Consider the following 72,089-nt stretch of genomic DNA (forward strand, 5'->3'; position numbering starts at 1 on the left):
CACGAAACAGGCAAACATATCAAAAAATGGGCAGAAGATATAAACAGACACTTCTCCAATCAAGACAGACAAATGGCTATCAGACACATGAAAAAATGTTCATCATCACTAGCCTTCAGGGAGATTCAAATTAAAACCACATTGAGATATCACCTTACACCAGTTAGAATGGCCAAAATGAGCAAGACAGGAAACAACATGTGTTGGAGAGGATGTGGAGAAAGGGGAACCCTCTTCCACTGTTGGTGGGAATGCAAGTTGGTGCAGCCTCTTTGGAGAACCCTGTGGAGATTCCTCAAGGAATTAAAAATAGAACTCCCCTATGACCCTGCAATTGCACTCCTGGGTATTTACCCAAAAATAAAAATTCTCATCTTTATAGGCTTATTCCATTCTTTGATTGTGTCTACCCTATATATGTTTTTCATCCTTTAAAATTTTGGGAGGTAGTTTCTTCTAAGATACCAAAATACTACCAAAATTAAGTGAGTGATCCCAGTCTAGTCACGTCTAATACATACATACATATATATATATATATATATATATATATATATATATATATATGTTCATTACTTGTTTTCTTTTTTAAAACTTTTTTTTCTGAGCTTCTTTTTTATCCCCTTTCTCCCTCCCAGAATTTGGGGTCTCTTCTGATTTGTTTTTTGTTTTGTTTTGTTTTTTAAAATTTTTTATTTTTTATAAACATATATTTTTATCCCCAGGGGTACAGGTCTGTGAATCACCAGGTTTACACACTTCGCAGCACTCACCAAAGCATATACTCTCCCCAATGTCCATAATCCCACCCCCTTCTCCCAAACCCCCTCCCCCCAGCAACCCTCAGTTTGTTTTGTGAGATTAAGAGTCACTTATGGTTTGTCTCCCTCCCAATCCCATCTTGTTCCATTGATTCTTCCCCTACCCACTTAAGCCCCCATGTTGCATCACCACTTCCTCATATCAGGGATATCATATGATAGTTGTCTTTCTCCGCTTGACTTATTTCGCTAAGCATGATACACTCTAGTTCCATCCATGTTGTCGCAAATAGCAAGATTTCATTTCTTTTGATGGCTGCATAGTATTCCATTGTGTATATATACCACATCTTCTTGATCCATTCATCTGTTGATGGACATCTAGGTTCTTTCCATAGTTTGGCTATTGTGGACATTGCTGCTATAAACATTCGGGTGCACATGCCCCTTTGGATCACTATGTTTGTATCTTTAGGGTAAATACCCAATAGTGCAATTGCTGGGTCATAGGGCAGCTCTATTTTCAACATTTTGAGGAACCTCCATGCTGTTTTCCAGAGTGGCTGCACCAGCTTGCATTCCCACCAACAGTGTAGGAGGGTTCCCCTTTCTCTGCATTCTCACCAGCATCTGTCATTTCCTGACTTGTTGATTTTAGCCATTCTGACTGGTGTGAGGTGATATTTCATTGTGGTTTTTATTTGTATTTCCCTGATGCCGAGTGATATGGAGCACTTTTTCATGTGTCTGTTGGCCATCTGGATGTCTTCTTTGCAGAAATGTTCTCTTCTGATTTGTTAAAGCACATTTTCCTGGGGCCTTTGACACCCTTTTATTATTTTATTTATTCCTTCATATATTCTTATCTGGACAAAATGACAAGGTGGAAAAACTCATCATGAAGAAAAGAAGAGGCAGTACCAAAGGCTAGGGACCTAATCAATATGGATATTGGTAATATGACAGATCTAGAGTTCAGAATGACAATTCTCAAGTTTCAAGCCAGGCTCAAAAAAGGCATGGAAGATATTAGAGAAACCCTCTCCAGAGAAATAAAAGCCCTTTCTGGAGAAATAAAAGAACTAAAATCTAACCAAGTTGAAATTTTAAAAAGCCATTAATGAGGTGCAATAAAAAATGGAGTCTCTTACTGCTAGAATAAATGAGGCAGAAGAAAGAATTAGTGATATAGAAGACCAAATGACAGAGAATAAAGAAGCTGAGCAAAAGAGAGAAAAACAACTACTGGACCACGGAGAGAATTCGAGAGATAAGCGATACCATAAGATGACACAACATTAGAATAATTGGGATTCCAGAAGAAGAAGAAAGAGAGAGGGGAGGAGAAAGTATATTGGAGAGAATTATTGTAGAGAATTTCCCTAATATGGCAAAGGGAACAAGCATCACAATCCAGGAGATGCAAAGATCCCCACTCAAAATCAATAAAAATAAGTCCACACCCTTTCACCTGATAGTAAAATTTACAAGTCTTAGTGACAAAGAGAAAATCCTAAAAGCAGCCTGGGAAAAGAGTCTGTAACATATAAGGGTAAAAACATTAGATTGGCAGCAGATTTATCCACACAGACCTGACAGGCCAGAAAGAATTGGTATGATATATTCAGACACTAAACAATAAAAACATGCTGCCAAGAATACTATATCCAGCTAGGTTATCACTGAAAATAGAAGGAGACTTATTTCATTCAGCATAATCTCTTCCAGTCCCATCCATGTTGCTACAAAAGTTGGGTATTCATCCTTCCTGATGGAAGCATAATACTCAGAGTGTATATGGAGTACATCTTCCTGATCCATTCGTCTGTCAAAGGGCATCTTGGTTTTTTCCATAGTTTGGCGACCGTGGCCATTGCTGCTATGAATATTGGGGTACAGATGGCCCTTCTTTTCACTGCATCAGATCTTTGGGGTAAATACACAGTAGTGAAATGGCAGGGTCATAGGGAAGCTCTCTTTTTAATATCTTGAGGAATCTCCACACTGTTCTCCAAAGAGGCTGCACCAACTTGCATTCGCACCAACAGTGGAAGAGGGTTCCCCTTTCTCCACATCCCATCCAACACACATTGTTTCCTTTCTTGCTAATTTTGGCCATTCTAACTGGTGTAAGGTGGTATCTCAATGTGGTTTTAATTTGAATCTCCCTGAGGGCTAGTGATGATGAACATTTTTTCATGTGTCTGATAGCCATTTGTATGTCTTCATTAGAGAAGTGTCTGTTCATATCTTCTGCCCATTTTTGATAGGATTGTCTGTTTTGTGTATGTTGAGTTTGAGGAGTTCATTATAGATCCTGGATATCAACCTTTTGTCTGTACTGTCATTTGCAAGTATCTTCTCCCATTTCGTGGGTTGCCTCTTTGTTTTGTTGACTGTTTCCTTTGCTGTGCAGAAGCTATTTGTCTTGATGAAGTCCCAAAAGTTCATCTTCGCTTTTGTTTCCTTTTCCTTTGGAGACATATCTTGAAAGAAGTTGCTGTGGCTGATATCGAAGAGGTTACTGCCTATGTTCCCCTCTAGGATTCTGATGGATTCCTGTCTCACGCTGAGGTCTTTTAACCATTTTGAGTTTATCTTTGTGTACAGCATAAGAGAATGGTCAAGATTCATTGTTCTACATATAGCTGTCCAATTTTCCCAGCATCATTTATTGAAGAGACTGTATTTTTTTCCACTGTATATTTTTTCCTGCTTTGTTGAAGATTATTTGACCATAGAGTTAAGGGTCCATATCTGGGCTCTCTACTCAAACTCAACACACACAAAACAGATAATCATATCTAAAAATTGGCAGAAGGTTGATATCCAGGATCTATAATGAACTCCTCAAACTCAACACACACAAAAGAGACAATCATATTAAAAATGGGCAGAAGATATGGACAGACACTTCTCCAATAAAGACATACAAATGGCTATTAGACACATGAAAAAGTGTTCATCATCACTAGCCATCAGGGAGATTCAAATTAAAACTACATTGAGATATCACCTTACACCAGTTAGAATGGCCAAAATGAGCAAGACAGAAAACAACATGTGTTGGAGAGGATGTGGAGAAAGGGGAACCCTCTTCCACTGTTGGTGGGAATGCAAGTTGGTGCAGCCTCTTTGGAGAACAGTGTGGAGATTCCTCAAGATATTAAGAATAGAACTTCCCTATGACCCTGCCATTGCACTTTTGGGTATTTACCCCAAAGATACAGATGTGGTGAAAAGAAGGGCCACCTGTACCCCAATGTTTATAGCAGCAATGGCCACGGTTGCCAAACTGTGGAAAGAACCAAGATGCCCTTCAATGGATGAATGGATAAGGAAGATGTGGTCCATATACACTATGGAGTATTATGCCTCCATCAGAAAGGACGAATACCTAACTTTTGTAGCAACATGGATGGGACTCGAAGAGATTATGCTGAGTGAAATAAGTCAAGCAGAGAGAGCCAAGTATCATATGGTTTCACTTATTTGTGGAGCATAACAAAAAGCATGGAGGACATGGGGAGTTAGAGAGAAGGGGGTTGGGGGAAATTGGAAGGGGAGGTGAACCATGAGAGACTATGGACTCTGAAAAACAATCTAAGGGGTTTGAAGTGGCGGGGGGGTGGGAGGTCTGGGTACCAGGTGGTGGGTATTATAGAGGGCACGGATTGCATGGAGCACTGGATGTGGTGAAAAAATAATGATACTGTTATCCTGAAAACAAATAAATGAAAAAAATAATGAATACGGTTATGCTGAGTATAAATAAAAAATAAATTAAAACAAGAAAAAAATGGGCAGAAGATATGAACAGACACTTCTTCAATGAAGACATATAAATGGCTATCAGACACATAAAAAAATGTTCATATCACTAGCCCTCAGGGAGATGCAAATTAAAACCACTTTGAGATACCACCTTACATCAGTTAGAATGGCCAAAATTAGAAAGACAGGAAACAGCGTGTGTTGGAGAGGATGTGGAGAAAGGGAGCCCTCTTCCACTGTTGGTGGGAATGCAAGTTGGTGCAGTCTCTTTGGAGAACAGTGTGGAGATTCCTCAAGATATTAAAAAGAGAGCTTCCCTATGACCCTGCCATTGCACTAGTGGGTATTTACCCCAAAGATACAGACGGAGTGAAAATAAGGGCCATTTGTACCCCAATGTTTATAGCAGCAATGGCCACGGTCGCCAAACTGTGGAAAGAACCAAGATGCCCTTCAACGGACGAGTGGATCAGGAAGATGTGGTCCATATACACTATGGGGTATTGTGACTCCATCAGAAAAGATGAATACCCAAATTTTGTAACAACATGGACAGAACTGGAAGAGATTATGCTGAGTGAAATAAGTCAAGCAGAGAGAGTCAATTATCCTATGGTTTCACTTATTTGTGGAGCATAACAAATAACATGCAGGGCAAGGGGAGATTGAGAGGTAAAGGGAGTTGAGGGAAATTGGAAGGGGAGATGAACCATGAGAGACTATGGACTCTGAAAATCAATCTGAGGGTTTTGAAGGAGTGTGGGGGGGGTGGGAGGTTGGGGGAACCAGTTGGTGGGTAGTAGGGAGGGCACATATTGCATTGAGCACTGGGTGTGGTGCAAGAACAATGAATACTGTTACGCTGAAAAGAAATAAAAGTTTAAAAAAATCATGAATGAAAAGGGAGGGATCACAAGTAACACCAAGGAAATAGAAACAATTAGTAATTATTACCAGCAACTATATGCCAACAAATTAAGGCACCTAGAAGAAATGGATGCCTTCCTGGAAACTTATAAACTACCAAGATGGAAACAGGAAAAAATTTATCATATGAATAGACTATTAACCAGTACCATAATTGCAAAGACCCTACCAAAAAGGAAAATTTTAGACCAATATCCCTGATGAATATGGATGCTAAGATTCTCAACAAGATCCTAGCAAACAGGATCCAACAGCACATTAAAAAGATTATCCACTATGATCAGGTGGGATTCATCCCTGGGCTACAAGGATGGTTCAACATTCACAAATCAATCAATGTGATACAACAAATTAATATGAGAAGAGAGAAGAACCACCTCTCAATCGATGCAGAAAAAGTATTTGACAAAATCCAACATCCGTTCCTGATTAAAACACTTTAAAGTTTAGGGATAGAGGGAACATTCCTGAACTTCATCAAATCTATCTATGAAAGACACACAGCAAATATTATCCTCAATGGGAAAAAGCTTGCAGCCTTCCCGTTGAGATCAGGAACAAGACAAGGATGCCCACTTTCACCACTCTTGTTCAACATAGTATTAGAAGTCCTAGCAACAGCAATCAGACAACAAAGAAAAATAAAAGGTATCCAAATTGGCAATGAAGAAGTCAAACTCTCTCTCTTCGCAGATGACATGATTCTTTATATGGAAAACCAAAAAGACTCCACCCCCAAACTACTAGAACTCATACAGCAATTCAGCAACATGGCAGGATACAAAGTCAATGTGCAGAAATCAGTGGCTTTCTTATACACGAACAATGAAAATATAGAAATGGAAATTAGAGAATCGATTCCATTTACTATAGCACCAAGAACCATAAGATACCTGGGAATAAACCTAACCAAAGAGGTAAAGGAACCAGTAATCAAAACCTACCAAAAAATGAAATTCCAAGGCCAGATGGTTTCTACAAAATATTTAAAGAAGAAATAAGACCTATTCTACTGAAGCTGCTTAAAAAAATAGAAACAGAAGGAAAACTAAACTATGAAGCCAAAATTACCTTGATCCCCAAACCAGGCAAGGACCCCATCAAAAAAGAGAATTACTTTTGTAGCAACATGGACAGGACTGGAAGAGATTATGCTGAGTGAAATAAGTCAAGCAGAGAGAGTCTATTATCATATGGTTTCACTTATTTGTGGAGCATAACAAATAGCATGGAGGACATGGGGAGATAGAGAGGAGAAGGGAGTTGGGGTAAATTGGAAGGGGAGGTGAATCATGAGAGACTATGGACTCTGAAAAACAATCTGAGGGTTTTGAAGGGCCCGGGGGTGGGAGGTCGGGGTACCAGTTGGTGGGTATTATAGAGGGCACGGATTGCATGGAGCACTGGGTGTGGCGCAAAAATAATGAATGCTGTTATGCTGAAAATAAAAAATAAATTAAAAAAAGAGAATTACAGACCAATATCTCTGATGGATATGGATGTCAAAATTCTCAACAATTTTCTATCCAGTAGGGTCCAACAATACATCAAAAGGATTATTCATTTGTATGTCTTTATTGGAGAGGTGTCTGTTCATTTCCTGTGCCCATTTTTTGACTTATTTGTTTTGTGGGTATTGAGTTTTAGTAGTTCTTTACAGTTCTTGGAGATCAGTCCTTCATCTTAGTGTCACTTGCAAATATTTTCTTCCATTCTGCGGGTTGCCTTCTTGTTTTGTTGATTGTTTCCTTTGCTGTGCAGAAGGTTTTTTATCTTGATTAAATCCCAAAAGTTCATTTTTGTTTTCGTTTCCTTTGCCTTTGGAGATGTGTCTTGAAAGAAGTTGCTGTGGTCAATTTTAAAAAGGTTAATTCCTATGTTCTCCTCTAGGACTTTGATGGATTCCTGTATCACATTGAGATCTTTCATCCATTTTGACTTTATCTTTTTGTATGGTGTAATATAATGGTCGAATTCTGTATAGAGCTGTCCAATTTTCCCAGCACCATTCATTGAAGAGACTCTCTTCTTTCCATTGAATGCTTTTTCCTGCTTTTTTGAAGATTATTTGACCATAGATTTTAGGGTCCAAATCTCGGCTCTCTACAAGCATTGGTTTGTTGCTTGTTTTTGTGCCAGTACCATTCTGTCTTGGTGATCACAGCTTTGCAATAAAGCTTGAAATCAGGCAGCGTGATGTCCAGGGTTGGCTGGCTGATGGGTATTAAGGAAGGCACATACTGCATGGAGCATTGGGTGTTACATGTAAACAACACATCTTGGAACACCACATCAAAAACTAATGATATACTGAATGGCGACTAACATAACGTAATAAAAAATAATAATTTAAAAAAGGATTATCCACCACAACTGATGGGATTTATTCCTCGGACACAAGCGTGGTTCAACATCCACAAATCAATCTTTAATAAAAGAAAAGACAAAAACTATGTGATCCTCTCAATTGATGCAGAAAAAGCATTTGACAAAATACATCATCCATTCCTGATTAAAGCTCTTCAGATTATAGGAATAGAGGAACAGTCTTCCATGTTGTAAATACCATCTATGAAAATCCCACAGCTAATAGCATTCTCAATGGGGAAAAGTTGATAGCTAGTCCCTTAAGGTCAGGAACACAACAGGAATTCCCACTCTCACCACTATATTCAATTTTTAAAAAAATTTTATTTTATTCACTCAGTGTTCCATGATTCATTGTTTATTCTCCACACCCAGGGATCCATGCAATACATGCCCTTTTTAATACCTACCACCATGCTCACCCATCCCCTCCCTCCCCTTCAAAACAAAGATAAACTCAAACAGGATAAAAGACCTCCATGTGAGGCAGGGATCTATCAAAATCCTAGAGGAGAAAACTCTTTGATATCAGTCAGGCAAATTCTTTCAAGACATGTCTCCAAAAGCAAAGGAAACCAAAGTGAAAATGAACTTTTGGGACTCCATCAAGATCAAAACCTTCGGGCGCCTGGGTGGCTCAGTGGGTTAAGCCTCTGCCTTCGACTCAGGTCATGATCTCAGGGTCCTGGGATCCAGCCCAACATCGGTCTCTCTGCTCAGCAGGGGGCGTGCTTCCCCCTCTCTCTCTGCCTGCCTCTCTGCCTACTTGTGATCTCTCTCTGTTAAATACATATAAAAAAAAAATCAAAACCTTCTGCACAACAAAGGAAACAGTCAACAAAACAAGGAGCAATTGCACTACTGGGTATTTACCCCAAAGATACAGATGTAGTGAAAAGAAGGGCCATATGTATCCCAATGTTGATAGCAGCAATGGCCACAATTGCCTAACTGCAGAAAGAGCCACAATACCCTTCAACAGGCAAATGGATAAAAAAGATATGGTTCATTTATACAATGGAATATTATGTAGCCCTCAGAAAAGATGAATACTCAACTTTTGTATCAACATAGATGGGACTGGAGGAGATTATGCTGAGTGAATTAAGTAAAGCAGAGAAAGTCAATTATCATATGGTTTCACTATGTACAAACTTTGAATCATTATATTGTATACCTGAAACTAACAATGTTATATGGCAACGATGTTTCAATTTAAAAAGAAATTTAAAGATTAAATTGTTTATTTTTAAAATATATTATTTATTTACTTGACAGATCACAAGTAGGCAGAGAGTCAGGCAGAGAGAGAGAGAGAGAGAGAGAGAGGAGGAAGCAGGCTCCCTGCTGAGCAGAGAGTCCGATGCTGGACTTGATTCCAGGACCCTGAGATCATGACCTGAGCTTAAGGCAGAGGCTTTAAACCACTGAGCCACCCAGGTGTCCCAACTGATTAAATTTTTAATTAAAAAAAGTAAAAGAATGTTTCCTTAAAATATGAAGAGAGGGTGAAGCTCTTACCTTACCCCAGGTGGAAAGCATGAGAGAAATGAGAGTTGGGGAAGTAGGAGGTGAAGAGAGGACAGAGCAGAGGCAGGGAGTCTGGAGACATTAAAGTGTTTGGAGGTTGAGGTTTTGTGTGTTGGAGGACCACTGATACATCCGTGTTTAGATTGGGTGTTCCAGTAAGAAAACCAAGACAGGAGCAGACATGCAGTCCATGAATTGGAGGGAAGACCAGGAAGGATAAAGTAGAGGTTTCCAGGAAAGGTGGGGAGAGCCTGCAGACTACTCCACTGGTGGGATACACAGAAAGAGAGGTAGAAGGAAGAACTGGGTAGAAAAGTCTCAAAATTCAAAACAGTTCTGGGAAAGCTTTACAAGGCCAATGGGGAATCCTTGAGCCAAGAGAGCCTGACACAAACTGAGTGTGTCTCCTCTAAAATTCGTATGTTGAAACCTAATCCCAATGTGATAAGTTTTGATCCTTTGGGAGGTACACAGGTCATGAGAGAGAGAGAGAGAGAGAGAGAGAGAGAGAGAGCACAAGTAGGCAGAGCAACAGGCAGAGGGAGAGGAATTAATAAGATCAATAAACCTCTGGCTAGATTTATCCAAAAGAAAAGAGAAACGACCCAAATTAATAAAATTGTGAATTAGAAGGGAGAGATCATGACAACACCAAGAAAATACCACTATTTTAAAAACACATTATGAGCAGCTATATGCCAACAAATGAGGCAATCGGGAAGAAATGGATGCATTCTTGTAAATTTAGAACTACCAAACTGAAACAGGATGAAAAAATAATGAAACTGGTTCATTCTCTTGCACAATTCACAAGGATAAAATCAAAATGGATGAAAGACCTAAATGAGAGACTGGAATCCATCAAAATCCTAGAGAACACAGGTAAAAATGTCGTTGACCTACTCATTACCAATTTGGATACCTTTTATTTCTATTTGTTGTCTGATTGCTGTTGCTAGGACTTCTAATACTATGTTGAACAAGAGTGGTGAGAGTGGGCATCCTGGTGTTCCTGATCGCAATGGGAAGACTGCAAGCTTTTTCCCATTGAGGATGATATTTGCTGTGGGTCTTTCATAGATAGATTTTATGAATTTCAGGAATGTTCCCTCTATCCCTATACTTTGAAGCGTTTTAATCAGGAACGGATGCTGGATTTTGTTAAATGCTTTTTCTGCATCGATTGAGAGGACCAAGTGGTTCTTCAATATCAGCCACAGCAACTTCTTTCAAGATATGTCTCCAAAGGCAAAGGAAACAAAAGCGAAAATAAACTTTTGGGACTTCATCAAAATCAAAAGCTTCTGCACAGCAAACAGTCAACAAAACAAAGAGGCAACCCACGGAATGGGAGAAGATATTTTCAAATGACAGTATAGACAAAAGGTTGATATCCAGAATCTATAATGAACTCCTCAAACTCAACACACACAAAACAGACAATCATATCAAAAAAATGGGTGTGGTGAAAAAATAATGAATACTGTTTTTCTGAAAATAAATAAATTAATTTAATTTAAAAAATTAAAATTAAGAAAACTTTAAAACAGTTATTTAAAGTAACAATAATAAACCTTTACATGTTAGCACAAATAACATAATTTCAAAGGAAACAACTATATTTTCCAAAATAAAAATTTCATAAAAAAGAGAGCATTGTTTTACATTTTTGCAGATATCTTTAATGTCTAGTTTAATAAAATAGAAGACAATAAAAAAATGGGCAGAAGATATGGACAGACACTTCACCAATAAAGACATACAAATGGCTATCAGACACATGAAAAAATGTTCCTCATCACTAGCCCTCAGGGAGATTCAAATCAAACTATGGAAAGAACCAAGACGCCCTTCAATGGACGAATGGATAAGGAAGATGTGGTCCATATACACTATGAGGTATTATGCCTCCATCAGAAAGGATGAATACCCAACTTTTGTAGCAACATGGACGGGACTGGAAGAGATTATGCTGAGTGAAATAAGTCAAGCAGAGAGAGTCTATTATCATATGGTTTCACTTATTTGTGGAGCATAACAAAAAGCATGGAGGACATGGGGAGATAGAGAGGAGAAGGGAGTTGGGGAAAATTGGAAGGGGAGGTGAACCATGAGAGACTATGGACTCTGAAAAACAATCTGAGGGTTTTGAAGGGGCGGGGGTTGGGAGGTCGGGGTACCAGGTGGTGGTATTATAGAGGGCAGGGATTACATGGAGCTCTGGGTGTGGTGCAAAAATAATGAATACTGTTATGCTCAAAATAAAAAATAAATTAAAAAAAATAATGAATACTGTTATGCTGAAAATAAATAAAAAATAAATTAAAAAAAATTTTATTATCCATTTTGAGTTTATGTGTACGGTTAAGAGAATGGTCGAGTTTCATTCTTCTACTTATAGCTGTCCAGTTTTCCCAGCACCATTTATTGAAGAGACTGTCTTTTTTCCAGTGTATATTTTTTCCTGTTTTGTCGAAGATTATTTGACCAGAGTTGAGCGTCCATATCTGGGCTCTCTACTCTCTTCCACTGGTCTATGTATCTGTTTTTATGCCAGTACCATGCTGTCTTGGTGATCACAGCTTTGTAGTAAAGCTTGAAATCAGGTAACGTGATGCCCCCAGTTTTATTTTTGTTTTTCAACATTGCCTTAGCGATTCGGGGTCTCTTCTGATTCCATACAAATTTTTGGATTATTTGCTCCAGCTCTTTGAAGAATACCGGTGGAATTTTGATCGGATAGCACTGGAAGTATAGATTGCTCTAGGCAGTATAGACATTTTAACAATGTTTATTCTTCCGATCCAAGAGCATGAAATGGTCTTCCATCTTTTTGTGTCTTCTTCAGTTTCTTTCATGAGTGTTCTGTAGTTCCTCGAGTACAGATCCTTTACCTCTTTGTTTAGGTTTATTCCCAGGTATCTTATAGTTCTTGGTGCTATAGTAAATGGAATCGATTCTCTAATTTCCCTTTCTGTATTTTCATTGTTAGTGTATAAGAAAGCCACTGATTTCTGTACATTGACTTTGTATCCTGCCACGTTGCTGAATTGCTGTATGAGTTCTAGTAGTTTGGGGGTGGGGTCTTTTGGGTTTTCCATATAAAGAATCATGTCATCTGCGAAGAGAGAGAGTTTGAGTTCTTCATTACCAATTTGGATGCCTTTTATTTCTCCTTGTTGTCTGATTGCTGTTGCTAGGACTCCTAATACTATGTTGAACAAGAGTGGTGAGAGTGGGCATCCTTGTCTTGTTCCTGATCTCAACGGAAAGGCTGCAAGCTTTTTCCCATTGAGGATGATATTTGCTGTGGGTCTTTCATAGATAGATTTTATGAATTTCAGGAATGTTCCCTCTATCCCTATACTTTGAAGCGTTTTAATCAGGAACGGATGCTGGATTTTGTAAAATGCTTTTTCTGCATCGATTGAGAGGACCATGTGGTTCTTCTCTCTTCTTTTATTAATTTGTTCTATCACATTGATTTGCGAATGTTGAACCATCCTTGTAGCCCAGGGATGAATCCCACCTGGTCATGGTGGATAATCTTTTTAATGTGCTGTTAGATCCTGTTGGCTAGGATCTTGTTGAGAATCTTAGCATCCATATTCATCAGGGATATTGGTGAAATTCTCCTTTTTGGTAGGGTCTTTGCCTGGTTTGGGGATCAGGGTAATGCTGGCTTCATAGAAAGAGTCAGGAAGTTTTCCTTCTGCTTCAATTTTTTGAAACAGCTTCAGGAGAATAGGTGTTATTTCTGCTTTGAAAGTTTGGTAGAATTCCCCAGGGAATCCATCAGGTCCTGGGCTCTTGTTTTTTGGGAGGTTTTTGATCACCGCTTCAGTCTCGTTACTTGATATCGGTCTATTCAGGTTGTCCATTTCTTCCTGGTTCAATTTTGGGACTTTATAGTTTTCCAGGAATGCATCCATTTCATCTAGGTTACTTAGCTTATTGGCATATAACTGTTGATAATAACTTCTGATGATTGTTTCTACTTCCTTGGTGTTCGTTGTGATCTCTCCCTTTTCATTCATAATTTTATGAATTTGAGCTTTCTCTCTTTTCTTTTGGATTAGTGTCGCCAATGGTTTCTCAATCTTATTGATTCTTTCAAAAAACTAGCTTCTAGTTTCATTGATACGTTCTTCTGTATCTCTGGTTTCTACATCATCGATCTGAGCTTTAATCTTGATGATTTCCCTACTTATGTGTGGAGTTGATTTTATTTGTTGTTGATTCTCCAGTTCTTTAAGGTGTAGAGACAGCTAGTGTACTCTGGCTTTTTCAATTTTTTTGAGAAAGGCTTGGATGGCTATGTACTTCCCCCTTAGGACCGCCTTTGCTGTATCCCATAGGTTTTGTACCGAAGTGTCTTCATTGTCATTGGTTTCCATGAATTGTTTCAGTTCTTCTTTGATATCCTGGTTGATCCAAGCATTCTTAAGCAAGGTGGTCTTTAGCTTCCAGGTGTTTGAGTTCCTTCGGAACTCTTCCTTGTGATTGAGCTCCAGTTTCAAAGCATTGTGATCTGAGAATGTGCAGGGAATAATCTCAGTCTTTTGGTATCAGTTGAGTACTGATTTGTGACCCAGTATGTGGTCTATTCTGGAGAAGGTTCCATGTGCACTAGAGAAGAATGAATATTCTGCTGTTTTAGGGTGGAATGTTCTGTATATATCTATGAGGTCCATCTGATTCAAAGTGTCATTCAGTGCTCTTGTTTATTTATTTTTCTGCTTCGATGATCTGTCTATTTCTGAGAGAGGCGTGTTAAGATCTCCTAGGATTCCTGTATTCATATCAATATGACTCTTTATCTTGATTAACAGTTTTCTTATGTAATTGGCTGTTTCCATATTGGGGGCGTAGATGTTTACAATTGTTAGATCATCTTGGTGGGTATTCCCTTTAAGAATTATGTAGTGTCCTTATGTATCTCTGACTATAGTCTTTAGTTTAAAATCTAATTTATCTGATATGAGAATCGCTACCCCGGCCTTCTCTTGAGGCCCATTGGCATGAAAGATGCTTCTCCATCCCTTCACTTTCAGTCTGGGTGTATCTTTAAGTTCAAAATGGGTCTCTTGTAGACAACATATGGATGGGTACTGGCGTTTTATCGAATCTGCAACCCTGTGCCATTTTATGGGTGCATTTAGGCCATTCACATTGAGAGTGATTAGTGATAGAAACGTTTTTATTGACATCGTGTTACCTTTGAAGTCTTTCCTTCTGTGGATTGTCTCTATATTTCTGTTTAATGCTATTCTTAAGATTTTTCCTCTTTTATAGTACCCCCCTTAATATTTCCTGCGGTGTTGGCTTGGTGGTTACATAGTCTTTTAAGCCTTGCCGGTCTTGGAAACTCTTTATCTCTCCATCCATTTTGAATGTCAGTCTTGCTGGATAAAGTATTCTTGGCTGCATGTTCTTCTCATTTAGTGCCATGAATATATCTTGCCAGCCCTTTCTGGCTTGCCAGGTCTCTGTGGACAGGTCTGACTTTATTCTGATGGGCTTTCCTCTGTAAGTAAGGAGCCTCTTTGTCCTACCGGCTTTCAAGAGGTTATATCTACAATTATGATTCCTCAATTTGGCTATCAGGTGCCTTGATGTTTTTCTGGAATCTATAATCTTGTGCAGAGACCATTCGGCCTCTAGTACATGAACGCTGGTTCCATTCATGGTATTGGGAAAATTTTCATGAAGAATTTGTTCCACCATGTCTTCTAGACTTCTTTCTTTCTCCTCCCCTTCAGGGATTCCAATAATTCTGACATTGGAACGTTTCATGGCATCATTTATTTCCCTGATTCTGTTTTCGTGGCTTCTAAGCTGTTTCTTCCAGGCTTCCTCGTGATCCTTTATATCTATTTGTTTGTCCTCCAGATCACTGATTCTATCTTCTGTCTCAGTTACCCTAGCTTTGAGAGAACTTAGATTAGATTGGAACTCATTGAGAGCATTGTGAACCTCAGCCCTGGTTGCTTTTAGCTCTGTCCTAACATTGTGAACATCATCTCTTGTCGCTTTCAGCTCAGCATGGCTTTTTCCAACCTAGCTATTGCCTGGATAATTGTTAGCCTGAATTCTCTTTCTGACATATTGTCTATGTTGATACCCATTAACTCTGTTGCAGAATGCCCATCCTCTGTATTTTTCTTCTGTTGGGCATTCCTCTTCCTAGTCATTTTGGTGAGAGATGACTGAACGGATGTAGTTGGATGTATTGACCATGTTGCATTCAAGGTGCACCCTGGAACACTTCTGAGCAATCAGGATTCCCCACCCAAAGGAGAGACAAAAGAAAAGAAAAAGAAAAAGTGAGACAGAGAGAGAGAGAGAGAGAGAGAGAGAGAGAGAAAAGGGAAGATAAAAGAGAAGGTTCAGCCCAAAATGGGCCCTAAGGTAAGATTTAGGAAGTATACAAACAAAAATACAAACAAAAAGACTGATAAAAGTATATGACAGAAACTTTTAATTTTGATGAAGTCTCAAAAGTTTTTTTCAGGTTGGGGGCAAGGTGGCAGGGAAGTAGGAGGAGGCACCTTTCCAACCTGTACCCTAAAGTGAGCTGATTACCTACCAAAGAACTCTGATCATCCAAGAAATCTGCCTGTGATCAGAATTATACACGTCTGGGTCTCTACAGGGGTAGAAGACACCAGTGGGCAGGTAAAGCGGAGTGGGAAAGGCGGACTGATATCTGAAGATAAAATAAAGAGGGAGGGAGCCACCAGAGGCGACCAGTTGGAAAGTAATACCCCAATCCGAGAGTGCCCTGCGTCTGGGGACCAGCATTAACTTGGAGACTGGTTGAAAGCACTCAAAAAGAGCAAAGGGTCACAGGGGGGAAATTGTGGGAATCAGGGCGGCTAGGGACAGGGGCTTAAGTTCCCGGTCCCAGGACAGTCTCCCCTGGCGCTGAGCCAGAGAGAGTGTGGCAGAGAAACCAGGTCTTGGTCCCTAAGCCGCCAGCGCGCCTGAGAATGCGTGGGTTCTGGCTCCTGTGAGGGGATGGGAGCCATGCCAGATGGCAGAACGCGCGAGCCCTGCTACAGAGCCTGAGATAAGCGCGCCCCTCATCCTCCCCTGAGAGAGGTACAAAGGCCCAGCCGGCGCTCTTTGACCCGCGCCATTGTTTCAGAGCCTAAGACGTGCACCCCAAGCTCCCCTGAGAGAGGTGCACAAAGGCCCAGCCTGGTGCTTTCGGACCTGCGCCCCGTTCTCAGAGCCTGAAATGCATGCACGACCCACAGCCTCCCCTGAAAGAGGTGCATGCAAGCCTGGCACTCTTAGACCCAGAAAGACCAGGCATCCCAGCCCGGGCCAGTGGGAAAATCTCAGAGTGCGATCGCTGCTTGGAACCTCTCTGGTGGTCTGGAGCTCCGAGCCACTGCTGCCATGGTTTTGGGTACAAGCAAAAAGATCCTGTGTCTCCAGGGATCGCGACTCAGAACCTGCTCTGCCAGCAGCCAAGGGGGAACTTATTTGGATTCTGCAGCCAGACTGAGGCTTCTCTCTGAGAGGGAGGTTAGGGTGCAGTTTGTTTTCCTCTAAAACTACAAAAACCATTAAAAGCAGTCAAGGTGAGAGGGGAAAAAAAAGTGAACAAACATAAAACAGCCAGAGAACAAAAGCCTGAAAAAAAAAAAAAAACCAGTTTCCTCAGAGCCTTCCCCCTTGAGGGGGGCGGGAGGACTTAACTCAGGGAACATCATTGACTGAAACCCACGTGGCAGGCCCCTCCCCCAGAAAACAAACCAAGAAAGAAAAAAAAAAAAGGACAAGAGAACAACCACCACTACTTCATAGGAAAGCTTTTATTTTTTACTCATTCCCACTACTCTGCTTCATAATTTTTATAGATAATTTTTTAACCTATTTACCATCACAGTGAGCTGTCAGTACATCAAATTCCATAATAACCTTCTAACCTGAACTTTTTGATACATATACCTATGTTTTTCTTTTGCATTTCTATTTTTTGAATTTCTTTTTATTTATTTATTTATTTTTTAATTTTTTATTTTTTATAAACATATATTTTTATCCCCAGGGGTACAGGTCTGTGAATCACCAGGTTTACACACTTCACAGCACCTAGATGTCCATCAACAGATGAATGGATCAAGAAGATGTGGTATATATACACAATGGAATACTATGCAGCCATCAAAAGAAATGAAATCTTGCCATTTGCGACAACATGGATGGAACTAGAGCGTATCATGCTTAGCGAAATAAGTCAAGCAGAGAAAGACAACTATCATATGATCTCCCTGATATGAGGAAGTGGTGATGCAACATGGGGGCTTAAGTGGGTAGGAGAAGAATAAATGAAACAAGATGGGATTGGGAGGGAGACAAACCATAAGTGACTTTTAATCTCACAAAACAAACTGAGGGTTGCTGGGGGGAGGGGGTTTGGGAGAAGGGGGTGGGTATGTGCTTTGGTGAATTTCTTTTTTTTTAAATTTTGTTTAGTTTATTCCCTTTTTTAAATTTATTTTTTATTTATTTTCAGCATAACACTATTCATTATTTTTGCACCACACCCAGTGCTCCATGCAATCCGTGCCCTCTATAATACCCACTACCTGGTACCCTACCTCCCACCACCCCCCCCACTTCAAACCCCTCAGATTGTTTTTCAGAGTCCATAGTCTCTCATGGTTCACCTCCCCTTCCAATTTCCCCCAACTCCCTTCTCCTCTCTAACTCCCCATGTCCTCCATGTTATTTGTTATGCTCCACAAATAAGTGAAACCATATGATAATGGACTCTCTCTGCTTGACTTATTTCACTCAGCATAATCTCTTCCAGTCCCGTCCATGTTGCTACAAAAGTTGGGTATTCATCCTTTCTGATGGAGGCATAATACTCCATAGTGTATATGGACCACATCTTCCTTATCCATTCATCCATTGAAGGGCATCTTGGTTCTTTCCACAGTTTGGCGACTGTGGCCATTGCTGCTATAAACATTGGGGTACAGATGGCCCTTCTTTTCATGACATCTTTATCTTTGGGGTAAATACCCAGGAGTGCAATGGCAGGGTCATAGGGACGTTCTATTTTTAATTTCTTGAGGAATCTCCACACTGTTCTCCAAAGAGGTTGCACCATACAAATAGCTATCAGACACATGAAAAAATGTTCATCATCACTAGCTATCAGGGAGATTCAAATTAAAAGCACATTGAGATACCACATTACATGTTAGAATGGCCAAAATTAACAAGGCAGGAAACAACATGTGTTGGAGGGGATGTGGAGAAAGGGGAAACCTCTTATACTACATCATTCTTTAAGGGACTATCCACCAAGATGATCTAACAATTGTAAATATCTATGCCCCCAATATGGGAGCAGCCAATTACATAAGAAAAAAAGGCCTGATGTCATCTTATTTCCTGGCCAATATGTGATTTTCATATGCTTTGGGACAGCCTAATGCTGTTCCTTTTCTTCTTCACCCGTCCTTCCATTCAAGGGTGAGGGACAACAGCTGCCATTGTTCCTTTCCCCTCTCTCCAGGTGGCCAGTGTGACTATGGATGAGACACACATGTGCAAATGTGTATGTGCATATATGCACATGGATGTGAAATCCTGGGGTGGGGACCTTATCTATTTTGTTCTCTGTTGCAGCCCAGAACCTAGAGTGGGTGCTCAGTAAATACTTGTTGGGATGAATAAATGACAGGAAAATGGTACATATTGAATGCATGCATGAATGAATGAATGAATGAATGGTATAGATATAAAGAACTTCAAAATGGTTTGGGTTAGGTGGACTGTCCCACCTTGGACTATGATCAGGAATGTGATGGCAGAGACCAGTTTAGTTTGTATTTCATTCCTTTTATACTGATTAATAATTTTATAGAAGCATGGATGAGTAAATCTCATCATGATAAGAGTAATGCAAACATTACAGATAAGGCTAACACACCCATTTTTCACTAGCTCCTCTTCTCACCCCAGAGGTGGACATCGTTGGTGCTGTGAGATGTTCCCTTCCACAGGTTTCTCTGTGCATTTCACATATATGTGTGTGTGCATATGTGTGGATGCACCCAATCACAGTATACAGCAACCTCTTGTAAGATTCAAAAAGAAGTTGAGGCATCTTGGTGGCTCAGTTGGTTAAGCATCCATCTCCTGATTTCAGCTCAGGTCATGATCTCAGGTTTGTGAAATTCAGCCCTGCGTTTGGCTCTGTGCTCAGAGGGGAGTCTGTTTCTCTCCCTTTGCCCCTTCCCTCAGAATCTCTCTCTCTCTTAAATACATACATAAATAAATAAATATTTTAAAAAGATTTTAAAAAGTGAAATTACGTTGCAGGCATTATTTGAATCTTATTTTATTTTCAACTTACTTTCTTTTCCCAGAATAACATTTCCTGGAGCTTCTTCCATAAAAGAGTACATCTCACTCTTTTTCCTTGCTGCTCTTGTGGCCCTCTTGTGAGGGTCCATAGGTCATTTTTTCCCATAAGTTTGGAATATTCTGAAATATTTGTTCAGAGAGAGAGAGAGAGAGTGCACTTCAGTGAGTGTTTTTGGATGCAGCTTTTCATGTCCCTGTATCATTGCCCAGTCCTAGTTTAGCATAGTTGTCCCTTTCCTGATGATCCCAGTGGAAAGAACACCACCTCCTTGCCTACAGCTTGCAGCACTGGATACCGAGGAGGCCACACACAACCCAAGTGTCAGTGGGAAAGTGGGAAGGGCCCACTCCCCAGAGAAGGAGTCCTCTGACCTGGCCTTAACTCAGACTTGAGGTACTTCCCCAGTAACCATGATGTGCCAGGCCCAGGGTAAGCAAGAGAGCATGTTGGTGGCCTCATTCCTACCTCAGGAGGCTCTCAGTCTACCATGTGTTTGTATCTGTCCTGTGCTGGAGGTCTGAGAGAAGGATGAGGTGGGGTGGCTGCCAACAGAGTCCTGGAATGAGTGGCTTCTACAGGAGCACAGAGACCTAGGACATGAGGGTATTGGTATCACTGGCCCCCTCCTGTGCAGCATCACTACAGCCCATGGCCAGCTCTGCTGAGCTCACCTCTGCATGGCTTGGAGGCAGCCCAGCTTGGCCCTCCATGCCTCTGCTCTCCTCCGCGCCTCCTCTCCTCCAGGGCCGGAAAGCATCTCTAACCCCAGTGGACACCACAGTCTGCAGCTCATCCTCAGGCAAACTGGGCACAGGTGCCAACTATTAGTGCATTCTACCAGCTTCCATTTCCACAGCTTGGCACCTACAAAACTCCTCAATCAGAGTCATGCCAACAAGAGGGGGCTGTGGCTGTGTGTGTGTGCCCATGTGCATGTCCACGTGCTGGCTTCTGGAGCCTGTGGGAAGCCATGATGGAAATATCTAGTACAAAGACCGCATGCCTGAGAGTGAGGGGTTTGCTCAGCAAACTTCAGAAGTGATCAATTTGTACTCTCTCTCTCGGCTAAAGATTTAAGATCTCAGCAATTTCTAAATCTTTGGTAAACTGCTATTTTTTCTTTCTTTTTTTTTTTTTTAAATTTTATTTTATTTTATTTTATTTTATTTTTTTATTTATTTATTTTTGTTTGTTTGTTTTTATTTATTTATTTTTATTTCCAGCATAACAGTATTCATTATTTTTGCACCACACCCCGTGCTCCATGCAATCCGTGCCCTCTATAATACCCACCACCTGGTACCCCAACCTCCCACCCCCCGTCCCTTCAAAACCCTCAGATTGTTTTTCAGAGTCCATAGTCTCTCATGGTTCACCTCCCCTTCCAATTTCCCCCAACTCCCTTCTCCACTCTAAGTCCCCATGTCCTCCATGCTATTTGTTATGCTCCACAAATAAGTGAAACCATATGATAGTTGACTCTCTCTGCTTGACTTATTTCACTCAGCATAATCTCTTCCAGTCCCGTCCATGTTGCTACAAAAGTTGGGTATTCATCCTTTCTGATGGAGGCATAATACTCTATCCCCAGGGGTACAGGTCTGTGAATCACCAGGTTTACACACTTCACAGCACTCACCAAAGCACATACCCTCCCCAATGTCCATAATCCCACCCCCTTCTCCCAAACCCCCTCCCCCCAGCAACCCTCAGTTTGTTTTGTGAGATTAAAAGTCACTTATGGTTTGTCTCCCTCCCAATCCCATCTTGTTTCATTTATTCTTCTCCTACCCACTTAAGCCCCCATGTTGCATCACCACTTCCTCATATCAGGGAGATCATATGATAGTTGTCTTTCTCTGCTTGACTTATTTCGCTAAGCATGATACGCTCTAGTTCCATCCATGTTGTCGCAAATGGCAAGATTTCATTTCTTTTGATGGCTGCATAGTATTCCATTGTGTATATATACCACATCTTCTTGATCCATTCATCTGTTGATGGACATCTAGGTTCTTTCCATAGTTTGGCTATTGTGGACATTGCTGCTATAAACATTCGGGTGCACGTGCCCCTTTGGATCACTACGTTTGTATCTTTAGGGTAAATACCCAATAGTGCAATTGCTGGGTCATAGGGCAGTTCTATTTTCAACATTTTGAGGAACCTCCATGCTGTTTTCCAGAGTGGCTGCACCAGCTTGCATTCCCACCAACAGTGTAGGAGGGTTCCCCTTTCTCCGCATCCTCGCCAGCATCTGTCATTTCCTGACTTGTTTATTTTAGCCATTCTGACTGGTGTGAGGTGATATCTCATTGTGGTTTTGATTTGTATTTCCCTGATGCCGAGTGATATGGAGCACTTTTTCATGTGTCTGTTGGCCATCTGGATGTCTTCTTTGCAGAAATTTTTTTTCTTCAAGCACATTCAATTTAGTTTTTGGTCTTGTGAAATACTAGTATCACTATCCCCACTATGGGTACTCAGTAATCTGCTTTTGCGTTGATATTCTTGTTGCTGAATTAAAAAACAAACAAATAAACACGAAAAGTAAAATAGGAAAAAAAAAAAAAGAAGTGATCAAAATGTCCTTTCTCTAAAGTCCTGGCTTAACATGGATGGAATTAGAGGACATTATGCTGAGTGAAATAAGTCAAGCAGAGAGAGTCCATTATCATATGGTTTCACTTACTTGTGGAGCATAAGGAATAGCACAGAGGACATTGAAAGAAGGAGAGGAGAAGTGAGTTGGGGAAAATCGGGGGGTGGGTGGGTGAGATGAGCCATGAGAGGCTGTGGACTCTGAGAAACAAACTGAGGGTTTCGGAGGGGAGGGGTGTGGGAAGTTGGGTGAGCCTGGTGGTAGGTATTATGGAGGGCACGTATTGCATGGAACACTGGGTGTGGTGCATAAACAATGAATCTTGGAACACTGAAAAAATAAAATAAAATTTTAAAATTGGGCAGATAATACAACATAGGGACTAAATCAATGTTATTATAAGAGCAGTATATGGTGTCAGATGGTAGCTACACTTGTGGGGAGCAAAGCATAATGTATAGAATTGTCAAATACTATGTGGTACACCTGAAACTAATGTAACATTGTGTGTCAACTATGCTTCAATAAAAATATTTAATACTGGGCAGAAAAAAAATGTTAGCAGGTGCATATAAAATAACAAGTCAGTTGGGATGGATTACTATAGAATACTATTTCTGCTCATTCCACATTATGAATTCTGGGCATAACTTTCTGTAAATTGTCATTCTTGTTTGGTAAGGATGATGAATTGTTTCCCTCATATAGAAGAAAAAAAAAAACACCACTTCCTTGGCCACTGCTCTTTAGAATGGGCTCTACCAGCCCACCTCCCTTGGGGATGGCAGGATGGGTGAAGCCGTGTTCCAGAGTGGCTGCTGTCAGAGACACTGCAGGAGGCCTTTCACTCCCGGGGTGACCAGGGAGCTGACATAGGTTGCTGAGGTGGCTTTTGGGGGAAGAATAAAGACTCTTGCTCATGGACCCTGGACTGCTCTGGAATGAGGATGGATAATGAGGATGGGCTGCTCTGGATGTGTGGGGTGAAGATGAGATGCAGGTAACCAGGAGACAGGGAGGTTGTTGGCAAGGCCTTGGAGGTTGTGTTCTTCATTCATTCATTTAACAAGAGTTTACTGAGTGCCCAAGGGGTGGGGCCCTCTTCCAAGCTATGTGGTCACAGCAATGCTAAGTTCCAGTGGAGAGAAGCAGCTAATCAAAAAGGACTGCGACAAGCATCCATCTTAGCTTCAAAGGAAGGCAGAGTGACTGGTTTGGGCTCATCAGAGAAGGCCCCGGGGGGTAGATGACCATGGGGCTAAGTCACACAAACAGGAGGAACCAGATGTGAAGGATGAGTGGCCCTCCCACTGTGCTAAGTCACTGTGAGTATGAGGCCTGGAGGTTGAGCAAGCCAGGCTTGTTCTGATGAAACAATAGGCCAGAAAACCTGGGGCCCAGGGAGGGAGGGTGAGTGGAGAGGCTGGGATGGGTTGGGGACAATCGAAATGCATGAGAACTGGATAGTTTTGAGTGAGGGAGAGAAGTTACTGGTTGTTGCTAGAAGCTTCCTCAGGCTACATGTAGAGAACCTGTCCGAGATGCCATGCTAGGAGAGGGAGCGTCTGGGAATCGCCGCACTTGCTGGTCCTTCATCCCGGCCTCCAAGTCCTCAGGGAGAATGGGTGGCTCTGTGCCAGCTGCCACTTCTCCTCCTGATGGAACACAAGGAAGGATAGTCCTTCCAAAATAGCTAAGGCTGCTCGCTCCAGTGTGATGGCTAGAGCCTCCTGAAGGCAGGGGAAAGCAGGGGACTTATTCTACTGTGGACCCATATTTGTCCAGATTCATTCAAATGAAAATGGTGGAAACCTGAGTCAACAGGCTCAAGTGAAATTTGAAAGAGTATCAACTAATAACTGGCCCTGGCTGTCAAAAAGTCTAGGTTTTTCAGTCATAGCTGGATCCAGGGGCTTAAACAATATCGACAGGAATCGTTCTTGCTTTGTCTCTACTTTCCTCTCTGCTGACTTCATTCTCAGGCAGAAGGTCCCCATGTGGTGGAAGAGATGCCATCAGCACTTTTAGACTGAACCTCCTGTCAGCTGAGGAAAGGTCTTTGCCCAAATGAGACTCCTTGTGGGAGTCCCAGAGGTAAGCCAGACCAAGAAGGAGGTGCTGTGGCTGAAGTTGGGGAAGTCCCTTCTGCTCACTGTCCTCTTCCCTTCAGACTTGATGGTAACTTCTGACAGAGCTCTGGAGACCACACCTGCAGACCCTGCTTCCCCCCACACCCAGCAGTACCCCTGTCTATTCTGGATCTTTCTGCAATGACCTTATAGACCCTTGCCCAGAACCCCCAGCCACACTGAGGGCCTGGCCAGAGTGGCTTCTCGGCATCACACACACAAACCTTGCTTAGGGAGCCCACCCTGAGAACATGACATCCTCCTGCCTCACTGGGGACCAAGATTGTGTCAAGACCCTCATAGTCCCATAGTAGAGGAGGTGTAATGTGGGGAAGTCACTTTATCCTCCACATACCCTAGCCTTTGTTTTACTTCTGCTCTCAAGATGCCAGAAGTCACTGTGATCTTTTGAGTCAGACCAGCATGCTCGTCTAGAATGCAGGGTCTGGGGACAGATGGCCTGAGGTGCTTGCTGTGTGACCTTGGATGGGTTCCTTGACCTTTCTGTGCCACAGTATCCTCATCAGTGAAGTGCGGCTACTGGTAGGGCTTCTGTGAAGGCTAACTAAAGTAACTCAGAAGGTGCCTGGGACATAGCAGGTATTCCCCAAACATTAGTTCTGGTCTTCATCAGGTGTGATGGAGCGTGTCACATACTGGGCCAAGGTTAGGTGACAGCTGATAGTAACTGACTCCAGCCTATCCTAAAACATGTAAAACATGTACCACCTGGGGATTGGGCCCAGGCTTTGGAGCCGTGAGATTGTCTGAGGTCCTGGGGTCCAATCAGCATCACACTTAGGGTCCCGGATCTGCCTCCTCACCCTTCACTGTTCTCCAGGCTCCAGGCTGAGCAGCTCATCATTGCCCTTGATTAAGGCACACCACTTAAGGAGTACACCCACACTAGGAAGGCGAGAACACCCACCTTTCTCCTGAAGTGTTTAGCCTCTGGGGGACACGACACTTAGAGTGATCCCTCCTTTCCACCTGCACACTGGGAATGAAACAGCAGCTCAGTGCTGTGGGGGGCCCACACCATGTGCTCTGAGCCTCCTTGGAAAAGGCCCCAGGGACACTGAAGGTGTTATTACTATTATTACTGACCATAAAATTCTCTACAAATGTCTGCGGATCTGTGGGTGAGGAGGGGTCTTCCTTCCTGGGGAGAGATTTGAGGGCTGGTTTAAGAGCCTTTTGGAGCCACAAGGCCAACAGAGGGAGCAGGCTCTGCAGAAGCCTTCAGGAGCAGAGCTGTTGGGGCTGGGAAGTCTTTGATTACCTACATTTGATTGCAAGGAAACTTCTTGGAGCTGCAGAGGAGAGAGAGAAATGTAAACAGCCGGAGTTGGTGGCCTCCTTGCCAGATTGTTGGTGGGTCATGGGCCACACAGACCTGGCCTGGGCTCTGCAGCAGGGGCTTCTAAGTGATTGGAGGATAGAGAGCAGGATGGAACCCAGGAGAAAAATCAGGGCTTTATGATGCACTTGCTTGTGCCCAGCAAGAGAAAATAACTCTCAGAAGTGTGAATTCATTGGCTCGGTCATTGGCTCATTGTACTGTCCCAGCCTCCTGGCGGGCTAGAGAGGATCCGAGGCCTGTCCACGGCAGCAGAGGCCATACAGCCTGTGGGCAGGGTGGGGGTCCACCCAGGCCCATTCCACTAACTAAGCCATTCCTGCTGTTCTGCACTCAGGCTGACCTAAGCAGTGCTCACTTTTGGCAGGTCTTGTCTGCCTGCCTGGCTCTGGGCTTCTTGCCATCTGTGGTGGAGGCAGGGATGGGATGGGTGTGTTGTTGCTTCCATTGCATCTTGTTGCTGCGTGCTGCTACAGGAGGCTGGGTCCTAGTCATGGCTGTGGGACACACACACACACACACACACACACACACAAACACACACAGACATTAATAAGAGAAGAGAAAAGAGCCATAAGATTCTCTCAACTGATGCAGAAAAAGCATTTGACAAAACACAGCATTCTTTTTCTTTTAAAGATTTTATTTATTTATTTACTTATTTCATAGAGAGACACAGTAAGAGAAGGAACACAAGCAGGGAGAGTGGGAGAGGGGGAAGCAGGCCTCCCTCCCAGCAAGGAGCGCAATATGGGGCTTCACCCCAGACCCAGGGATCATGACCTGAGCAGAATGCAGACACATAATGACTGATCCACCAAGGAGCCCCAAAACACAGCATTCCTTCAAGATTAAAACTCTCCAGATTGTAGGGATTTAGGGAACATTCCACAATTTCATAAAAACCATCTATGAAAAGCCCACAGGGAATATCATTCTCGATGGGGAAAAGCTGAGAGCTCTTTCTTTCTTTCTTTCTTTCCTTCCTTCCTTCCTTCCTTCCTTGCTTCCTTCCTTCTATTTTTATTAATGTATAAGCCTTTTCTTTTTTTTCTTTTTTTTTTAAGATTTTATTTATTCATTAGACACAGAGAGATCACACGTAGGCAGAGAGGCAGGTAGAGAGAGAGAGAGAGGAGGAAGCAGGCTCCCCGCGGAGCAGAGAACCCGATGCGGGACTCGATCCCAGGACCCTGAGATCATGACCTGAGCCGAAGGCAGCGGCTCAACCCACTGAGCCACCCAGGCGCCCCTAAGCCTTTTCTTTTTTTTAATTTATTTTTTATTTATTTTCAGCATAGCAGTATTCATTATTTTTGCACCACACCCAGTGCTCCATACAATCCGTGCCCTCTATAATACCTACCATCTGGTACCCCAACCTCCCCCCCCCACACTTCAAACCCCTCAGATTGTTTTTCAGAGTCCATAGTCTCTCATGGTTCACCTCCCCTTCCAATTTCCCCCAACTCCCTTCTCCTCTCTAACTCCCCATGTCCTCCATGCTTTTTGTTATGCTCCACAAATAAGTGAAACCATATGATAATGGACTCTCTCTGCTTGACTTATTTCACTCAGCATAATCTCTTCCAGTCCCGTCCATGTTGCTACAAAAGTTGGGTATTCGTCCTTTCTAATGGAGGCATAATACTCCATAGTGTATATGGACCACATCTTCATTATCCATTCGTCCGTTGAAGGGCATCTTGGTTCTTTCCACAGTTTGGCGACCATGGCCATTGCTGCTATAAACATTGGGGTACAGATGGCCCTTCTCTTCATGACATCCGTATCTTTGGGGTAAAGCCTTTTCCATAAGATCAGGAAAACTACAAGAATGTCCACTCCCACCACTGTTGTTCAGCATAGTACTAGAAGTCCTGATAACAGCAATCAGACACCAAAAAGAAAGAAAAGGTATTCAAATTGGCAAGGAAGAAATCAATTTCTCTCTCTCCACAGATGACATGGTATTTTATGTGGAAAACCTAAAAGACTCCACCCCCTGATTACTCGAACTCATACAGCAATTCAGTAATGTGGCAGGACACAAAATCAATGCATAGAAATCAGTTGCTTTCCCATTCACTAACAATGTAACTGTAGAAAGAGAAATTAGGGAATCAATCTGAATTACTAAAGCATCAAAATCCCTTAGATACCTTGGAATAAACCTTACCAAAGAGGTAAAGAATTTAAACTCAAGGAACTATAAAACACTCATGAAAGAAACTGAAGAAGACACAAAAAGATGGAAAAATATTCCATGCTCATGGATCAGCAGAATGAACATTGTTAAAATGTCTATGCTGCCCAAGGCAATCTATCTTTCAATGCCATCCCAATCAAAATATCAATGACATTTTTCTAAGTGCTGGATAAAACAATCCTAAAATTTGTATGGAACCAGAAAAGACCCCAAATCACCAAGGAAATGTTGAAAAAGAGAAACAAAGCTGGGGGCATCACATCGCCTGATTTCAAACTTTATTAAAAAGCTATGAAAACCAAGACAGCATCGTACTGGTGCAAAAACAGATGCACAGACCGATGGAATAGCATAAAGGGCCCAGATATGGACCCTCAATTCTATGGTCAAATAATCTTCAATTAAGGAAGGAAAAATTAGCCAATGGAAAAAAGACAATCTCTTCAATGTATGGTGCAGGGAAAATTAGACAGCTACATAGAGAAGAATGAATCTCGACCATTCCCTTACACCATACACAAAGATAAACTCACAATGGATGAAAGACCTCAATATTAGATAGGAATTCTAGAGATAGGAATTCTAGAGAAGAACATAGGCAGTAACCTCTTTGACATTTGTCACAACAACTCCTTTCAAGACACGTTTCCAAAGGCAAGGAAATCAAAAGCAAAAATGAACATTCGGGACTTCTTCAAGATCAAAAGCTTCTGCACAACAAAGGAAACATTCAACAAAACAAAGAGGCAGTTACAGAATGAGAGAAAAATTTTGCAAATGGCACTACAGACAAAGCGCTGATATCCAAGATCTAGAAAGAACTCCTTGAACTCGGCACCCAAAAGACAGATAATCAAGTCAAAAAATGGGCAGGAGACATGAACAGACACTTCTCCAATGAAGACATACAAATGACTAGCAGACATGTGAAAAAATATTCATCATCATTAGCCATCAGGGAAATTAAAATCAAAACAACACAGACAAAAGGTTGATATCCAGGATCTATAATGAACTCCTCAAACTCAACACATGAAACAGGCAAACATATCAAAAAATGGGAAGAAGATATGAACAGACACTTCTCCAATCAAGACATACAAATGGCTGTCAGACACATGAAAAAATGTTCATCATCATTAGCCCTCAGGGAGATTCAAATTAAAACCACATTGAGATATCACCTTACACCAGTTAGAATGGCCAAAATTAACAAAACAGGAAACAACATGTGTTGGAGAGGATGTGGAGAAAGGGGAACCCTCTTCCACTGTTGGTGGGAGTGCAAGCTGGTGCAGCCTCTTTGGAGAACCCTGTGGAGATTCCTCAAGAAATTAAAAATAGAGCTTCCCTAGGACCCTGCAATTGCACTCCTAGGTATTTACCCCAAGGATACAGATGTCGTGAAAAAAAGGGCCATATGTACCCCAATGTTTATTGCAGCAATGGCGACGGTCACCAAACTGTGGAAAGAACCAAGATGCCCTTCAACGGACGAATGGATAATGAAGATGTGGTCCATATACACTATGGAGTATTATGCCTCCATCAGAAAGGATGAATACCCAACTTTTGTAGCAACATGGATGGGACTGGAAGAGATTATGCTGAGTGAAATCAGTCAAGCAGAGAGAGTCATACGGTTTCACTTATGTGTGGAGCATAACAAATATCATGGAGGACAAGGGGTGTTAGAGAGGAGAAGGGAGTTGGGGTAAATTGGAGGGGGAGGTGAATCACGAGAGACTATGGACTCTGAAAAACAATCTGAGGCATTTGAAGTGGTGGGGGTGTGGGAGGTTGGGGTACCAGGTGGTGGATATTATAGAGGGCACGGATTGCATGGAGCACTGGGTGTGGTGAAAAAATAATGAATACTGTTTTTCTGAAAATAAATAAATTGAAAAAAAATTTAAAAAAACAACGAGATATTACCTTACACCAGTTAGAATGGCAAAAATGAACAAGGCAGGAAACAACAAATGTTGGAGAGGATGTGGGTAAAGGGGAACCCTCTTACACTGTTGGTGGGAATGCAAGTTAGTGCAGCCATTTTGGAAAACAGTGTGGAGATTCCACAGAGAATTAAAGCTACCCTATGGCCCTGCAATTGCACTACTGGGTTTTAACCACATCCCAATGTTCATAGAAGCAATGTCCACAATAGCCAAACTGTAGAAGGAGATGAGATGCCCTTTAACAGATAAATGGATAAGAAGATGTGGTTCATATATACAAAGCAATATTACTCAGCCTCCAGAAAGGATGAATACCCAACTCTTGCATCAGTATGGATGGGACTGGGGGAGATTATACTGAGTGAAATAAGTCACGCAGAAAAAGTCAGTTATCATATGGTTTCACTTACTTGTAGAACATAAGGAAGAACATGGAGGACATTAGGAGAAGGAAAGGAAAAGTGAAGGGGGAGAACTGGAGGGGAGATGAACCATGAGAGATTGTGGACTCCAGAAACAAACTGAGCATTTTAGAGGGGAGGGGGTGGGGGGAATGGGTGAGCCTGGTGGTGGGTATTAAGGAGGGCACAAACTGCATGGAGCAATGGGTATTATACGTAAACAATGACTCTTAGAACATTACATCAAAATCTAATGATGTATGGTGACTAACATAAAACAATAAAGAATTTAAAAAATAGTGGGAAAAAAGAATACTACAGATGTTCACCTTCACTACTGTTGTTCAACTTAGCACCAAAAATTCCATCCTCAGCAATCAGATAACAAAAAGCAATAAAATGCACCCAAATAAGCAAAGAAGTCAAACTCTCACTCTTCACAGATACATGATATGTATGTAGAAAACTCAAAAGACTCTACTCCAAAACTGTTAGAACTGATACAGGAATTGAACAATGTGTGGGCATATTTATATGTTGAATATTATGGTGTATACATGTGTGTGTATATATGGCGCATATACTTCCAAAATACTTTCCCATTCAAAGGAGGAAAGAGAAGAAAACGAAACAAAAAGACTTTGAATGAAAGAGGCCCAGTGAGGGCTTTGAGCCAGGTGGACCCAGGTTAGAGTGTGGACCTTGATACTCCTTACCTGGGTGGCCTTGGGCAGACCAACCTCTTGTAGCTATCTGTAATAGAGCAGTGGCAACCATGCCTAGGTTGGAAGACAGTGTTAGCATTAAGTGGGCTAGTTCATAGAAAGCCCCCAGAGCCCTTTTTCAGATTTCAGATGGTTCAAGGCCAGCCTGTGTGTGTGTGTGTGTTTGTGTGTGTGTGTTGGGGTGGGGTTGTGTGGGGGAAATCTCCAGGCTCCCTCTGAAGGATTTCCTGCAAGCCCACCATATTCAGCTCTGCCCCCACCCAAGAAGTTCTCCGACCTCAACTTTGCCCTGGAAGCTGGACTCCCTGTTCTGTTGGAACCTTAGGAGTGAAGCCAGTGCTTAGCCTTTCAAACCCCTGACTCAGAGGCCCGCGCTGCTGCAGTGGATGGGGGACAGCCTATGTTGGACTTCAGCCCATACATTCAGCAAACATTAACCTAGCACCTTGAGTTTCCCTGGGTTACTGGGATCTCCCTCAAGCCCAGTGAAGCGGGGGAGGAGCTTCCTTAGGCCCAAGGGTCAGAGATACCAAATCACATATAAAATGTGTGTGGTAGAGGGCTGGAGAAGGACCCTCAGGAGAATCTCCCCAGGATCCTTCAGTCTCCGGGTTCTTGGCAACACCTGGCCAGCAAGCCAAAGCCAGAGAGGCATCAAGTGAAGGTGAAGGCACCAGAGCAGCACAGCCGGTTGGTGAGGCCAGTGGTGCTGGTGGCCATAGTGGTGACTGTAGTGGCAGCCACCAGGAGGACCATGGTAGCGGAGGCGACGGCAGAGAGGACGCGGAAGGCTGAGGTGAATGTGGTGATGGCAGTGGCAGTGGTGGTGATAGTAGTGGCGGCATCGGTGCCATGGTGAGTGGGAACCAGAAGGCCCTCCTGCGTGGGTGAGCCAGAAGGTGTCAGAGAGGGGGTCTGCGTGCTGGGGTGGCTGCGGGGCTAGGAGACCCTGGGTGGGGCTGGAGAAGCTGGTCCTTAGGTCTCTGTGGCACCAGTGGCCGTGTCCCAGCAGGTAAAGGGCTGGGTGCACAGATGTGGTGCAGGTGAGGTGTGGCGCAGAGCCCTATCCACGGTTGCTAAGGTATTCATTTCCCACATGAAGACACTGAGACAGAGAGAGGCTGATGTCATACCAGAAGTAAGCTGAAGCAGCCCAGCTGGGGTTACAACCCAGGCAGTGGGCTCAGGGCCCTGGCTCCCAGCAGAGTGATCCCAGTGTGTGTATGACCTCTTGAGTTACCTGCATGTATGTGCCATCTTCAGTAACCCGGCGTGTGCATCACCTTCCTATGTGTCCCAGGTGCATGGGTGGGGTGGCAGGTGTTAGAACTGTGGGATAGAGTCCTAGAAGGATACTCGATGAGTCAGCACCCCTGGTCTCGCCCTGCAGATAAAGTTTAGAGATGATCAGGAATGGATGTTCGAGATCTCAGAGGGGACAATTCCTGTGGTGGGGACTGGTGGCTTCTGTAGCCTTTAAAAGAGGAAGCAGGGAGATTTGAGACTTTGCAGATGACCTGTTTATGGGCCTCTGCTCAGGTAGGGTCACCCAGCCAGGACCTGTTCGGCTTTGGCCTCTGTGTCTATGAGAAGGTGTTCTCTTGATTTTTCAAGAGAAATCAGAACTCTGATATATGTTAAATCTGGTTTTTAAATACTGGCAACACTTCAGTCATTAAAAAGTCTGTGGGCATATCTGAAAGTGCTAGTGGGGTCCTACATGGGATGTTTGGAGCAGACCTACAGAAGTGCAGACACAAGGCTTGCAAGAACCAAGCCACGCAGAGGAGTTTCATAAACTCCAACATAGAAGTAGAAAGTACTGAGGATGGCAGGTGAGCAAGATCACTCTGACTCCTTAAGGGGCTCTGCTTTTCTAATTTTTTTTTTTTTTAAACACGGTGCACGGAAGTCTGTGTTAGCTCTGAGTCCTTCCTCTCCCTGCTCTCTCACAATCTGGTTCATCTCAAAAAGGCGGGATGCAGTCCCAGGGATGGGTTCATTTACCTCTTCCCCAGAACCTTGCTGTCACCAGCAGACCAGCCTGGTGCTTGCAAGAAACCAGGGCTTCAAGTTGGCATTTGCCTTCCCTGTGGCTGGCAGATGGGCTTTCTGTGACCAGAGCCTGTGTTGTGGACAAATCTGATTCTTAAATAGGTGTGAAATGGGGAGGGGAGACCCCATTCCCACCCTCTGAGGTCTGTCCCCATCAGAGTACTCTTCCTCCCTCCTCCCTCCTTACTGGATTCCTTGCTGCTCACGGACAAAGGCAATCTTGGAGTGGGAGGGTAAACAGGACTGGCTTCCTTCCTCAGTCTGGCAATCCCTGAGAAGTCAGGAGGGTGGGCTTTCCAGTAAGAACTGAAGAGATGGGGTGACAAACATTTCTTCCACAAGAGTCTATTGATGCTCTAAAGTCTAAAATGATTCTCACACGGAAATTAAACCGGCTCTGCCTTGCATTGAGGCAACTGTAGTGCTATGTCTTGCTGTGATGTGAAGCTGTTGAACCCAGCCAGAGGTGAGCCACATCTTCTCGTGCCCTCCCACACACCAGGACAACTGCTGGACCTCTTGGTCCACAGAGCCCTGGGCTCCTGCCTTGGGCTGGTCTGCCTGTGCTGAGAGGAGGTTGGAAGTGAGTGGTCTTTGCATGATCATGTTGTATTAGCCCCTCTGGGTTTGTATGAAGTCATTCAGAGCAGGAGGGAAGCTAGGTTTTTAGATTGACCAGAGTGTGAAGTGGCTGTTTCCTGCTTCCTTTCCACACATTTTCTTGCCCTGCAGAAGTGTTTCCACATGCAGGTCAATAATTGTGAAGAAACCCTGTTTTAGGAGTGGTGTCTGGGCAGAGTGTCCTGGCCGGGGAGCCAGCCTTAAAGACCATGCTTGGGGTCTTCCTGTGCCTGGAAATGGGAAGCTCACTGCAGCCCCAGAAGCACCTTCCCTGGTCCAAGTTTCATCTCCCTTTTCCCCAGGATAAAGGATAGATATTCCATTCCCTTCAAGGGGTTGCCAGTAGTGAGCAAAGGGGCAGGAAGCTCAGAGATGTGCTGGCAGGTCCAGGACACATGGTGCCAGAGCGAGGGCACACACTCCTGACTTCTCCTCCAGTCCCTTGAGCACCCCTGCAGGGCCTGCCCCCTCAAGGCCTCCACACCCCACATGGTCAAACAGACACTTTTTGCTTGTTTGCACTTTCTGAACTTGAGGACTAAGTAGCCGATGTCAGATGTTTGGGTCATGCTGTCTTCGAGTCTTGCTGTCCAAAGTGGGGTCAACTTATGGAGAATCACTGATTTAGAACATGGCAGGGGCCAGAGTCCAGGACACTAACTTATCTCTTCTGGAATGGCAAAGATGTTCTGAACCCTGACTGTGGTGATCCAGTAGACCTACAGACTTGTTCTAGGGGCTCAAAATTCTCCCCTAGTATTGAGAGGATGATTTATACAAGAGTGTCTGGTTCTGGATTTTCCTTGGGTCAAAAGAGAGGTAACCAAGACTTCTTGAGCAAAGGGGCTGCCCCAAACTATGTCAAGATACTTTAGGAACTACTTTCATGAAAAGGGGAGTGAAGGAAAGAAAGTGCCCTTCCAGCCTTGGGTCCAGTTGGAGCCAAAAAGAGAAGCACCAACTCATGGCCACTTTGATTTGGGTTCCAGGTCCTGTCAGGTGTCCTGTCAGTGTTGTGGATCTCCATGCCCACTGACTCTGGGTCAGAGCACCCCCTGCCTTTGCCCTGTGTATTTGTCAGTTTCCCACCAGTGTGGATAACACTTTCCTGACCACAGAGTATTGTTCAAAGGTCATTGTTCGAAAGGTCCATCTGTCTGTCTATGCAAACACATGCAAACCTCTGGAATTTTTTGGTTTATTTTATTCTCTGGTTGTTCCATCTTACTGGTCATTCTTAGGGCCATCCTGTTCCTACCTTTATTATCCCCCTTGCAGAACTGGATGGGCATTAAGAGAGATTGCTTACAGAAAAGCCGGTGGTGTGTATCAGTAACAGAAGACTCATTTAGAGCCATCTGGTCTCAGGTCCATGTGTTCCAGACTCACAACAGGTACTTTGCATCCATTCCCCCCAGACCTTTCCAGAATCCAGCTTGTAGGTGGCTTATCTCCCTTTACAGGTGAGGAATCTGCTCAGGGTCACATGGCAGGCATGTGAGGGCACAGGCCAGGGTGGTCACAGAGCCCAGTACTTTCCCCCTTCTTGGGCTTGGCATGAGCTTTATTGTCCTGTCACATGACAGAGGACTCAAGGCTGGGACAATCTGCCCTCTCCCAGGCTCTGTGCACTGGGGGTGCCTGAGCCGGCATGAAGGCTGCAGATGCGAGAGAGGACACGCTTGCCTCACTTGTGATGAACAGATGCAGCTTGTGGCTGGGCCTGTTCCGTAATCTCTCATAAGTGAGAAGTTATGCAGAGGGCAAGGAAGACCTCTCGTGCATTCTGCGGGTTCTGTGTGCTTATTAACTAGCAGCTCCCCGACTTCCTCTGTGTCAAGGAACCCATCACATTGCTGGGTGCTGTTGGTTCCGCATACAGCAGAGCTTCTCTTCTCTGCGTGAGGCTGTCCTCCAAACTCCAGCAAAAGCGACATTTGGGTGCAAATACTCTGACACTCATTATAACTCTCCCTTTGAAAGGCTTCCTTCGAGGCTCGCCAAGAAACCTCTCAAGGTGGAAGACATCATGAAGCTGCTGTGCCGCATCGCAGAGGAGAGGGAAAAGGGGAGCTTGAAGCCAGCTGTGGGTGGAATGATCGGTCATATGGTTGGAGGTCCACATGGAGCTACTCTTGGTAAGCCTTGCAGGGAGAGCTAGATTTTGATACCACAGAGACCTCACAAAAGTCTCTGTCCTGTGGGACTTTTTGCTGAGTTGTGGTTGCTCCCATGACATGATCCTTGTGTTCCTAATCCATCATATTGAAAACACATAGAGGGCACAGATTGCATGGAGCACTGGGTGTGGTGCAAAAACAATGAATACCATTACGCTGAAAATTAAAAAAAAAAAGAAAAAAAGAAAAAAGAAAACACATAGAGAGGCACCTGGGTGTCTCAATCCTTAAGCATCTTCCTTTGGCTCAGGTCATGATCCCAGGGTCCTGGGATCAAGATCCACACTGGGCTCCCTTCTCCGCAGGGGCCCTGCTTCTCCCTCTCCCACACCCTTTGCTGTGTTCCTTCTCTAGCTGTTTCTTTCTCTGTCAAATAAATAAATAAATAAAAGTAATTTAAGGAAGAAAACGAATAGAAATGGCTAGCAGACACATGAAAAAAATGTTTAATATCATTAGCCATCAAGGAAATTCAAATCAAAACCACACTGAAAAGCCACCTTACACGAGTTAGACTGGCAACAATTAAAAGGACAGGAAACAAGTGTTGGAAAGGATGTGGGGAAAGGGGAACACTCTTATACTGTTGTTGGGAATGCAAGCTGTTACAGCCACTTTGAAAAACAGTGTGAATTTTCCTCAAAAAATAAAAAGTAGGGGAGGAGTCAAGATGGCGGAGAAGTAGCAGGCTGAGACTACTTCAGCTAGCCGGAGATCAGCTAGATAGCTTATCTAAAGATTGCAAACACCTGAAAATCCATCGGCAGATCGAAGAGAAGAAGAACAGCAATTCTGGAAACAGAAAAACAACCACTTTCTGAAAGGTAGGACCGGCGGAGAAGTGAATCCAAAGCGACGGGAAGATAGACCCCGGGGGGAGGGGCCGGCTCCCGGCAAGCGGCGGAGCAACGGCGCACAAAATCAGGACTTTTAAAAGTCTGTTCCGCTGAGGGACATCGCTCCAGAGGCTAAACCGGGCGAAGCCCACGCGGGGTCAGAGTGGCCTCAGGTCCTGCAGGGTCACAGAAGGATCGGGGGTATCTGAGTGTCGCAGAGCTTGCGGGTATTGGAGCGGGAAAGCCGGCTGCAGAGGCAGAGCCAACAGTAAGCTCACAGCTCGGTGTTGCCTTGAACCGGTTGCAGGCTCAGTGAGCTTGGAGCGCGGCCGGAGGTCAGGCAGACGGGAGTAACTGGGCGCTGTTCTCTGAGGGCGCACTGAAGAGTGCAGCCCTGGGCTCTCGGCTCCTCCGGGCCGGAGACCAGGAGGCCGCCATTTGTATTCCCGTCCTCCGGAACTCTACGGAAAGCGCTCAGGGAACAAAAGCTCCTGAAAGCAAACCCGAGCGGATTACTCACCCCGGCCCCTGATAAGGGCGGTGCAATTCTGCCTGGGGCAAAGACACTTGAGAATCACTACAACAGGCCCCTCCCCCAGAAGATCATCAAGAAATCAGCCCAGACCAAGTTCACCTGCCAAGGAGTGCGGTTTCAATACCAAGGAGAGCAGCAGAATTCCAGAGGAGGAGAAAGCAAAACACGGAACTCATGGCTTTTTCCCTGTGATTTTTTTTAGTCTTGCAGTTAATTTAATTTTTTTTCTTTTTCATTTTTTGTTTTTTTTCTCGCCTTCTGGTAAAATTTTTTTTAACTTTTACCTTTTTCTTTTTTAACGTTTTTAAACCAGTTTATCTAATATATATATTTTTTCTTTTTTATATTTTTCTTATTTGGTTTTTTTAAATTCTTTTCTTTTTTTTTCTTTCTTCCTTTTTGAACCTCTTTTTATCCCCTTTCTCCCCCCTCACGATTTGGGATCTCTTCTAATTTGGTTAAAGCATATTTTCCTGGGGTTGTTGCCACCCTTTTAGTATTTTACTTGCTCCTTCATATACTCTTATCTGGACAAAATGACAAGAAGGAAAAATTCAACACAAAAAAAAGAACAAGAGGCAGTACCGAAGGCTAGGGACCTAATCAATACAGACATTGGTAATATGTCAGATCTAGAGTTCAGAATGACAATTCTCAAGGTTCTAGCCGGGCTCGAAAAAGGCATGGAAGATATTAGAGAAACCCTCTCGAGAGATATAAAAGCCCTTTCTGGAGAAATAAAAGAACTAAAATCTAACCAAGTTGAAATCAAAAAAGCTATTAATGAGGTGCAATCAAAAATGGAGGCTCTCACTGCTAGGATAAGTGAGGCAGAAGAAAGAATTAGTGATATAGAAGACCAAATGACAGAGAATAAAGAAGCTGAGCAAAAGAGGGACAAACAGCTACTGGACCACGAGGGGAGAATTCGAGAGATAAGTGACACCATAAGACGAAACAACATTAGAATAATTGGGATTCCAGAAGAAGAAGAAAGAGAGAGGGGAGCAGAAGGTATACTGGAGAGAATTATTGGGGAGAATTTCCCCAATATGGCAAAGGGAACGAGCATCAAAATTCAGGAGATTCAGAGAACGCCCCTCAAAATCAATAAGAATAGGCCCACACCCCGTCACCTAATAGTAAAATTTACAAGTCTCAGTGACAAAGAGAAAATCCTGAAAGCAGCCCGGGAAAAGAAGTCTGTAACATACAATGGTAAAAATATTAGATTGGCAGCTGACTTATCCACAGAGACCTGGCAGGCCAGAAAGAGCTGGCATGATATTTTCAGAGCACTAAACGAGAAAAACGTGCAGCCAAGAATACTATATCCAGCCAGGCTATCATTGAAAATAGAAGGAGAGATTAAAAGCTTCCAGGACAAAAAAAAAAAACTGAAAGAATTTGCAAACACCAAACCAGCTCTACAGGAAATATTGAAAGGGGTCCTCTAAGCAAAGAGAGAGCCTACAAGTGGTAGATCAGAAAGGAACAGAGACCATATACAGTAACAGTCACCTTACAGGCAATACAATGGCACTAAATTCATATCTCTCAATAGTTACCCTGAATGTTAATGGGCTAAATGCCCCTGTCAAAAGACACAGGGTATCAGAATGGATAAAAAAACAAAACCCATCTATATGTTGCCTCCAAGAAACTCATTTTAAGCCCGAAGACACCTCCAGATTTAAAGTGAGGGGGTGGAAAAGAATTTACCATGCTAATGGACATCAGAAGAAAGCAGGAGTGGCAATCCTTATATCAGATCAATTAGATTTTAAGCCAAAGACTATAATAAGAGATGAGGAAGGACACTATATCATACTCAAAGGGTCTGTCCAACAAGAAGATTTAACAATTTTAAATATCTATGCCCCCAACGTGGGAGCAGCCAACTATATAAACCAATTAATAACAAAATCAAAGAAACACATAAACAATAATACAATGATAGTAGGGGACTTTAACAATCCCCTCACTGAAATGGACAGGTCATCCAAGCAAAAGATCAGCAAGGAAATAAAGGCCTTAAACGACACACTGGACCAGATGGACATCACAGATATATTCAGAACATTTCATCCCAAAGCAACAGAATACACATTCTTCTCTAGTGCACATGGAACATTCTCCAGAATAGATCACATCCTCTGTCCTAAATCAGGACTCAACCGGTATCAAAAGATTGGGATCATTCCCTGCATATTTTCAGACCACAATGTTCTAAAGCTAGAACTCAACCACAAAAGGAAGTTTGAAAAGAACCCAAATACATGGAGACTAAACAGCATCCTTCTAAAGAATGAATGGGTCAACCGGGAAATTAAAGAAGAATTGAAAAAAATCATGGAAACAAATGATAATGAAAATACAACAGTTCAAAATCTGTGGGACACAACAAAGGCAGTCCTGAGAGGAAAATATATAGCGGTTCAAGCCTTTCTCAAGAAATAAGAAAGGTCTCAGGTACACAACCTAACCCTACACCTAAAGGAGCTGGAGAGAGAACAAGAAAGAAACCCTAAGCCCAGCAGGAGAAGAGAAATCATAAAGTTCAGAGCAGAAATCAATGAAATAGAAACTAAAAAAAAAAAATAGAAGAAATCAATGAAACTAGGAGCTGGTTCTTTGAAGGAATTAATAAAATTGATAAACCCCTGGCCCGACTTATCAAAAAGAAAAGAGAAAGGACCCAAATAAATAAAATCATGAATGAAAGAGGAGAGATCACAACTAACACCAAAGAAATACAAAATATTATAAGAACATACTATGAGCAACTCTACGCCAATAAATTTGACAATCTGGAAGAAATGGATGCATTCCTAGAAACATATAAACTACCACAACTGAACCAGGAAGAAATAGAAAGCCTGAACAGACCCATAACCAGTAAGGAGACTGAAACAGTCATTAAAAATCTCCAAACAAACAAAAGCCCAGGGCCAGACGGCTTCCCGGGGGAATTCTACCAAACATTTAAAGAAGAACTAATTCCTATTCTCCTGAAACTGTTCCAAAAAATAGAAATGGAAGGAAAACTTCCAAACTCATTTTATGAGGCCAGCATCACCTTGATCCCAAAACCAGACAAGGATCCCAGCAAAAAAGAGAGCTATAGACCAATATCCTTGATGAACACAGATGCGAAAATACTCAACAAAATACTAGCCAATAGGATTCAACAGTACATTAAAAGGATTATTCACCACGACCAAGTGGGATTTATTCCAGGGCTGCAAGGTTGGTTCAACATCCGCAAATCAGTCAATGTGATACAACACATCAATAAAAGAAAGAACAAGAACCATATGATACTCTCAATAGATGCTGAAAAAGCATTTGACAAAGTACAGCATCCCTTCCTGATCAAAACTCTTCAAAGTGTAGGGATAGAGGGCACATACCTCAATATCATCAAAGCCATCTATGAAAAACCCACCGCAAATATCATTCTCGATGGAGAAAAACTGAAAGCTTTTCCGCTAAGGTCAGGAACACGGCAGGGATGTCCATTATCACCACTGCTATTCAACATAGTACTAGAGGTCCTAGCCTCAGCAATAAGACAACAAAAGGTAATTAAAGGCATCCAAATCGGCAAAGAAGAAGTCAAATTATCACTCTTCACAGATGATATGATACTATATGTGGAAAACCCAAAAGACTCCACTCCAAAACTGCTAGAACTTTACAGGAATTCAGTAAAGTGTCAGGATATAAAATCAATGCACAGAAATCAGTTGCATTTCTCTACACCAACAGCAAGACAGAAGAAAGAGAAATTAAGGAGTCAATCCCATTTACAATTGCACCCAAAACCATAAGATACCTAGGAATAAACCTAACCAAAGAGGCACAGAATCTATACTCAGAAAACTATAAAGTACTCATGAAAGAAATTGAGGAAGACACAAAGAAATGGAAAAATGTTCCATGCTCCTGGATTGGAAGAATAAATATTGTGAAAATGTCTATGCTACCTAAAGCAATCTACACATTTAATGCAATTCCTATCAAAGTACCATCCATCTTTTTCAAAGAAATGGAACAAATAATTCTAAAATTTATATGGAACCAGAAAAGACCTCGAATAGCCAAAGGGATATTGAAAAAGAAAGCCAATGTTGGTGGCATCACAATTCCGGACTTCAAGCTCTATTACAAAGCTGTCATCATCAAGACAGCATGGTACTGGCACAAAAACAGACACATAGATCAATGGAACAGAATAGAGAGCCCAGAAATAGACCCTCAACTCTACAGTCAACTAATCTTTGACAAAGCAGGAAAGAATGTCCAATGGAAAAAAGACAGCCTCTTCAATAAATGGTGCTGGGAAAATTGGACAGCCACATGCAGAAAAATGAAATTGGACCATTTCCTTACACCACACAAAAATAGACTCAAAATGGATAAAGGACCTCAATGTGTGAAAGGAATCCATCAAAATCCTTGAGGAGAACACAGGCAGCAACCTCTTCGACCTCAGCCGCAGCAATATCTTCGTAGGAACAACGCAAAAGGCAAGGGAAGCAAGGGCAAAAATGAACTATTGGGATTTCATCAAGATCAAAAGCTTTTGCACAGCAAAGGAAACAGTTAACAAAATCAAAAGACAACTGACAGAATGGGAGAAGATATTTGCAAACGACATATCAGATAAAGGACTAGTGTCCAGAATCTATAAAGATCTTAGCAAACTCAACACCCAAAGAACAAATAATCCAATCAAGAAATGGGCAGAGGACATGAACAGACATTTCTGCAAAGAAGACATCCAGATGGCCAACAGACACATGAAAAAGTGCTCCATATCCCTCGGCATCAGGGAAATACAAATCAAAACCACAATGAGATACCACCTCACACCACTCAGAATGGCTAAAATCAACAAGTCAGGAAATGACAGATGCTGGCGAGGATGCGGAGAAAGGGGAACTCTCCTACACTGTTGGTGGGAATGCAAGCTGGTGCAGCCACTCTGGAAAACAGCATGGAGATTCCTCAAAATGTTGAAAATAGAAATGCCCTATGACCCAGCAATTGCACTATTGGGTATTTACCCTAAAGATACAAACATAGTGATCCAAAGGGGCACGTGCACCCGAATGTTTATAGCAGCAATTTCCACAATAGCCAAACTATGGAAAGAACCTAGATGTCCATCAACAGATGAATGGATCAAGAAGATGTGGTATATATACACAATGGAATACTATGCAGCCATCAAAAGAAATGAAATCTTGCCATTTGCGACAACATGGATGGAACTAGAGTGTATCATGCTTAGCGAAATAAGTCAAGCAGAGAAATACAACTATCATATGATCTCCCTGATATGAGGAAGTGGTGATGCAACATGGGGGCTTAAGTGGGTAGGAGAAGAATCAATGAAACAAGATGGGATTGGGAGGGGGACAAACCATAAGTGACTCTTAATCTCACAAAACAAACTGAGGGTTGCTGGGGGGAGGGGGTTTGGGAGAAGGGGGTGGGATTATGGACATTGGGGAGGGTTTGTGCTTTGGTGAGTGCTGTGAAGTGTGTAAACCTGGTGATTCACAGACCTGTACCCTGGGGATAAAAACATATGTTTATAAAAAATAAAAAATTAAAAAATAAATAAAAAATAAAAACTAGAGCTACCCTATGACCCTGCAATTTCACTGCTGGGTATTTACCCCAAAGATACAGATATAGTAAAAAGAAAGGCCATCTGTACCCCAATGTTCATAGCAGCAGTGTCCACAAGAGCCAAACTGTGGAAAGAGCTAAGATGTCCTTCAATAGACGAATGAATAAAGAAGATGTAGTCCATATATATATAACAGACTATTACACAGCCATTAGAAAGGATGAACACCCAGTAGTGCAATTGCAGGATCATAGGGAAGCTCTATTTTTAATTTCTTGAGGAATCTCCACACTGTTTTCCAAAGTGGCTGCACCAACTTGCACTTCCACCAACAGTGTAAGAGGCTTCCCCTTTCTCCACATCCTCTCCAACACATGCTGTTTCCTGTCTTGTTAATTTGCCCATTCTAACTGGTGTAAGGTGGTATCTCAATGTGTTTTTTTTATTTTCAGCATAACAGTATTCCTTGTTTTTGCACCACACCCAGTGCTCCCTGAAATCCGTGCCCTCTCTAATACCCACCAGACTCCACCCCCAAACTACTAGAACTCATACAGCAATTCAGCAACGTGGCAGGATACAAAGTCAATGTACAGAAATCAGTGGCTTTCTTATATACTAACAATGAAAATACAGAAAGGGAAATTAGAAAATCGATTCCATTTACTATAGCACAAAGAACCATAAGATACCTGGGAATAAACCTAACCAAAGAGGTAAAGGATCTGTACTCAAGGAACTACAGAAAACTCATGAAAGAAATTGAAGAAGTCACAAAAAAGATGGAAAACCATTCCGTGCTCTTGGATCAGAAGAATAAACATTGTTAAAATGTCTATACTGCCTAGAGCAATCTATACTTTTAAAGCCATTCCAATCAAAATTCCACCGGTATTTTTCAAAGAGCTGGAGCAAATAATCCAAAAATTTGTATGGAACCAGAAGAGACCTGGAATCACTAAGGAAATGTTGAAAAACAAAAATAAAACTGGGGGCATCACGTTACCTGATTTCAAGCTTTACTACAAAGCTGTGATCACCAAGACAGCATGGTACTGGCATAAAAAAAGACACATAGACCAGTGGAACAGAGTAGAGAGCCCAGATAGGGACCCTCAATTCTATGGTCAAATAATCTTCAACAAAACAGGAAAAAATATACAGTGGAAAAAAGACAGTCTCTTCAATAAATGGTGCTGGGGAAACTGGGCAGCTATATGTAGAAGAATGAAATGTGACCATTCTCTTACACCATACACAAAAATAAGCTCAAAATGGCATTAAAGTATAGATTGCTCTAGGCAGTATAGACATTTTAACAATGTTTATTCTTCTGATCCAAGAGCACGGAATGGTCTTCCATCTTTTTGTGTCTTCTTCAATTTCTTTCATGAGTGTTCTGTAGTTCCTAGAGTACAGATCCTTTACCTCTTTGGTTAGGTTTATTCCCAGGTATCTTATGGTTCTAGGTGCTATAGTAAATGCAATCGATTCTCTAATTTCCCTTTCTGTATTTTCATTGTTAGTGTATAAGAAAGCCACTGATTTCTGTACATCGACTTTGTACATTGTACTTCTGTACATTGATCCTGCCACGTTGCTGAATTGCTGTATGAGTTCTAGTAGTTTGGGGGTGGAGTCTTTTGGATTTTCCATATAAAGAATCATGTCATCTGCGAAGAGAGTTTGACTTGTTCATTGCCAATTTGGATACCTTTTATTTCTCTTTGTTGTCTGATTGCTGTTGCTAGGACCTAATCTGTCTCAACATGAGACAGGAATCCATCAGAATCCTGGAGGAGAACATAGGCAGTAATCTCTTCGATATCAGCCACAGCAACTTCTTTCAAGATATGTCTCCAAAGGCAAAGGAAACAAAAGTGAAAATAAACTTTTGGGACTTCATCAAAATCAAGAGCTTCTGCACAGCAAAGGAAACAGTCAAGAAAACAAAGAGGCAACCCATGGAATGAGAGAAGATATTTGCAAATGACAGTAGAGAAAAAAAAAAAAAGGTTGATATCCAGGATCTATAAAGAACTCCTAAAACTGAACACACACAAAACAGATAATCATATCAAAAAATGGGCAGAAGATAAGAACAAACACTTCTCCAATGAAGACATACAAATGGCTAGCAGACACATGAAAAAATGTTCATTATCACTAGCCATCAGGGAGATGCAAATTAAAACCACATTGAGATATCACCTTACACCAGTTAGAATGGCCAAATTTAGCAAGACATGTGTTGGAGAGGATGTGGAGAAAGGGGAAGTCTCTTCCACTGTTGTTGGGAATGCAAATTGGTGCAGCCACTTTGGAGAACAGTGTGGAGATTCCTCAAGAAATTAAAAATAGAGCTTCCCTATGACCCTGCAATTGCACTCCTGGGTATTTACGCCAAGGATACAGATGCGTGAAAAGAAGGGCCGTCTGTACCCCAATGTTTATAGCAGCAATGGCCACGGTCACCCAACTATGGAAAGAACCAAGATGCCCTTCAACGGATGAATGGATAAGGAAGATGTGGTCCATATACACTATAGAGTATTATGCCTCCATCAGAAAGGATGAATACCCAACTTTTGTAGCCACATGGATGGGACTGAAGAGATTATGCTGAGTGAAATAAGTCAAGCAGAGAGAGTCAATTATCATATGGTTTCACTTATTTGTGGAGCATAACAAATAACATGGAGGACAAGGGGAGATGGAGAGTAGAAGGGAGTTAAGGGAAATTGGCAGGGGAGGTGAACCATGAGAGACTATGGACTCTGAAAAACAATCTGAGGGTTTTGAAGGGGAGTGGGAGGTTGGGGGAATCAGGTGGTGGGTATTAGAGAGGGCACGGATGGCATGGAGCAAGGGGTGTGGTGCAAAAACAATGAATACTGCTACACTGAAAAGAAATTTTTATAAGAAGAAAGGATGAACACCTAACTTGTGCGTCAATATGAATGGGACTAGAGGAGATTATGCCGAGTGAAGTAAGTCAAGCAGAAAGAGTCAATTAATATATGGTTTCACTTACTTGTGCAGTTGAGTAAGCTCTATTTGATAGTTATCATCATACCACTCTGGAGGGCTGGCATGAAAAACAGTTGCTCCCAGAGATATGGTCTCGTTTTCTGTCCACAGGGTCCTTTAACCATAGGATCTCACTGAAAATTTCCAAAGTCCAGGGGCAAAGTGCATATTGTGAAGAAAACTCATCCTCACCACTGAGATGATTCTCCTTGCAAAGGAACTGGCTTCTCAGCTCTGTCCTTTAAGATGAGAGATATTTCTAGGAAGCAGGAAACATGTGGTCCCTGGAAAAGATTTCAGTTCTCAGAGCTGTGTGGTGAGAGATACTTTGTGCTGCGTCTGTGAATGCACAACTTAGGAAAAGGCATGTTGGGTGTCAGTTATCTGAGCCAAATGGAACAAGGACCCCAGAAACACTTGCCCCCTCACGAAGGGGTGGAGCAGGCATGAAGCCGAGCCCATTCTGGCCTGTGCGTGAATGTGTTCACTCGTCAAGGCAGTTTACATGCTCCCGGCAAGAGCACACACTGAACCAACTAATTGAACCTTCCTTGTTTTCTAGGGGAGGCTATTGGGACTCTCTTAGGTACATGGATGATAAGTGGAGAGTTCAAGCCGATTTCTCAGACCATAATGGAGCTGCCGCCTGATAAGAAGCAAAAGCTCTATAATGAAGCCATGACCATCCTCAAGGACCTGGAGTGGAGGGACACCGAACACCTGACCACATTGGTCATGGGCAGTGAGGACTTGAAGATGCAGCTGCTGGCCATGCTGGAAAAGTGCCTCAAAGGCTGAAGTCCAGTATATTGATTTCAAAACTATTTCTAAAAAGCAGGGGTCTAATTTAGATGATTCTCCACAGGGTGGGGGGCCATTAAGATGGTTTTCCTAACTCATAGAGGTGATTGGGAGTGGGGGAAGCTTCACCCATTCATTACTTATGGGTTGGGTCCAACTCTCCCAGACCCGGGAACATGGGGTCCTAGTCAGTGGTCCTGCCCTGATGGCCACTGAAGTCCTTCCCTTGGCCGGCCGGCCTTCATTCCTGGGAAAAACCCTGACCCAACTTCTGGGCAGTTTTGGGTCAGATGGAACAGATCTTGCTGAGTGAAGTCAGTGTGGACTAGCTGGGTTCTGGGGTGACTGTAATGGGCGCTGGGCCTGAGAGGACAGGCTGGACCTCAAGTCTGGTCTCCCCCAGGAGGTGAAAACCCTTTCCTGGCTTTCCCCTCAGCCTCTCCTCTTGGCTCTTGTGGCTTTAGTATTCTTACTTCTGTCTTACATGGTCTGTGAAGAACTTAAAAAAAGAGAAATGGACTAAGAGTCATCTGTTTGTATCATTCCCACAGCTTTGCCATTCCAAGCAATATCCTTGATGGAATACTGCTCCTCCCTGGGCCCCAGGACCCTTGCTTCACCCCTGCCTTGACATACCGCTGTTCAGAGTCTACTCACTTCAAAGAAATATTCTATATCAATTTGGGCTATTTGGTTGCCCTGCATTGTGGCTACCATGGTGGCACAAATGCTTAATTCTGTCTTTTTAAATAAGCCCCATATTTTGTTCTTCATTGCATGTGAGACACTTTGTTTTTGTGCATTTGTTTATTTGTTTGGAGCCCTCCCCCCTTCAGAAGGTCATTACACAAAGGCACGTGGGAGGCACTCAGTCTCAAACATTTGAGTGAAAGATTGCTGAGTGACACCAGGAGGGGTGAGCGGGCTGTGGTCTGAGGTGGGGTGTTCAGAGGCTAGAGAGAGAGCGGTCCCTCCTGGAAGTGACAGTCGTCAGGTGTGTCTGGGGCTGAGTGGAGGTGGGAAAGGAAAACACTGAGGCTGAGGAAGACTTGGGCAGGAGTGCAGGGAGCACACTCTGTGCTATGCTTCATGAGGAGCTGGACCCTATCATGGGAACTGTAAGGCTATAAAATCTCTGTGCCAAGCCCCGCCCTGCCATGGTCTCCTGGGTAGAGCCCGCCCTCCACGGGAGGCACACATAATTCTGGAGACTTGGCCAGGGTCTCAGGCAGCACCCGCCTCCTCCCTCCCTCTCTAATTGCTCTGTTTTCCTTCCACTTCACAAGTGGGTTGGCTAGTAACACCAAAGTCTGTTTTATATATATATAGATAGTCAGCAAACACAAAATGTGTAGTAAGCTATGTTCCATCTTTATGTTATTAACACACAAAAGCAAGAAAGCTCCAAGTTAGAGCATCTGCGATTCAGCCCAATGTGCAGCAAGCCATATGGCAAAAACATGGAACAAAAGGCAACAGAAGTGCATCATCTCTGCCTTCATCTGGAGAACTGCCTCTGCAAGCCAGAGCCATGGGCTCCTCCGGCCTGCATGTCCCAGGCAAGGCTGTCTGGCTTCCATCCATGCATTCATTCATTCCATTCATTCATTCATCAAATATTCTTTGAATTCCTGTAATGGGCCAGGAAGGGTTCCCTCACCAGGAAAGTGAAACAAAGACTAGCAGAGGTCAGTCCTCAAGAAGGGAGAAGGGGTCAGGACATAGGTAAGCAAATTACATGAGAAAGACACCATGATTGCCTCCAGTTATGAGAATTCTTGGAAAGTACAGGGCAATGTGATAGCAAGTGGAACAGAGGCCTGTCACTAAGGATAAGGTGGCTTCAGGAAGGCCTTTCTCAGGAGGAGAGAGTAGAGCCAAGCTCTGAAGCATGATGAAAATCCAGCAAGAATTGCTGTGAAGAAAGTAGCCCAGACAGAGGGAACAGTATGTACAAAGGCCCTGAGGTGGGAATGAACTCTTACTTTAGTGGAACTGCAAGAAGCCTGGAGTAGAGGGACAGTGGGACAAGACAAGATAGCTGGGAGACAGAGGCATCAGGGTCTTACAGACTTGTAGGGAGTTTGACTTTTACTGTGGTGCTATTAGAAGACCCTGAAGCGTTTGAAGTAGAAGAGTAACTACTCTGATTTAAATGCCTTTTTAAAGATTATTTATTTATTTATTTATTTGACAGACAGAGACCACAAGTAGGCAGAGAAGCAGGCAGAGAGAGAGAGAGTGGGGGAAGCAGGCTCCCTGATTAGCAGAGAACCCAATGCAGGGCTCGATCCTAGGACCCTGAGATCATGACCTGAGCTAAAGGCAGAGGCTTAACCCACTGAGCCACACGGGTGCCCCTCTGATTTACATGTTTATGGATCACTCTGCTGCTGAGGGAGGTTTGGATGGAGAAGCAGGCATATCCTGGTGTCTTAGAAGCCAGTTGCCCAAGCCACGCAAGATGGCAGATTGGCCAAAGTTGGGGCAGGATGGCGGTGGTCACAGGGGCCAGATGCGTTTACAAATAGGTGCGGGAGGGCTGCCCATTGCCTGCTGAGAATGCAGACTCATGACCTTGGGTCCATGGTGACTGACAAGGACCAAGGCAGTATAACTGGGCAGAGATGTGAAAATACAGCTTCCCTGCTCTCTGCAGGTGAGGAGCCCCATCTGTGTCACTCCCCATGGAAGGCCTGATTTTCCTTTCCTGTCCCCTCACCTCCATGGTCATAAGCATAGTGACACATCACTGGCATTCTCCTGCCAGGTGGAAGTGTAGGGAGAGGAAGTCACTGGCTGGGATCACACAGGACAAGGGGCACGTCAGGAGGATCCTTCTCAATAGACTGCATGAAGCCTTGTGGTGTTAGCCAGCCCTTTCCAATGTCTACCTGATTGTCGTTCACCCCAGTTGGCAGAGGAAGGCTGGTGCTGCCCATACCAGCAAGGACACACATTCCCATGCAGCCTGCAGTGGCATGGCTTTTCATCTTCGTTGTGAGAGTGGCCTGTTGCCTTCTCCTAGAATAGTGAGAAACTGCACATGGCAGTGTGTGGACCCCAGAAGCAGAGTGGAGCATGTGGGAGGTGAGGAGGGACTGCCGAGAAGCCGTGACCTAAGAACAGGGGAGTGTAGAAGTAGGAGTGGCCAAAGGGCCCTGGAACGATCAGGACCCTAGGGCTGTCCTGATTTGGCCAAAGTGACCAGGCTTTTCTATGTCTGCCTCCACCAGCTACTGTGTAGCAGCATGTGGCCCTGGCAAGGCTGAGGAAGTCCTGGAAGGCTGGTAGCTGGAGGCTGAATGCTGGGGACACCCCCACAACTGGGGCAACTAGCACCTCCTACAGGGGGCCTTCAGGGGTGTGTCTCCAAGTCCAACACAGTCCATACCACTAACTCAGCCATGACCCATTTATAAACCAGCAGTTGGGGTTGTGCTAACATGACATCTTCCTTTCCCTAAAGCAGGAATAGCCAAATGTCCATGACCATGAGCTGACAGCTCTGAGACTTGGTAGGCTCTTTCTAGGCCACCAGCCAAAGGGGCAAAGAAAAATGGTCTTTCTCCTCCATCCAGATACATCAGAATTAGATGATGCCATTTGATATCTAATCCTTGTCAAATTTTCCTATTATCCCAGATATCAGTTTTCAGTCAGGATCCAATCAAAGTCCCTGCCTTGATTTTGCTTCTTGGGTCTACTTTTTGGTTTCCTTCTGTATAGAATCCCCAACTCCTCTCATCTCCACCCCCTTTCTTCTCATGATTTGGTTCTTTGACAAGTCCAGGCCAGTTGTCTTGTAGAACATTGTCCACTCTAGATTTGTCTGATGATTGGAATTCTTTAACTACTTCTTCTTTTAGCTTATTTAGCTATAGCTTTCCCATATAAAGTGAAAAATTCCATAATGTTTAACACATTCACAGATATGGGTGGCCATCACCATAGCTGGTTCTACGACATTGTCATTTCCTCAAAACCCATTTCCTGTTATCCTCCTAAGCCCCTCTCCCCAGCCCTAAGCAACCACTAACCTATTTTCTCTCTCTTTGGGTTTTCCTAATCTGGATTTTCATAGAATGGAATCATGTGGTATTCTGTCTTTGGTAACTAGCTTCTTTCTCTTAGCATAATGTTTTCAACTTGTTCTCATGGTCACATTTCTTTTTCTTTTTTTTAATATTTTTATATTTTTTCAGCATAACAGTATTCATTATTTTTGCACCACACCCAGTGCCCCATGCAATCCGTGCCCTCGCCAATACCCACCACCTGGATCCCTCAACCTCCCACCCCCCGTTCCTTCAAAACCCTCAGATTGTTCTTCAGAGTCCATAGTCCCTCATGGTTCACCTCCCCTTCCAATTTCCCCCAACTCCCTTCTCCTCTCCATCTCCCCTTGTCCTCCATGCTATTTGTTATGCAACAAATAAGTGAAACCATATGATAATTGACTTTCTCTCTTGACTTATTTCACTCAGCATAATCTCTTCCTGTCCTGTCCATGTTGCTTCAAAAGTTGGGTATTCATCCTTTCTGATGGAGGCATAATACTCCATAGCGTATGTGGACCACATCTTCCTTATCCATTCATCCGTTGAAGGACATCTTGGTTCTTTCCACAGTTTGGCTACCGTGGCCATTGCTGCTATAAACATTGGGGTACAGATGGCCCCTCTTTTCACGACATCTGTATCTTTGGGGTAAATACCCGGGAGTGCAATTGCAGGGTCATAGGTAAGCTCTATTTTTAATTTCTTGAGGAATCTCCACACTGTTCTCCAAAGTGGCCACACCAACTTGCATTCCCACCAACAGTGGAAGAGACTTCCCCTTTCTCCACATCCTCTCCAACACATGTTGTTTCTTGTCTTGCTAATTTTGGCCATTCTAACTGGTGTAAGGTGGTATCTCAATGTGGTTTTATTTCTTTTTATGACTTAAGAGTATTCCTCTATGTGGCGATGGCACATTTTGTTTATCCACTTGTCCACTGAGGGACATTTGGGCCATTTCCACCTCTTAGTACAAATATGCCACTTTCCACATTTGTGTACAGGTCTTTGTGGGGACATGTGCTTTCATCTCTTGGGTAGATGCTGGCTAAATTGCTGGGTTCATTTATGTTTAATATAGGAAGTGCTGCCAGACTGCTTTACAAAGCTGCTGAAATATTGTCTATTCCTGTCAGCAGTGTATGAGGCTAACTTCTCCACAGCCTGACCAGCGTGACTAGTGGGTGTCACTCTCTGACGTTTTGATGCAGTTCTTCTCTATGTTTCATGGTGGAAGCTTCTCTCTAAGGCAGGTGGCCTTCAACTCCCATAGCCTCACCCCAGCAGACTAGGCCTCCTAGACCCAGATCATGAAGGATACAAATGACACAGAACCTGATGGCATCGTTTTCTTATTTTTGTAGTTGATCAGATCCTGCAATTTCCTACCAAGTTTCACTAAGTGCCCTAATAAGATCCTCAGGAAGCAGCCATGGTAGAGCTATAAGGTGAAGACACTTAGGCCTCTGAGAGGTGAAGGTTGCTCAAGTGAGCTGGTGCTGGAGACTGGGACAGGGCTCCTGGGAGCTGCAGTGTGTGGTACTGGGGAAAGAGGCAGGAAGGAGGAGTTTCCTGAGAGCAGGTGACTCATAGAAACAAGCCTCCATTCTAAACTGCATGCTAGGCTCCCTGTCCAGGATGCTTCTGTTCCCCATTACTGTTTACGAAAGAGGTGCTGATGCTGTGGGAAACTCAGCATCTCTGGAAACAGACAGGCCAGGCTGTAACAGTCCATGTTCCCAGCCTGGAAGGCTGATTTGAGGAGGTCAGGCCCAGCATGGAGCTTGCAGCCTCTGCCAACTCATCTAGATGGCAGTCGGTCCCTCCTCTGGAGATAGTGCCCCAGTCAGAGCTAAGCAGCCTCCTTGGGGTGCCTGCTTCTCTGGAGTTGCAGGGTTTGGGCATTTTCTCTCTGTGACTAGGTGAGGCCAGGGCAGGCAGGTGTTTACCCAGGCAAGGACAGCCTCTCCTAAGGCCCACGTCTTCCAGCCTACCCTGCACCAACCCTGTGCTTCTTGGGACAGAGATTCCTCTGGGATTCTAACTCTTCATCTATTCTCTTGCTATTTTCTTTTCTGCCTTGTACATCTGTCCATCTTCAACTGCCAACATCACATTCAAGGCCTAACCAGATATCACCTCTTCTCCAGAGCCATCTTTCTCTGCCTTCCTCTGAATGTCTGTGTAGTAGCACATTTGCACCTCCTTTAGACACTAACCTAGGGTCTTACTGTTCTGTATTCTAGGTGATCAGAGCTGTGACTTCTGGTCCGAACAGCTACTACTACTACTACTGAAGGCCGGGCCTGAGTCCTGCTCACCTTTGTCTTCTTTAATGATTTGTTCAGAATTATTTTAGTCACCAATAACAGACTCTTAGCTCCAACTGACCTAAGGGAAAGGATCCCCTGGTACATGTTACTGAAAGTCTAGTGGCTTCAGGTACAGCTGGGTCCAGGGCCATTTGTTTCAGCTGTGCCCATCTCTTGGTCCTGCTGTCAGCAGCCTCTTCTTGGGTGATGGCAAAGGTAGCTAACTCAGCTATCCTGGTGGAATCCCATACTGGAGGTCCATTGGTCTGTCTTGGGTCACATGCTCACTCCTGCGTCAGTGGCTGCCCAAGGAGAATCTTTCTGATCGGTCAGGCTTGTGTCATGGTCTCACTTCAGGATTAGGGCTTTGTCATGGACCAGTTTTCAGGGAGGAGGTGCTTTCCAAGGGAAATCCTGGTCACTGAGCAGGCAAAACAGCAGCAACTCTGTGGAGATGATTTTCCTTGACTCCTTCCTCCCTCTCAGGGCCCTATTCAGAGGTCTATAGGTCTGATTTACCTCCCTCCTGGGTATTTCTCACACTTGGTCCTTGTTCTCAGGAACTTGCCTCCTATTCCTCTCCTTCCCCTGGCCCATCAATGTTTATTCTTCATGTAACAGTCAGAGTGGTTTTCCTAAAACATATGCAGATCACATACTAATTAAAATTCTTGATGGTGCCTCATTGCACTTTGGGTAAAATTCATTCTTCTGAGCAAAGCATGTGTACCCCCTTGGTGATCTATCCCTCCAGCCCTGTCTCTCTCTGCTACATCGTCCCTCTGGGGCTTATGTTCTATGTTCCTCAGATCATCCTGAGTTGTCCTGTGCTTCTGCCTGGGATGCCCTTTCCCAGCTTCTGTGATTGGCAGACTTTTCCTTTTTAATACTCAGCTCAGGGGACGCCTGGGTGGCTCAGTGGGTTGAAGCCTCTGTCTTCCGCTCAGGTCATGATCTCAGGGTCCTGTGATCAAGCCCCACATTGGGCTCTCTGCTCAGCAGGGAGCCTGCTTCCCCCTCTCTCTCTACCTGCCTTTCTGTCACCTTGTGATCTCTGTCTGTCAAATAAATAAACAAAATCTTAAAAAATATACTCTTCATTGGAGAAGTGTCTGTCCATATCTTCTGTCCATTTTTTTAAAAGATTTTATTTATTTATTTGAGAGAGAGACAGTGAGAGAGAGCATGAACGAGGAGAAGGTCAGAGAGAGAAGCAGACTCCCCATGGAGCTGGGAGACCGATGCGGGACTCGATCCCGGGACTCCAGGATCATGACCTGAGCCGAAGGCAGTCGTCCAACCAACTGAGCCACCCAGTCGTCCCCTTCTGTCCATTTTTTGATTTGATTGTCTGTTTTGTGTGTGTTGAGTTTGAGGAGTTCATTATAGATCCTGGATATCAACCTTTTGTCTGTACTGTCATTTGCAAATATCTTCTCCCATTCTGTGGGTTGCTTCTTTGTTTTCTTGACTGTTTCCTTTGCTGTGCAGAAGCTTTTGATTTTGATGAATTTTTAATGACTTAAGTGTTACCAGTATTTGAAAATCTGATTTCACATACTTCTGATTTCTGATTTCTCTTGAAAAATTAAAAGAACAAACCCCCTGGACCACCTTCCCATAGCCACAGGGGCCAAAGCTGAGCAGATGCTTCCTTCTTTTTGCCATAGATCCTGGCAGGGTGACCTTACCTGACCAAGGGCCCATCTGCAACCTCTCAAAGTCTCCCCGCTTCTTCTTTTAAAGGGTAAAGAAGCCACCAGTCCCCACTGTAGCAAGTGTCCCTTCTGAAATTCTTAATATCCATTCCTGATCACCTCTAAACTTTCCCTGCAGGGTGAGGTCAGGGGGATGTCTCACCAAGTATCCTAAATCTCTGTCCCTCATTTATAACACCTGCCACCCCACCCATGCACCTGGGAAACAGAGGAGGGTGACACTGAGGAGGACATGTACATGTAGATAACTGGGAAGGTCATACACACATCCAGATCACTGCATGGTGAACCGCTGGATGCCAGCACCCTGAATCCATGTGTCTGGGTTCTAACCCCAGCTCAGCCACTTAGGCTTTCTGGAGTGAGGTCGGCCTCTCCATGCCTCAGTGTCTTCATAAGGTAAATGGATATCTTATTGACATGAGGCCAGCTGGGCAGCCCAAAGTTCTCCTGGCATGGTGTTGGGTGCCTGGCCTCACCCTCCCGTGCACAGAGGTCCCTCCCATGCACAGAGGCCCCTCACCTCTTGGGATGCAGCCCAGCAAGGTAGGGAGACCCAGGCCTAAGTAACTCTGGGCCCATGGTGCCCTAGTGTGCAGGGACTGCCTTGCTGCCTTCTGGCTCACCCGCAGTGGGAGGCCTTCAGGTTGTCACTCACCACTTGCCCCAGCCACCATTGGGGATGGCCACAGCTTGCTCTCCCCCACCATGGTCAACATTTTCACCACCACCACCACCATGATCTGCTGTGGTGGCTTTGGTGTCCTGTCCTGGGCTCACCTATGTCCTTGAGCCACAGAGCTCTGCAGGTGCTCCTCCTCCTTCAAATTGGAGTCTAAGCCTGGCTCTGGCATCTAGAGGGTCACCATAGACCCTGGACTGCACTCCTTAAAGTCTGTCGCCAGTCTTCTACTGCAGCCTGAGCACGTTTTAGATGGGCTGCCCTTGTACCTTCCTCAAACTTAAAGAGGCCTCTCCCTTTGGCCTTTGATTCAGAATCTCTGACTCTTAGGCTTAAGTAGGCTCCTCCTTGCCATTGGTGGGGGCAGGAGAGAGGTCAGAAACCTGGGGAAGCCCAAGGTGCTAAGTTAATGTTTGCTGAATGTATGGGTCAAAGTCCAACATAAGCATCTCCCCCACTCCAGGTGTCTGCACCAGGGACCTCCAGGTCAGGGATTTTAAAAGCCTGAATACTGGCTTTATTCCTAGGGTTCCAAGGAAATGGGGAGGTCCAGATTCCAGGACAAAACTGAGGTTACGGGGCATCTTCGGAGTGTGCAGAGATTCAGGAGGCTCATGCAGGGAATATTTTACAGGGAGTATGGAAAAGATTCTCACCCACGCCCCACCACATTATGTGCGTGTGTGCGTGCGCGCACGCGCGCACACACACACACACACACGGGCTGGCCTCCGACCATCTTGCATCTGTAAAAGGCTCTGAGAGCTTTCCATGGACTAGGCCACAGGAGGCCTCCCACCTAGGCATGGTCACCACTGTCATATTACAGATAAGAGAAGTGAGGTACAGAGAGGCTGGTCTGCCCAAGGCCACCCAGTAAAGAGAGTGTCAGGGTCCAGACTCTAACTTGAGTACACCTGGCTCAAACCAGCATTCTGCCTGGCTTTCCTGGATGCCTTATACACCCAGAGGATGGGCCTCTTTCACAATGCCAAAGTCATTTTATTTTTTTTCTTTTCCTCTTTTTAATGGGAAGGTACTTTGGGAGTATGTGTGTGTACACACACACACACACACACACACACACCCCATATATATACACACATATATGTAACGTGTATATACACACATATATACATGCATATACCATATATTTATATACATATATATATTATAGTATATACATGCCCCAATAAAATATTTTTTGTCTTTTTAAAAAAAATTTAAATTATTATTTTTAAAAAAATTTTTTCAATTTATTTATTTTCAGAAGAACAGTATTCATTATTTTTTCACCACACCCAGTGCTCCATGCAATCCGTGCCCTCTATAATACCCACCACCTGGTACCCCAACCTCCCACACCCCCGCCACTTCAAACCCCTCAGATTGTTTCCAGAGTCCATAGTCTCTCGTGATTCACTTCCCCTTCCAATTTCCCCCAACTCCCTTCTCCTCTATAACACCCCTTGTCCTCCATGATATTTGTTATGCTCCACAAATAAGTGAAACCATATGATAATTGACTCTCTCTGCTTGACTGATTTCACTCAGCATAATCTCTTCAGTCCCATCCATGTGGCTACAAAAGTTGGGTATTCATCCTTTCTGATGGAGGCATAATACTCCATAGTGTATATGGACCACATCTTCCTTATCCATTCATCCCTTGAAGGGCATCTTGGTTCTTTCCATAGTTTGGCGACCGTGGCCATTGCTGCTATAAACATTGGGGTACATATGGCCCTTCTTTTCACGCATCTGTATCCTTGGCGTAAATACCCAGGAGTGCAATTGCAGGGTCATAGGGAAGCTCTATTTTTAATTTCTTGAGGAATCTCCACACTGTTCTCCAAAGTGGCTGCACCAATTTGCATTCTCACCAACAGTGGAAGAGGGTTCCCCTTTCTCCACACCCCCTCCGACACATGTTGTTTCCTGTCTTGCTAAATTTGGCCATTCTAACTGGTGTAAGGTGATATATCAATGTGGTTTTAATTTGCATCTCCCTGATGGCTAGTGATAATGAAGACGTTTTCATGTGTCTGCTAGCCATTTGTATGACTTCATTGGAGAAGTGTCTGTTCTTATCTTCTGCCCATTTTTTGATATGATTATCTGTTTTGTGTGTGTTCAGTTTGAGGAGTTCTTTATAGATCCTGGATATCAACTTTTTTTTTTTTCTCTACTGTCATTTGCAAATATCTTCTCCCATTCCATGGGTTGCCTCTTTGTTTTCTTGACTGTTTCCTTTGCTGTGCAGAAGCTCTTGATTTTGATGAAGTCCCAAAAGTTTATTTTTGCTTTGGTTTCCTTTGCCTTTGGAGACATATCTTTTTTTTTTTTGTTTTGTTTTGTTTTTGTTTGTTTGTTTTTTTTTTTTTAATTAATTTTTTAATTTTTTTTTTATTTCCAGCATAACAGTATTCATTATTTTTGCACCACACCCCGTACTCCATGCAATCCGTGCCCTCTATAATACCCACCACCTGGTACCCCAACCTCCCACCTCCCGTCCCTTCAAAACCCTCAGATTGTTTTTCAGAGTCCATAGTCTCTCATGTTTCACCTCCCCTTCCAATTTCCCCCAACTCCCTTCTCCACTCTAAGTCCCCATGTCCTCCATGCTATTTGTTATGCTCCACAAATAAGTGAAACCATATGATAATTGACTCTCTCTGCTTGACTTATTTCACTCAGCATAATCTCTTCCAGTCCCGTCCATGTTGCTACAAAAGTTGGGTATTCATCCTTTCTGATGGAGGCATAATACTCTATCCCCAGGGGTACAAGTCTGTGAATCACCAGGTTTACACACTTCACAGCACTCACCAAAGCACATACCCTCCCCAATGTCCATAATCCCACCCCCTTCTCCCAAACCCCCTCCCCCCAGCAACCCTCAGTTTGTTTTGTGAGATTAAAAGTCACTTATGGTTTGTCTCCCTCCCAATCCCATCTTGTTTCATTTATTCTTCTCCTACCCACTTAAGCCCCCATGTTGCATCACCACTTCCTCATATCAGGGAGATCATATGATAGTTGTCTTTCTCTGCTTGACTTATTTCGCTAAGCATGATACGCTCTAGTTCCATCCATGTTGTCGCAAATGGCAAGATTTCATTTCTTTTGATGGCTGCATAGTATTCCATTGTGTATATATACCACATCTTCTTGATCCATTCATCTGTTGATGGACATCTAGGTTCTTTCCATAGTTTGGCTATTGTGGACATTGCTGCTATAAACATTCGGGTGCATGTGCCCCTTTGGATCACTACGTTTGTATCCTTAGGGTAAATACCCAATAGTGCAATTGCTGGGTCATAGGGCAGTTCTATTTTCAACATTTTGAGGAACCTCCATGCTGTTTTCCAGAGTGGCTGCACCAGCTTGCATTCCCACCAACAGTGTAGGAGGGTTCCCCTTTCTCCGCATCCTCGCCAGCATCTGTCATTTCCTGACTTGTTTATTTTAGCCATTCTGACTGGTGTGAGGTGATATCTCATTGTGGTTTTGATTTGTATTTCCCTGATGCCGAGGGATATGGAGCACTTTTTCATGTGTCTGTTGGCCATCTGGATGTCTTCTTTGCAGAAATGTCTGTTCATGTCCTCTGCCCATTTCTTGATTGGATTATTTGCTCTTTGGGTGTTGAGTTTGCTAAGTTCTTTATAGATTCTGGACACTAGTCCTTTATCTGATATGTCATTTGCAAATATCTTCTCCCATTCTGTCAGTTGTCTTTTGATTTTGTTAACTGTTTCCTTTGCTGTGCAAAAGCTTTTGATCTTGATAAAATCCCAATAGTTCATTTTTGCCCTTGCTTCCCTTGCCTTTTGCGTTGTTCCTAGGAAGATGTTGCTGCGGTTGAGGTCAAAGAGGTTGCTGCCTGTGTTCTCCTCAAGGATTTTGATGGATTCCTTTCGCACATTGAGGTCCTTCATCCATTTTGAGTCTATTTTTGTGTGTGGTGTAAGGAAATGGTCCAATTTCATTTTTCTGCATGTGGCTGTCCAATTTTCCCAGCACCATTTATTGAAGAGGCTGTCTTTTTTCCATTGGACATTCTTTCCTGCTTTGTCGAAGATTAGTTGACCATAGAGTTGAGGGTCTATTTCTGGGCTCTCTGTTCTGTTCCATTGATCTATGTGTCTGTTTTTGTGCCAGTACCATGCTGTCTTGATGACGACAGCTTTGTAATAGAGCTTGAAGTCCGGAATTGTGATGCCACCAACGTTGGCTTTCTTTTTCAATATCCCTTTGGCTATTCGAGGTCTTTTCTGGTTCCATATAAATTTTAGCATTATTTGTTCCATTTCTTTGAAAAAGATGGATGGTACTTTGATAGGAATTGCATTAAATGTGTAGATTGCTTTAGGTAGCATAGACATTTTCACAATATTTATTCTTCCAATCCAGGAGCATGGAACATTTTTCCATTTCTTTGTGTCTTCCTCAATTTCTTTCATGAGTACTTTATAGTTTTCTGAGTATAGATTCTGTGCCTCTTTGGTTAGGTTTATTCCTAGGTATCTTATGGTTTTGGGTGCAATTGTAAATGGGATTGACTCCTTAATTTCTCTTTCTTCTGTCTTGCTGTTGGTGTAGAGAAATGCAACTGATTTCTGTGCATTGATTTTATATCCTGACACTTTACTGAATTCCTGTAAAGTTCTAGCAGTTTTGGAGTGGAGTCTTTTGGGTTTTCCACATATAGTATCATATCATCTGCGAAGAGTGATAATTTGACTTCTTCTTTGCCGATTTGGATGCCTTTAATTTCCTTTTGTTGTCTGATTGCTGAGGCTAGGACCTCTAGTACTATGTTGAATAGCAGTGGTGATAATGGACATCCCTGCCGTGTTCCTGACCTTAGTGGAAAAGCTTTCAGTTTTCCTCCATTGAGAATGATATTTGCGGTGGGTTTTTCATAGATGGCTTTGATGATATTGAGGTATGTGCCCTCTATCCCTACACTTTGAAGAGTTTTGATCAGGAAGGGATGCTGTACTTTGTCAAATGCTTTTTCAGCATCTATTGAGAGTATCATATGGTTCTTGTTCTTTCTTTTATTGATGTGTTGTATCACATTGACTGATTTGCGGATGTTGAACCAACCTTGCAGCCCTGGAATAAATCCCACTTGGTCGTGGTGAATAATCTTTTTAATGTACTGTTGAATCCTATTGGCTAGTATTTTGTTGAGTATTTTCGCATCTGTGTTCATCAAGGATATCGGTCTATAGCTCTCTTTTTTGGTGGGATCCTTGTCTGGTTTTAGGATCAAGGTGATGCTGGCCTCATAAAATGAGTTTGGAAGTTTTCCTTCCATTTCTATTTTTTGGAACAGTTTCAGGAGAATAGGAATTAGTTCTTCTTTAAATGTTTGGTAGAATTCCCCCGGGAAGCCGTCTGGCCCTGGGCTTTTGTTTGTTTGGAGATTTTTAATGACTGTTTCAATCTCCTTACTGGTTATGGGTCTGTTCAGGCTTTCTATTTCTTCCTGGTTCAGTTGTGGTAGTTTATATGTTTCTAGGAATGCATCCATTTCTTCCAGATTGTCAAATTTTTTGGCGTAGAGTTGCTCATAGTATGTTCTTATAATAGTTTGTATTTCTTTGGTGTTAGTTGTGATCTCTCCTCTTTCATTCATGATTTTATTTATTTGGGTCCTTTCTCTTTTCTTTTTGATAAGTCGGGCCAGGGGTTTATCAATTTTATTAATTCTTTCAAAGAACCAGCTCCTAGTTTCGTTGATTTGTTCTATTGTTTTTTTGGTTTCTATTTCATTGATTTCTGCTCTGATCTTTATGATTTCTCTTCTCCTGCTGGGCTTAGGGTTTCTTTCTTGTTCTCTCTCCAGCTCCTTTAGGTGCAGGGTTAGGTTGTGTACCTGAGACCTTTCTTGTTTCTTGAGAAAGGCTTGTACCGCTATATATTTTCCTCTCAGGACTGCCTTTGTTGTGTCCCACAGATTTTGAACCGTTGTATTTTCATTATCATTTGTTTCCATGATTTTTTTCAATTCTTCTTTAATTTCCCGGTTGACCCATTCATTCTTTAGAAGGATGCTGTTTAGTCTCCATGTATTTGGGTTCTTTCCAAACTTCCTTTTGTGGTTGAGTTCTAGCTTTAGAGCATTGTGGTCTGAAAATATGCAGGGAATGATCCCAATCTTTTGATACCGGTTGAGTCCTGATTTAGGACCGAGGATGTGATCTATTCTGGAGAATGTTCCATGTGCACTAGAGAAGAATGTGTATTCTGTTGCTTTGGGATGAAATATTCTGAATATATCTGTGATGTCCATCTGGTCCAGTGTGTCGTTTAAGGACTTTATTTCCTTGCTGATCTTTTGCTTGGATGATCTGTCCATTTCAGTGAGGGGAGTGTTAAAGTCCCCTACTATTATTGTATTATTGTTGATGTGTTTCTTTGATTTTGTTATTAATTGGTTTATATAGTTGGCTGCTCCCACGTTGGGGGCATAGATATTTAAAATTGTTAAATCTTCTTGTTGGACAGACCCTTTGAGTATGATATAGTGTCCTTCCTCATCTCTTATTATAGTCTTTGGCTTAAAATCTAATTGATCTGATATAAGGATTGCCACTCCTGCTTTCTTCTGATGTCCATTAGCATGGTAAATTCTTTTCCACCCCCTCACTTTAAATCTGGAGGTGTCTTCGGGCTTAAAATGAGTTTCTTGGAGGCAACATATAGATGGGTTTTGTTTTTTTATCCATTCTGATACCCTGTGTCTTTTGACAGGGGCATTTAGCCCGTTAACATTCAGGGTAACTATTGAGAGATATGAATTTAGTGCCATTGTATTGCCTGTAAGTTGACTGTTACTGTATATGGTCTCTGTTCCTTTCTGATCTACCACTTGTAGGCTCTCTCTTTGCTTAGAGGACCCCTTTCAATATTTCCTGTAGAGCTGGTTTGGTATTTGCAAATTCTTTCAGTTTTTGTTTGTCCTGGAAGCTTTTAATCTCTCCTTCTATTTTCAATGATAGCCGAGCTGGATATAGTATTCTTGGCTGCATGTTTTTCTCGTTTAGTGCTCTGAAAATATCATGCCAGCTCTTTCTGGCCTGCCAGGTCTCTGTGGATAAGTCAGCTGCCAATCTAATATTTTTACCATTGTATGTTACAGACTTCTTTTCCCGGGCTGCTTTCAGGATTTTCTCTTTGTCACTGAGACTTGTAAATTTTACTATTAGGTGACGGGGTGTGGGCCTATTCCTATTGATTTTGAGGGGCGTTCTCTGAACCTCCTGAATTTTGATGCTCGTTCCCTTTGCCATATTGGGGAAATTCTCCCCAATAATTCTCTCCAGTATACCTTCTGCTCCCCTCTCTCTTTCTTCTTCTTCTGGAATCCCAATTATTCTAATGTTGTTTCATCTTATGGTGTCACTTATCTCTCGAATTCTCCCCTCGTGGTCCAGTAGCTGTTTGTCCCTCTTTTGCTCAGCTTCTTTATTCTCTGTCATTTGGTCTTCTATATCACTAATTCTTTCTTCTGCCTCATTTATCCTAGCAGTGAGAGCCTCCATTTTTGATTGCACTTCATTAATAGCTTTTTTTATTTCAACTTGGTTAGATTTTAGTTCTTTTATTTCTCCAGAAAGGGCTTTTATATCTCTCGAGAGGGTTTCTCTAATATCTTCCATGCCTTTTTCGAGCCCGGCTAGAACCTTGAGAATTGTCATTCTGAACTCTAGATCTGACATATTACCAATGTCTGTATTGATTAGGTCCCTAGCCTTCGGTACTGCCTCTTGTTCTTTTTTTTGTGTTGAATATTTTCGTCTTGTCATTTTGTCCAGATAAGAGTATATGAAGGGGCAAGTAAAATACTAAAAGGGTGGCAACAACCCCAGGAAAAAATGCTTTAACCAAATTAGAAGAGATCCAAAATCGTGAGCGGGGAGAAAGGGGATAAAAAGAGGTTCAAAAAGGAAGAAAAAAAAAAAAGAAAAAAGAAAAAAAAAAAAAAGAAAGAAAAAAGAAAAGAAAAGAATTAAAAAAAAAAAAGGAAAAAACCAAACAAAAATTAAAAAAAGAAAAAATATATATATTAGATAAACTAGTAAAAAATCGTTAAAAAAGAAAAAGGTAACAGTTAAAAAAAAAAAATTTTACCCGAAGGCGAGAAAAAAAAAAAAACAAAAAATGAAAAAGAAAAAAATTAAATTAACTGCAAGACTAAAAAAAAATCACAGGGAAAAAGCCATGAGTTCCGTGCTTGGCTTTCTCCTCCTCTGGAATTCTGCTGCTCTCCTTGGTATTGAAACCGCACTCCTTGGTAGGTGAACTTGGTCTCGGCTGGATTTCTTGTTGATCTTCTGGGGGAGGGGCCTGTTGTAGTGATTCTCAAGTGTCTTTGCCCCAGGCGGAATTACACCGCCCTTACCCGGGGCCGGGGTGAGTAATCCGCTCGGGTTTGCTTTCAGGAGCTTTTGTTCCCTGAGCGCTTTCCGTAGAGTTCCGGAGGACGGGGAATACAAATGGCGGCCTCCTGGTCTCCGGCCTGGAGGAGCCGAGAGCCCAGGGCCGCACTCCTCAGTGCGCCCTCAGAAAACAGCGACCAGTTACTCCCGTCTGCCTGGCCTCCGGCCGCGCTCCGAGCTCTCCGAGCCTGCGACCAGTTCAAGGTAACACCGAGCTGTGAGCTTACTGTCGGCTCTGTCTCTGTAGCCGGCTTTCCCGTTCCAATACCCGCAAGGTCTGCGACACTCAGACACCCCTGATCCTTCTGTGACCCTACGGGACCTGAGGCCACGCTGAACCCGCGTGGGCTTCGCCCCCGTTTAGCCTCTGGAGCGATGTCCCTCAGCGGAACAGACTTTTAAAAGTCCTGATTTTGTGCGCCGTTGCTCCGCCGCTTGCCGGGAGCCGGCCCCTCCCCCCGGGGTCTATCTTCCCGTCGCTTTGGATTCACTTCTCCGCCGGTCCTACCTTTCAGAAAGTGGTTGTTTTTGTGTTTCCAGAATTGCTGCTGTTCTTCTCTTCGATCTGCCGATGGATTTTCAGGTGTTTGCAATCTTTAGATAAGCTATCTAGCTGATCTCCGGCTAGCTGAAGCAGTCTCAGCCTGCTACTTCTCCGCCATCTTGACTCCTCCCTCCTGGGAAAAGCACTTTGACACAAGTCTTGACAGCAATTTCCCAGCTGTCTCTCGGCTTCTCGTCAGTAGTTTTATGGCAATGTTAATTGGACTAGTGCTGAGAGGAGCTGGCTTCATATCACGCATGGAGAAGGAAGTTTTGCAGTAACTGTAAATCTCAGGAGGCCCACTTTGGAGTACAGCTCTCATTCCAGTCGAGCCGGCCACGTTTTCACTGCAAACTAGTCCTGTCTTAGTGCCTCACATCCCAGAACCCTCTGGTGTCTGAAAGTCCAACTGATGCCTCCCATGCGCCTGAGAGCCTGAGCCCCGGATCAGCCCTTGGCCTCGCCTGGAGCTGGTTAGCAATGCACACCCCCCAGTCCCCACTCAGCCCTCCTCAATTTTAGCAAGATCCCCAGGTGAGTCGCTTGCCTTTTCACACTCACTGTGTGGCTTTTTAATTAGAAGTCCACCCTCCACTCCTGGGGCGCCAGAGAAATCTAGCCTGAGCTAAGTGTCCCCGAGAAGTCCAAGCTTGACTCCTGGAGACATATCTTGAAAGAAGTTGCTGTGGCTGATATCGAAGAGATTACTGCCTATGTTCTCCTCCAGGATTCTGATGGATTGCTGTCTCATGTTGAGACAGATTAGGTCCTAGCAACAGCAATCAGACAACAAAGAGAAATAAAAGGTATCCAAATTGGTAATGAAGAAGTCAAACTCTCTCTCTTCGCAGATGACATGATTCTTTGTATGGAAAACCCAAAAGACTCCACCCCCAAACTACTAGAACTCATACAACAATTCAGCAACGTGGCAGGATACAAAGTCAATGTGCAGAAATCAGTGGCTTTCTTATACACTAACAATGAAAATGCAGAAAGGGAAATTAGAGAATCGATTCCATTTACTATAGCACGAAGAACCATAAGATACCTGGGAATAAACCTAACCAAAGAGGTAAAGGATCTGTACTCTAGGAACTACAGAACACTCATGAAAGAAATTGAAGACGACACAAATAGATGGAAGACCATTCCATGTTCTTGGATCAGAAGATGTCTATATTGCCTAGAGCAATATATACTTTTAATGCCATTCCGATCAAAATTCCACCGGTATTCTTCAAAGAGCTGGAGCAAATAATCCTAAAATTTGTATGAAATCAGAAGAGACCCCGAATCACTAAGTAAATGTTGAAAAACAAAAATAAAGCTGGGGACATCACATTACCTGATTTCAAGCTTTATTACAAAGCTGTGATCACCAAGACAACATGGTACTGGCATAAAAACAGACACATAGACCAGTGGAACAGAGTAGAGAGCCCAGATATGGACCCTCAACTCTATGGTCAATTAATCTTCTACAAAACAGGAAAAAAAATTTTAAATTATTTTTTAATTTATTTTTTATTTATTTTCAGCATAACAGTATTCATTGTTTTTGTACCACACCCAGTGCTCCATGCAATCCGTGTCCTCTCTAATACCCACCACCTGGTTCCCCCAATAAAATATTTTTTAAAGAAAGATATGAATATTGGAACACTGAAAAAGTAAAATTGAATTTTAAAAAGTGCAAGTTGAGTACATGTAAAAAAAAGGAAATATATTTGCTGACTTAAAAAAATTGTACATATTTATTATATACAACTCAAGAGTGTGGGAATAAGTATACACCTGTGAGACCATCATCATAGTTTATACATAAAAATATCTATTGTTGCAGCAGTTCCTTCCTGCCCTCTTTATTATCATTACCACTTGTGTGTGTCTGTGTGTGTGTGTGAACACATATGGTAAAAAAATTTTAACATAAGAGTTACCCTCTTTAGTATATGTTTAGTATAAAATACACTATTATTAGGTATAGGCAGTATGCTGTATAGATTCCCAGCATTTATTTATTTTGTAGGACTGAAATGTTGCACTATTTAACTATCATCACTTTGTTACTCCTATTTCCCTTCTGTCCCATTGTGAGAAAGGGGCTTAAGCATTAACTTGGGTTCCCTGGCAACAGGGACATAACCCCCCACCCATTTTTGAATAGCAACTTCTGCTTGAGTTTCAAGCAGATTTTCAACATTGAAAGTTCACTGAGGCTAAGAATAGTTCAACGATCTCCAGTTCAGGCCTGGGGGAGATTCTCCCATTTCTCTGTGGGCACTTTCTTCTGGTGGCTCCTTAAAGAATTGGGTTGCTGACTCCCCCAGAGGTGGGAAGGGGAGCACTGGTAGGCAGGAGAGATGCTGGAAGGAAAGAAACTGCAAAGTCGGGGCCCTCCAGAGAAGGTGAGCTGTAGAAGTCCAGCAAACTTCACATCTATCAGCAGCCTGGGACCTTCATTCTGATATGAATGAAGTCACAAAATGGTTGCAGAGATGGAAGCCCATCAATGTAATGCATGATACCATGGTCTCCTAGTGACAGCCAGGCCTCCTGCAGAGCAGGTCCTGTGAATGACAGGTGCAATGTGGGGTCCCCATCATGGTGACTATGTGCTGGCCCAGCATCCAGACAGTGCTCTCATGATGTTTACCATCCTGATATCTGGCTGAGTGACCTCAGCAAGTGTCATTCAACTTCTCTATGCCTCAGTTTGCTCATTTGGGAAATGACAACAATAATCATGCCTTCTCATAGGGTGATTCTGAAGATTGATTATCCTTTTTTTTTTAATTTCTTTTCAGTGTACCAGAATTCATTGTTTATGTACCACACCCAGTGTTCCATGCAATACATGCCCTCCATAACACCCACCACCAGGATCACCCAACCTCCCACCCCCCAACTGATTATTCTTATTCGTAGGGTGTGAAGATGAAAAACATCTCCAGAGTCCAAAATGTGAGTCTCATGTGTCCAGAGAGGTAGGAAATCTGATTCCAACCCCACTTTCACACCCATCACTCATGTCCACCATTCTGGGGGTCCAAGAATCCCCCAGCATGCGAGGCTCTGTTCCCAGAGCCATTGGTGAACTTTGGCCCATACATTTGCCAAGCATTAACTTAGAACCTTGGGCTTCCCAGGGTCCTTGGAATCTATCTTGTGCTCACTGAGGGAAGGGAGGATCATCCCTAGGCCTAGGAACAGAGATCCTGAATCAAAGGCCAAAGGGAGGCGGGGTCCCCAGGACGGTCTCTCTAAGCTTGAGGAAGGTGTGAGGTGCAAGGTCCATCTACAACATGTGTGGGCTGGGGTAGAGGGCAGAGGCTGCATATGAAGAAGAGCAGCCTGGGGGGCATGGGACCCTCTGAGGCCAGAGCCTCCCCCAACATTTTCCAGATTTACAGTTATCCAGTTCCTATATTATATAGCTTTCTCAGGATAATCCCACCCAGACCCAGGGTGGGTGATCAAACACATGGGTCACACACACTTCAACCACTTTGACCTCTTAATTAAACATATGAGTAAACTTGATGTCACTTTGAAAACTAAAATCTTAGGGTCTATGTTCTTTTTACTTTAAATCACCTCTAAGGAGGCTCTGTAGTTTCATGCTTAGGGATTTCCTGGGATCTGGACCGAGACTTGCAGCAGGTCATTTGGGCCAAGGCAGCCATAGAGCCAGGGTTTGGGGTCAGAAGAGGTTCCAGCCCAATATGGTGGGACTAGGACCTTCCTTCCTTGGCTATTGTGTGGAAGAGGTCTCCGCAGCCCCCAGTCCTTTCCCAGAATGCATGTCATTCTTTTCATATGTGAAATGTTCAGTATGCTGCTGGGCACATATCAGGAGAAGTCATTATTTGTTTGTTAGGGCCTTATAACAGAGGACCACAAAGTGGGTGCCCTAAAATAGGAATTTATTATTTCTGTTTTGGAGGCAAGTCCAACGAATCTGCAGGTCCCAGCTCCCTCAGGAATCTGTGCAGGAGAATCATTCCTTGCCTCTTCCTAGCTCCTAGGAGTTGTTGGCAGTCCTTGTAGCTGTGCCTCTGCACCTGTTATCACATGGCATCCCCCATGTGTCTCTGTTTATGTCCTGGATTCCCTCTGGTTATAAGGACACCAGTCATATTGGAACAAAGGCCACCCTGCAGACCTCATCTTAACTTGGTTGGATCTGCAAAGGTTCTATTTGCAAATAAGGTCACATTTACAAGTACCAGGGGTTAGGACTACAAAAATCCATTTGGGGTAACACAATTCAACCCCCAACACCAGGAAGTCAACAAATGAAAGCCATGATGATAAGCATGTGATTATGCACACAGTCCATGCAGGAACAGGAAAACTAGCAGGCTCAGCCCATGCCTTGCATCAAAGTTGCTGTGCACAGAGGGACACTCAAGCCACCTGCCTTTGGTCTTGGAGGAGCTTAGTTCTTCAAGGACGCTGCCAGACAAGCTGGCTTAGGGACTGGTAATGAGCCTGTCCTGGGCTTCATCATTGTTCTAAATAATTAACTTATCCTTTTCCTTGGTTTACATCCTTCAGATATTTGTAGATGGCTACACTGCCCGCTTGGTCGTCACTTAGTGCTTCTCTATATATTTGCTATGGTGTGTCTTTGTTGTTGTTGTTATTATTATTTCCTCCCTGCATGCTTCCTTGGTCCCTCAGTCAACTTCACTGCTGTGTAAATTTCCTGCAGTTTCCCAGCCCTGCAAGTGCTGAGTGCCGGGATGGAACAGAAGTCAGTAGTCCGGTGACAAGGGACAACTCACAGTCCTTCTGGCCTCCTACTCCTCTGTCATTTTTGTCAGTTTCCCCAAAGCCATATCAAATAAATAGATGAGCTAAGTAAAAAACAGCATGTTTTGATAATGTAGTTTCCAGACAAATCCCCTGCCCCTGCTTCCATCTAGACAGCCCCAAGTTTCCTCAACTATGAAGTGAGGACAAGAACCCTTGCTCTCAACAAGGAGAAATGAGGACAGATGAGGACTAGGGTGGAAAGCACCTTGTAAACAACAAAACAGGGGGAGTGGCAGTACCAGCAATGACTTCAATGCACACTGGATCTCTGCAGAATGTTCCAGGGGTCTACTGCTCTAAAATCTAGAGATTATAAGTTAGAATTTACAAAGTGAACTTGATAGAACTGAGACTCACCCTAAAATCTGTTTGTTGAAATAGAGAGGTGCCCTACTTCAAAATCTACCATCAGATTTTACTATTCAAAATAAGTGTGGAACTCATAGCTGAATGGGCACTTGGAGATGAGCTGGAGATGCCCTGAGAGGGCTCTGGAAGGTTAGGCTGCTATAAAAGACTTGGAAAAAAAATATCTTGTCTTCATTTGAGGTCTCACTGAAGAGTTCTCTGTATGTGGAAGACTTATTTGCAGTCTGACAAGAATGATTTTCAGGGGCACCTGGGTGACTCAGTGGGTTAAAGCCTCTGTCTTTGGCTCAGGTCATGATCCCAGGGTCCTGAGATCAAGCTCTGAATCTGGCTCTCTGCTCAGCTGGGATCCTTCTCCCCCTCTCTCTGTCTCTGCCTGCCTCTCTGCCTACTTGTGATCTCTGTCTGTCAAATAAATAAACAAAACTTAAAATAAAATAAAAAGAATGATTTTTAATCATTCTGTTGAACATGCAATTCTCATGCAGGTATTTCTATAACTATCTTGTTTCAGTTAGAATACAGTTTATGGAACAATGGGACTTTTATTGTATTGTCATATCTGTTATAATAGATGTTTTATTACAGGAAATGATAATCACTATTATGATTCTTAAGTTTTTATTTCAAATTTCTCATAGGATGGAAATTCCTTCTCCTGAGTCATTTCTACTTTGATGTTGCTTTGCTTGTTTTTGTTTTCTGTATTAAACTTTCGTGTGTTCAGGATTTTGTTCAATGTTAGAATGTGGGGGGTTTGTTTGTTTTTCTGTTTGTTTGCTCAGTACAGACTATGGCCAAGTCCCCCTCGTGTTTATTTGTTTCTGTGTTGTTAGCATATGGTACACACAGTTTCTTTAACCTGCTAGGTGCATTGTTGTATACATGTGTATGTGCTTAATCTGCTCAAGTTGCCATAGACTGGAGAGATTAAGCAACACTGATTCCCCACAGTTCTGGAGCCTGGAAGCCCAAGATCAAGGTACTGGCAAGGCAGGATTCACTCAGAGACCTTCTGGCTCACAGGCCTGCCATCCTGTGATGGACACTCAGGACTCTTCTTTGTGTCTGTGGGGAGGGAGGATCCAAGTCTCTGGTGTCTCTTCTGAGAACACAAATCCTATCACATCAGGGCCCCACCTTATGACTTCCTTGAACCTTAATTATCCCCTTTTAGGTTACATCCCCCAAAACAGTCACACTGGGCTTGTGGGCCTCAACATGAATTTGGGGGGCAAACAATTCAGTGAATAACACTGAATATTTTTTTTTCTGAAGAAATATCCAGGGAGGGGGAAAAGATGGCAGAAAGGAGTAAGGGACTCCTTTCCAACTAGTCCCCTGAATTTAGGTGGATATCTACCAAACCATTCTGAACACCTACGAAATCAGCCTGAAATGTAAGAATGTATATCTGGATCTCCAAAAGCAGAAAAACACCTCTTGTTGTGAGGTATGAAGGGCAGATATCAGAGGATAAGCAGAAGGCAGAAGGAGGTGCCATAAGCTGGCCTCAGAAAGTTATATAACACCAGAGTGCAAAAGCATCCTGTGCTGACAGACTGGGAAAGAACCCCAGAGTGGTAGTGGCTGGGAAGGACTTGAGAACAGCACTCAGTCAGGATCCCAGAGCAGCGGGACACATGCATGAACCTAGGACAGCTCTTGGTTTTAGAAGCACAAAAGGCAGAGACAAGCCTGGATTCCTGGATCAACAGTGAGGAGGTCTCTTTGGGTGCACACTGCTTGCAGGAGCTGCAGTTTTCAGCAGTGATTACAGAAATGGAGACTGTGTTCTGGAGGTTTCAGAGAAGAGCAGACTGTGATTTCTCTGGGACAAAGATCTGGGTGTGGCATTTTTAGCTCTGACACCCAGAAAATGTGTGGAAAGACTTCAGAGAACAAAAGCTCAACAAACAAACAAACAAACAAACCAGTTTCCATTAACCCCAGCCCCCTGATGGGGCAGGGCAACTCTGCCCAGGCAGTGTAGCCTGGGAAACAGTGCAGCAGGACCCTCACCCAGAAGACAGGCTGGAAGAACAAGAGGATGACAACCCTATGGTCCCCATAAAATGGGTGCATCTTGCCTAGATCTTGGTTGATATTTTGGACTCTGTATATCCCCTCAATCAGATTTATTAATAGGAGGAGCCCCCAACAAAGAAAAGAATCAGAGATCATTGCCTCTGCCACAAACCTAGTGGATATGCATATAAGCAATAGGTCAGAGATAGATTCCAGAGTAGTGATTATGAAATTGATATCTAGGC

At 43.3% G+C, this 72,089-nt stretch overlaps 1 protein-coding gene across 2 annotated transcripts; it reads left to right on the forward strand.

The window, feature by feature from the left end:
- The first annotated feature begins 31,707 nt into the window (after window positions 1–31,707).
- Window positions 31,708–47,662, forward strand: LOC116579613 (protein C19orf12 homolog). Of its 2 annotated transcripts, XM_032325167.1 has the most exons (4): window positions 31,708–31,997; window positions 35,802–35,956; window positions 46,606–46,847; window positions 47,396–47,662. In XM_032325167.1, exons 1-3 carry the CDS (start codon window positions 31,897–31,899, stop codon window positions 46,839–46,841), a joined length of 492 nt encoding a protein of 163 aa, XP_032181058.1. In that variant the 5' UTR covers window positions 31,708–31,896; the 3' UTR covers window positions 46,842–46,847; window positions 47,396–47,662. The 2 variants fall into 2 exon arrangements, with proteins under 2 accessions (XP_032181058.1, XP_032181057.1); XM_032325166.1 differs by lacking the exon at window positions 47,396–47,662 and having other exon boundaries at window positions 46,606–47,349.
- The last annotated feature ends 24,427 nt before the right edge of the window (window positions 47,663–72,089 follow it).

The sequence above is a fragment of the Mustela erminea genome, chromosome 19, assembly GCF_009829155.1.
Source record: "Mustela erminea isolate mMusErm1 chromosome 19, mMusErm1.Pri, whole genome shotgun sequence".
In the NCBI taxonomy this organism is placed as follows: Eukaryota; Metazoa; Chordata; class Mammalia; order Carnivora; family Mustelidae; genus Mustela; species Mustela erminea.

Excerpts from the sequence above, each read along its gene's own strand:
- LOC116579613 (XM_032325167.1), top strand. The coding sequence starts at position 31,897 with ATGGTAGCGGAGGCGACGGCAGAGAGGACGCGGAAGGCTGAGGTGAAT. Across the intron at positions 31,998-35,801 it reads GTGGCGGCATCGGTGCCATG|GCTTCCTTCGAGGCTCGCCA; the intron begins GTGAGTGGGAAC and ends TCCCTTTGAAAG. Across the intron at positions 35,957-46,605 it reads TCCACATGGAGCTACTCTTG|GGGAGGCTATTGGGACTCTC; the intron begins GTAAGCCTTGCA and ends CTTGTTTTCTAG.